The sequence below is a fragment of the Myxocyprinus asiaticus genome, chromosome 29, assembly GCF_019703515.2.
Source record: "Myxocyprinus asiaticus isolate MX2 ecotype Aquarium Trade chromosome 29, UBuf_Myxa_2, whole genome shotgun sequence".
NCBI classification, from domain to species: domain Eukaryota; kingdom Metazoa; phylum Chordata; class Actinopteri; order Cypriniformes; family Catostomidae; genus Myxocyprinus; species Myxocyprinus asiaticus.
The window spans coordinates 33,481,203-33,552,872 of NC_059372.1; the positions used below are offsets into that span (position 1 = coordinate 33,481,203).

General features: G+C 38.9%; 3 protein-coding genes and 1 pseudogene across 4 annotated transcripts; 3 read left to right on the forward strand and 1 right to left on the reverse strand.

Annotated features, from left to right (window-relative positions):
- The first annotated feature begins 375 nt into the window (after window positions 1–375).
- On the forward strand, window positions 376–32,732 carry LOC127420532 (endothelin-1-like). Of its 2 annotated transcripts, XR_007893821.1 has the most exons (5): window positions 376–595; window positions 1,035–1,260; window positions 15,666–15,806; window positions 17,712–17,988; window positions 31,967–32,732. XR_007893821.1 is itself a non-coding variant. In XM_051662897.1 (4 exons), the coding sequence occupies exons 1-4, from the start codon at window positions 532–534 to the stop codon at window positions 32,046–32,048; spliced, it is 513 nt and encodes a 170-aa protein (XP_051518857.1). In that variant the 5' UTR covers window positions 376–531; the 3' UTR covers window positions 32,049–32,732. The 2 variants fall into 2 exon arrangements, 1 of the variants encoding a protein (XP_051518857.1); XM_051662897.1 differs by lacking the exon at window positions 17,712–17,988.
- Window positions 32,733–47,764: 15,032 nt separating this feature from the next.
- On the forward strand, window positions 47,765–56,320 carry ttll9 (tubulin tyrosine ligase-like family, member 9). Its single transcript, XM_051662891.1, has 14 exons — window positions 47,765–47,932; window positions 48,104–48,153; window positions 50,629–50,721; window positions 50,808–50,919; window positions 51,102–51,287; window positions 51,381–51,449; window positions 51,610–51,700; window positions 51,806–51,846; window positions 52,845–52,932; window positions 53,792–53,850; window positions 53,937–54,133; window positions 55,359–55,472; window positions 55,566–55,687; window positions 55,875–56,320. Exons 1-14 carry the CDS (start codon window positions 47,918–47,920, stop codon window positions 55,943–55,945), a joined length of 1,308 nt encoding a protein of 435 aa, XP_051518851.1. The 5' UTR covers window positions 47,765–47,917; the 3' UTR covers window positions 55,946–56,320.
- A 1,392-nt stretch (window positions 56,321–57,712) lies between these two features.
- Window positions 57,713–63,693, reverse strand: fam217ba (family with sequence similarity 217 member Ba). The gene is made up of 5 exons (XM_051662884.1): window positions 63,459–63,693; window positions 63,005–63,207; window positions 62,816–62,924; window positions 62,669–62,733; window positions 57,713–60,025 (listed from the first exon to the last, which is right to left on the reverse strand). The coding sequence occupies exons 2-5, from the start codon at window positions 63,109–63,111 to the stop codon at window positions 58,669–58,671; spliced, it is 1,638 nt and encodes a 545-aa protein (XP_051518844.1). The 5' UTR covers window positions 63,112–63,207; window positions 63,459–63,693; the 3' UTR covers window positions 57,713–58,668.
- A 1,259-nt stretch (window positions 63,694–64,952) lies between these two features.
- On the forward strand, window positions 64,953–67,765 carry LOC127420528 (protein phosphatase 1 regulatory subunit 3D-like; annotated as a pseudogene).
- The last annotated feature ends 3,905 nt before the right edge of the window (window positions 67,766–71,670 follow it).

Here is a 71,670-nt window from a genome sequence, read left to right on the forward strand (position 1 = left end):
AAAGGGTACTTATAATATCGTAATTACTGTTATTTTATAGGCTTCGTAAGCTCGAGGGAGCCAGGAACCATGTTTTATTTTCTAAAGAGGACAACTCTTATGTCTTCCTGCACTGAATAATGGACTCGGTAAATACACGAGTGAATTCCTTTACACTACGAAAGATTAGTCAGAAGGGAGTAAAAGTCATCTTTCAGATCCACACTAGTTTGATGTCACAACTGCGCTCCTGTGGTTAGTGAAACATAACAGTGGGCACGTGGGTGAGCGCGCGGTCACCAGTGGGTGGTGTCAGCACACGATTAGGTCTGCAAGTTTAAAGTACAAAAATAACCCAACTAATTTACCTTTCCTCAGAGCTGTTTCAGAGGGAGAAGTTGATGCTCAGAATTGATCCTTGGACTAAAATGGATTTGTTTAGGAGGATATTTTTTATGTAGCTGGCCTAGGAATCTGGAAGGCGCGTCTGACAACTTTTTCACAAATAACGATTCGTCGCGCGTGCACGCTTTTGATACGGACGCTGGTAAAATGGCAAAACATCTTCTTGATGCTGTTTTATTGATTATGTGTATGGTAAACATTTTCACCGAGGGTAAGTTCTCTAACAGGCTGAAACGGTGTAATTATTCTATGTGAGTTTACATCAGCAAATCATGTTTAGGATTTGTAACATTATGCTCAAATTAGTTTTAGTTACATTTTTGGCAAGATTATTCAATTATTATGAAATTAATCAAAGTAATTAATGAACAAATATTTAGCAGAAAGAAAATCAAGCATATTTGTTGCACTTTTTATTTTTATTTTTATTTATTTTTTATATATATATATATTTTTTTTTTTTTTTTTTTTTTTTGATTGTGTGATTATTTACATGACAACTTTTCATTACCTTATAGTAATGCTAAAAACGCCTTTATTATTTAAATGCCAAAGTATTTTATATATCATGGTAGTAGCCTATAGTGCACTGCCTTTCACTTTATACTAAATACTTTCTTGAAAAGTGTTCGTTATTGTTCATATGACAGGTGCACCATTGTCCGGGACGTTTGAGAGTCAAGACGCGCAACTGCCCTCTTCTGCTGAGTTTTCTTCTGATGCCCTGAACGGTGTTTTACATCAGCAGACTGAAACAGCGCTCAATGACACATCACACACTCGCGTGAGATCCAAACGCTGCACCTGCTACTCTTACAGCGACGTGGAGTGTGTCTATTACTGTCACCTGGGCATCATCTGGATCAACACTCCACAGTGAGTAGATGTACCATGATTTCAAGGCTGATGACAGCAGAAACAGTGTTAGCTACATGTTGTTAGAGAGATCTTTTGCATGGTTCTTCCAGTCAGATCAGACACAATATAGCAGCGAGTCTTCGGTCTAGTAACTGGTTAGTACAGCACTAGGTGGCTGCATAATCAGTTATTTGTATTACTCAAACTTGTTCTTGTCTGACTGTTCTTGTCTAAGTAGGTACAAAATGACTATTACTGTACCTCCATTCTTATATATTTATTATTAATTATCAACCTACCACCAAATTACCAACTAAACTACTTGCTGCCTGTTATGAACATCAAGATCATTCCATCTTGGTTCAAGTTGTTAAGTGCGTGCATGCATTTGCAGTATTTGTAAAAAAAAAAAAAAAAAAAAAAAAAAAAAAAGGTTTGAGCAGCTTTCAAGGTTTTGAATGTCAACTTTCAAAGGTTGGGTGGTTGGGGGTGTAAAGAGGGGGAGGACAAAACAAACTCCTGAGAAAGTAATACATTCCATGCGTGAAATAAGGGCAATGATACTCACTCATGCTGAAGATCCATTTTAAACGTTATTGTTCAGGCCTGCAGCTTGATGAATGATCAACCCAGTGACATAAAGCTCACACAGGGCCAGAGAACAGAGAGGTACGTGAAAGTAATTGGATGTGGTCGTTCGGTCTTGTCCTTTTCATCATATTGGTACAATATTGTTTTCCATCAAAGAGTCATTTAACACCTAGTAGTTGTAGTTTTGGATTAATTAGGGGGTCAAGGCTAGGGACAAGATGACGTGAATACAGTGTCATACCTGAAATGATTTATTTCATTTATTAGTTTGCTAGAATCAATATGAGTATTTAGATCAGTAAATCCTAAATCAGACCTTTTTCTTAGATCCTTGTGCATTGTACTTTAGGAAGTTTAGAGTATCTTTATAAAATATGCCTATATTATATACATTTTAACATTATATTCTTTTATATTATAACCACTTTGGTGACTTAAGAAATAATGGTTCAAACAATAAGCATCAACATAGGTCCAATTATAGTATTTAGATGTGTTAAGAAGAACCAAAGAGCAGGGCCTGGGTAGCTCAGGGAGTATTGACACTGACTACCTCCCCTGGAGTTGCGAGTTCGAATCCAGGGTGTGCTGAGTGACTCCAGCCAGGATCTCCTAAGCAACCAAATTGGCCCGGTTGCAAGGGAGGGTAGAGTCACATGGGGTAACCTCCTTGTGGTCGCAATTAGTGGTTCTCGTTCTCAATGGGGCATGTGGTAATTTGTGTGTGGATCACGGAGAGTAGCATGAGCCTCCATATGCGAAGTCTTCGTGGTGTCATGCACAGCGAGCAACATGATAAAATACGCAGATTGGCTGTCTCAGAAGCGGAGGCAACCACCACGAGGACCTACAAAGTAATGGGAATTGGGCATTCCAAATTGGGAGAAAAGGGGGTTAAAAAAATTAAATAAATAAAAGAACCAAAGAGACTGAATTGGAGAAGTTCCATTGGTTTTCTGTAGAAATTCTACATTTCATCATTACTTACCACAAACATACTGTATTTTGATGGGACTTTCATGGATGTTTCCATGGTGACAGTTACTGTCCATGGTGCTGATTCATGGAAACAGAGTATTAAATGTTTCCTCAAAAATTAAAAGGGATGGAAATAAAAGTTAGCACAGCAGAAACAATGTACTTCTCAAAATAAACCTTGTTTTTGTATCAATGGCTACAGCTGCTCCCACTTCTGAGTGTAGTTTGACTGTAGTAGCCAAAAATAGATAAAAGGATTATAATGAAGTCATGTAAACACTCCTTATCACTTGCTATTCGTTATTGTCTAACACTTGCTATAAACATTATTGTCTAACCGTCAGGGGGTAGAAAATTATCTTAAGAAAGGCTAAAAAAACTAAAACAATCACATACATTACATTAGAATTACATACTGTACATTACATGATATAAAAGCACAGAGGATAAGGTACAGTAAGAACAATAAAAGAACTGGGACCTAAAAGTTAATCTTGACTGCTTATTTAAAATACTAATAGCAGTTTGGGTAAAAGTTTTCTTATGCTGTTTTTGACCAAAGTACCATGTACCGTCTCCCAGATGGGAGTTGTTTAAAAAGGTCATGAAGTGCTATTTTTACTAATTGTATTTTCCCTGAGGTCCAATGATAATGTTATAAAAAAAATTTGCACCATTTTCCATCCTGTGTTTCGGTTTTGGCCTAAGCGCTTCTTTAAAACTTCAACGTAAACGCCCACTGTTATGATTGGCTAACATCATGCTGCCCCTCTGTAAGGGGGTCGAGTGGAAAGGAGGAGGCGAGAACCGGCTTGATAACTTAAATAATAATTTAATGAACAACTTAAACAAAAACACACAACCATAAACACACAAACAGTACAGCTGCCTGTAATTCTCTCTCTCTCTCGAACCGTTGTCCCCGGCCACCTTTATCCCTCGCGCGCCCCATCAGGCTGATTGGGGACCGGGCGTGCGTCATTCCAGCCCGGCCCCGCCCTCCTCGGCTCTACAGGAAGGTTACGTGTCGACCTGGTGTGCTGGCTACGAGGCACACAGTGGTCTGCCCGTCACACACCGCCAGTTCACGTAACACAGTTCAGCCAGTTGTGGCGTTTCGTATAGGGACCCCTAGTGCCACTACATCGACACAACGTCGAGTGAGTGACAGATAGGGAACGTCATGGTTACTTGCGTAACCTCCGTTCCCTGATGGAGGGAATGAGACGTTGTGTCCCTCCTGCCACAATGCTGAACTACCTGCTGAAATGGCCGGACCTTGTCTCGGCTCCTCAGCATAAAACCTGAATGAGTGGTTGCACGCCAGCTCCTTTTATACCCGTATGTCCGGGGGAGTGGCATGCAAATACCACTTGCCAATTTTTATTGGCCTTTTATCAAAGACCAGAGGTGTCTCGGGCTCCCAAGAGTGACCCCTAGTGTCACTACATCGACACAACTTCTCATTCCCTCCATCAAGGAACGGAGGTTACGCAAGTAACCATGACGTTCTCCATTTCATTACCCCTTTAAATGAGTTCTGAAAGGGGTGGGAAAGATCCATAGACCGTTTTCACAGACTGTGATGATGTGTTTCTGCCTTAGAGGCATAAATCTAGCAAACTTTTTAACATTATACTTTGTATTATATTACCCTGTAATATATATATATAAAAAAAAAAAAGAATTACCACAGCTGTGATGAGGTTTCTAACACAGCTGCTGAGGGAGTGACAGAACATTTGCCTCTTTTCCTCTTCTAACTGCTGTAATCCACCGCTCTTTATTTATTTATTTTTTCTTCTTTTGGAAAGCTGTGAAAGCATGATAGTGGATTTTTTCTTTTGCTGTTGGAGTAAATCGGTAGGCAAAAAGTATATTTGCTGTGGTCTCTCATTCATCAAGTTTACCCTGCTATCATTTACTTCTGCATTCCAAACCCAGATATGAGAAAAGGGTCCACTGTAATGAGGGAGGCTTTCCTTTTGACTGCCAGTGTGTATAGTTCTGAAAGAGATGCTTGTTGTTTACCTATTATCTTATTTGCCTGTTTTATGATCTATGTAAGCCTATTTTTACATTTAATTGAAAGAGGGTTGAACCACGTTAAAATATGTAAAGCAAGTATAGATTCAATAAGTGATTTATACACAACTGTTAAAATGTCCTTGCTGATATTAAACCTCCACAGCCTAGGCCTAGGCATTGTAAAGACTTTTTTAAAACCTTATCTACTCAACCAACTCTCCCTTAAACTGCATTGGTTTAACCCGTCAATAGTCTTAATGATCAAGTCCCACTGATATTCTCGGCTCGTTAAATTACAATTTGCACATTTTCTCCCCAACAACTGTTTTATCATCAATGACTAACCTTTCACTAATTTACAAATGTCCAATTTACAACCCCAATTCCGAAAAGTTGGGACAGTATGAAAAATATAAAAACAAAAAGGAGTGATTTGTAAATTATATTCACCCTTTGCTATATCGAAAGCACTACAACTAAACATTATATGATGTTTTACCCTGTGAATTTCATAGTTTTTATTTTTTATGTGCAGTAATTTCAAATCATGATTGCAACATACTCCAAAAAAAGTTGGGACAGTCGTGTGTTTACCACTGTGAAACATCACCATTTCTTCTAATAGCACTTATTAAGCATTTAGGCACTGAAGACACAAGTTTGTTAAGTTTAAAAAGTGGAATTTCCCCCCATTCATCCTTTAGCTGCACAATTATACGGGGTCTTCGTTGCCGTATTGTGTGCTTCATAATGCATCACACATTCTCAATTGGAGATGGTCAGAACTGTAGGCAGGCCAATCTAGCACCCGCACTCTCTGCTTATTCGGCCAGTATGTGGTTTGAAGTTGTCCTGCTGAAAATTCCAGGATGTCCCTGGAAAAGACTGCTGGATGGCAGTATATGCTGCTCCAAAATTTGTACATATCTGTCTGCATTAATGGTACCCTTACAGCCGGCGTAAGATGACAACGAGCCCAGAGAAGTCGGCAGTGCTTCTGGACAGTGTTGATGTACGGCTTCTGCTTTGCATAGTAAAGTCTTAACTTGCATCTGTGGATGCAGCGGCGAATGGTGTTGACTAACAAAGGTTTACTAAAGTAATCCCAAGCCCATGTTCATGATATCCATTACAGATGAATGATGTTTTTTAAGACAGTGATGTCTGAGGGATAAAAGATCACATGCATTCAGAAGTGGTTTTCATCTTGCCCTTTACGCACTGAGATTTGACCATATTTCTTGAATCTTTTAACTATATTGTGCACTGTAGAGGGTGAAATGCCCAAAATCCTTCCAATTTGTCTTTGGGGAACCATGTTCTCAAAGTGCTGGATTATTTGCAGAAGCATCTGTTGGCAAATTGACAAGGACTTGGCTGTTTTTGGAGGCTCCTTATATACTAGGACACAATTGCCTCACCTGTTTAACATCTCCCGTTTCACATTGCCTTGTTATTTTAACTCGTCAAATTGATATTAGTCTTAAATTGCCCCTCTTGTGGAGCATGTTGCAATCTGATTTGAAATGACTATACATTAAAAAAAAAACTATGAAATTCACAAGGTAAAACATCAAATAATGTTTAGTTGTAGTGTTTTCAATTTAGCAAAGGGTGAATATAATTTACAAATCACTCCTTTTTGTTTTTATTAGCATTTTTCATACTGTCCCAACTTTTTCAGAATTGGGGTTGTACTAATTAAATGCTAAATGCTCTAAATTTACATTAGAATATACAGTATGTATATACAGTGTGTATTTAGGTGTGTGTGTGTGGGGGGGGGGGGGGTGATATTATGAGCATGCGTGTACTTATAAATAAAATTATTAACTGTTTAACCATTTTACAGCTTTCTCGCTTTTATTTTTTCTTTATATGAAAATTGACCTGAAGGACCTTCTTAGGTTCTTTTTTTTTTTTTATAGCTTTGTATATAAATACATGAAATAAAAAATAATTACATTGCCAGGTTCAGATCACCATCTTAGGAGGCAGCATAATTAAGTTGGCTTCCTTTTGGTACAGGCTTCACTGCAGGAGCAACATGATCACCAGGGAAATTGACATGTAGCTGCCAAAAATTCATGTTCCCTGAAATCAACCCCATTCTGTCGAATTATTAACAAGTGCCATCCCCATCAGACATTTTCTGCATACATTTAGTTGTAATTGCAATTTCCTCTAGCACTAATGATGGTGTGTTTTGCAAGCAACCTTAGAGACACAGGCTCTGATCCCGTGGGAACCAGGAAGTAATCGAATTCACATACTGTAAACAATGTTGAATTGACGGGATTGACGGTTAGGTTTAGGTTTCAGGTTTGGGTTAGGGTGTGTGGTTAATGAAATATGCATTGCTGTTGTATTACAACATTTACATCTAAAATACAGCTTGCTTTAGGCGTCATTTTGCAAACATTTCTGGAGCTTATACATGCCTACAACATTTCCAACATCGGCCACAGGTGGGCAGTGATTTTAATTTTGGTAAGTGCAGACCGATTTCAGCAGCAAAACTGACCATTGCCAAATTTGCAGTGTGATCAGTCTGTCGGGAGCATGACTATTACGCCATAAAAATGATGCCTCCATTGGCACCTCACTAGGTTTTGAAAAGTTACAGCAAAGACTCCTCACTTTGTGCTATTTCACATCATGTGTGAAAAGCATAGGACAAAAATATACATTCAGTAATGTGCTTGTACAAAAATGACAGCATGCAGTCATGATTAGTAATGAGTTACTGCAGGCCATTCTATTTAACCAAATACATTATTGATCATCCCAGGACATTTAGTAGAGTTATTCTGAATGACATTGAGCTGTTTGAACTATGACTTACAATGTGGTGAGGCGCATCGCTCATCATGGATATTGACAGATGTTTGTCCAAGAAGCCTGCTCGGACCACTGGCTCCACAATGAAACCAAATGGTCAGCATAAGAACAAATACTTTTGATCTTATCTAAGAGGCATTCATATCACATTAAACAGAGTGGATGGAGATCAGAGACAAGCTAATATAAGAGAATGGCACTTCTCCCAGATGAGACTGCAGAAAGATTTTTCGCAGGTGTGAAAACCCAACATTTCCATCACTAAAAGCATCATCTTGTGGTTTATCTCCAACTCAACATCAGTGCAATTTTAGCTTAGTTTTGAGTGTGATGTTTTTTTATGAGTATACCTGTTACATCCCTCTAGAACATTTAAAGGAATATTCCGGGTTCAATTCAAGTTAAGCTCCATTAACAGAGTTTTTACATAATGTTGACAACCAAAAAAATTATTTAGACTAGTCCTGCCTCCTTTTCTTTAAAAAAAAAAAAAGAAAAAAAAATCGAGGTAACAGTGAGTTACTTACAATGGAAGTGAAGGGGGCCAGTTTTTTGGGATGGTTTAAAAGCATAAATGTGAAGCTTATTATTATAAAAGGACTTACATTAATTCTTCTGTTAAAACCTGTATATTATTTGAGATGGAAAGTTGTTTAAATCGTCGTTTTTAACTTTACGCAGATTTTATCACACTAAAATCATGTTATCACACATTTTTTTACGTCTTGTGGCTATACTTTTAAAACAGTGTGTATTTTAAAGGGGTCATGACATACTCTTTTTTTTTTCTTTTTTTTATTAGCTTTCTTGAGGTCCACTTATAATGTTAGTATAGTTTTTGTGCCAAAAACAGTCATAATTTAGTCATATATAATAATTTTCCACCCTGTCTCTGGCCCTCTGTCTGAAACGCTCAGTTTAAAGCTGATTGGCCCTTTAAGACTTCAGTGTAAACGCCTGCTGTTGCTAAATTGCTAACATCATTGAGCCCTTCCAATAGAGCCATATTTGAAACGCAGTCCGAAGAAAATGAACAAATTCCATAAGACCACTAAATTTATAAAATTAAATTTCAGGATTAACACATAACCCACATCCAGCACATTTCATCTGAATATATTAAACTGTTCACTCAAGCAGCACCATAAACTATCAAACAGTCATGACATATGAAATATTCATGAATGAAATTTTTTACTTACTGATTTGCAGTCCAAAAGTGTTTTAACTGCCCCATCCTTCAATAACAGTTCCTGTAACTGGTTCACAAGCATACAATATGTAATGTTTAAGTGTGTTTTTGTTCATGTTTTGTTTTCATGTCTTTTATTTTGAAATTAGTTTTTCCTTCTGTTTCTGGTCATGTGTGTTGGTCATGTGTGTTGGTCATGTGTGTTGGTCATGTGGTTTCCTGTTTCCCTCATGTTTAATGTGTCTTGTTCTTATTGGTTCTTGGATTATTAGTCTTGTCTTTTCATTGGTTCATGTTTATTAGTCTTGTTATCTTGTTTATCAGTTCAGTTTTGTCATTGGTCCCTATGTTATTAGTTCAGTCTTGTCATTGGTGGTTTTGTTATCTTGATAAACCTAGTCTATGTGTTTAGGCCCTCATGTTTGCCTTGTCGAGTATTGTGATTGTATTATCCTGTAATGTTGTGTCATAGTCTTTGTTTTCATTAGTTAAGTTCAGTCAAGTCAAGTCAAGTCAAGTCAAGTCATAGTATAGTCCTGTTTGGTTCATGTTTAGGTTGTGTTTAGTTTCTTTCACGTTTTTGGATACACTTAGTCAATAAACTGCACTTGGGTTCTCACTACATCATCGTCTTCACTTGCTCCTGTCTGCCTGTTCTGCTCTGCCTGCTCTGTAACGTTACATAATACAATCTATGCTGAAATGTTCTGAATACACAAACGTTATACAGTACAGTCCATGGTGATGTTGGGGTGCTTCAATTGGCTTCAGCAGGCCAAAGCAGAGCTGCTGGTCTTCAAATCTCACATCTTCCATGTTTGTTTCCACACAGAACGGCATGTGTTTCCCCCAGTCAGTGGCATCAGCAGAATGAGAAGCATTTTTAAAAGTTGTGTTTGTACCGTTCAATACGATCAAAGATGTCCATGCTTAAAAAAGACCAACAATTAAAAATAGCACAGATGGTTGCAAAAACGGTCCAGGACGCCTTCAAAACAGCACAACAGCAAGACAGTGCAGCTGAATGAAACACAATGGGGGATCCATTTTAGAGTTATAACTTGACATCGTGTCTTTTAAAAGTGGCATGAGATGTATGATAATGGTCAAAGCCATGCACGTTCATGTAGAAAAACATTTAAATCCAGAAAGGCACATGAAGGTGTCCTTTGTAAGTCCACTTTGGATGAATCTCCCATGACAGGCCCCACTCTCTCCTCTTCACCTGTATGACTAACTGACTGAGCACCAGTGGGTGGGGCCAAGGTGCAATGATGGAAAAATAGTCATTACATATGCAGATATATTTGGTCCTTGTGACATCACAAGTTCCACAAATTCCAAACAAGCCGTTTTTGCAGTTTGGTTTAAATAAATGCTCTTTTTCTATTAAGGAGGAAGTTTTCAGTTCTGAAACTTACATTATGTTTTTATAGTACAATGACCTCTTATATGTCAAAAGATCAAGGAAAGTTTGATTCCTCATGTCATGACCCCTTTAATGTTTACTGATTCCCTTTCATTGTAAGTGCCTCACTGTAACCCATATTTTTGCTTTTTTAAAGAAAAGAAGGGATTAGTCAAAATAAAATTTTGTGGTAGTCAACATTATGCCACAAATGCTGTCGATTGAGCTTAACTTGCACTGAACCCAGAATATTCCTATGAGCGAAAATAAAATGAGCTGTGCTGAAGAGCACAATTGCAAGTGTGATATTGCCTTTATACAACAGTTAAAAAAGAAGTTAATATCGAGTAACCTATAGTTTAGACAACATTGATTGTAACAACAATACCCGGACTCACTTATTATTATTTTCGGCGATTTTAACAGAACCAATCTCACCCATGAACTGGCAAAATACAGACAGCACATTACATGCCCCACCAGAGACAGAAATATAGTATACTGGATCACTGCTACACAGCATTAAAGGATGCATATCGCTCTGTCCCTAGAGCAGCTTTGGGACTCTTTAATCACTGTCTGGTTCATCTTCTTCCGACCTACAGGCAGAATCTAAAATCAGCTAAACCTGTAGTTAAGACTGTAAAGAGATGGACCAATGATGCAGAGCTGGAACTATAAGTCTGCTTTGACTGCACTGATTGGAGTGTTTTTGAAGCTGAAAACACCAACGTGGATGAGCTTACAGATACTATGACATCATGTATCAGTTTCTGTGAGGATATGTGCATTCCTACTAGGACTTATTTAACGTTCAATAATGACAAACCATGGTTTACAGCCAAACTCAGGTAGCTTTATCAGGCCAAAGCGGATGCTTACCAAAGTGGGGATAAAAGTCATTTGTGGAACTGGTGTTGGCCCACCTGAAGGACATCACTGGACCATTTCTGGATTCCATTCAATTTGCTTATCAAGGAAACAGGTCTGTGGATGATGCAGTCAACATGGGATTGCATCATATCCTGCAACATCTGGACAGACCAGGAACATATGCAAAGACCCTTTTTGTGGACTTCAGTTCGGCTTTCAATACCATCATCCCAGCTATTCTCAGGCCTAAATTAAACCGACCTTCTTTTCCCACTTCTATCTGTCAGTGGATCACCAGCTTTCTGATAGATAGGCAGCAGCTTGTGAGACAGGGGAAATTCACTTCCAGCACCTGTACAATCAGCACTGGTGCCCACCAGGGATGTGTGCTCTCCCCACTACTCTTCTCCCTGTACACAAACGACTGCACTGCCAAGGACCCTTCTGTCAAGCTCCTGAAGTTTCAACATTGACCACGCTCACCATTCTGAACAGCACTGTGGCAGCAGTGGAGTCATTCAGGTTCCTGGGCACTACCATCTCACAGGATCTGAAGTGGGAGATCCACATTGACTCCATTGTTAAAAAGGCCCAGTAGAGGGTGTACTTCCTTTGCCAGTTGAGGAAGTTCAACCTGCCACAGGCGCTGCTGATACTGTTCTACTCAGCAATCACTGAGTCTGTCCTCTGCACTCAATAACTGTCTGGTTTGATTAATCTATGAAATCGGACATCAGAAGACTACAAAAGACAGTTTGGACTGCTGAGTGGATTATTGGTTGCCCTTTGCCCTCCCTTCAAGAACTGTACACTTCCAGAGTGTGGAAAAGGGCTGGAAAAATCACTCTGGACCCCACACACCCAGCCCACTACCTTTCTGGACTGTTGCCTTCTGGCCGGCGCTACAGAGCACTGAGCACCAGAACCATCAGGAACAGTTTTTTCCCTCAGGCTATCCATCTCATGAACAGTTAAAACTGCCCCATTGAGCAATAATTATGTGCAATACACAGCTTAGTCTATTTATATATCTTGACATATCCTACCTCTTCTGCCATTACATTCCCTTACACTATATATATATATATATATATATATATATATATATATATATATATATATATTTTTTTTTTTTTTTTTTTTTTTAATCTTATTGTGTATTTCTATATATACTTATATTTTATTTGCTTTTTTTAATTTTTATTATTATTATTATCTCTGTCTTGTTCTTGTATTGTTTGTGCACTGGAAGCTTCTGCCACCAAGACAAATTCCTTGTATATATATATATATTGTTTTGTTTTTTTGCTCCATCATTGAAAATAGCTCCCAAAGAATCCAAACAATTGTGCTAACAAAAAGTGAAGCCTCCTAATGCTATAGATACTTGACGACACTTGTCCAATCAGATTAGAGGACCAGAAATTATTGTTGAATAATACATATGTTTAAAGAATAGTTCACACAAAAATTATACATTTACTCACACCCATGTTGTCTTTCTTCTGTGAAACACAGAAGGAAATCTTAGGCAGAATGTCCAAGCTTCTATATAAGAAAAGTGGATGGTGATTTATGCTGCCAAGCTCCAAAAATGGCCAAGAAAAACAAAACAAAAATATATGAATCATGCTCTATATTCCAAGTCTTCTGAAGCCATACAATAGCTTTTTGTGAGGAACAGACCCAAATTTTAGTCATTCACTGGTAATCTTCCTCTTCATAGCTCTCAAATCTTCAGAGCTATTTTGTGGTTGCATTTTTTCATATTTCTGTGTCACGATCGGTCATGTGGCATGCAAGAAACAAAAAGCGAGTCCTTAAAGCCAGAACAGAATTAACATTTTTGAACCATGTGTTATCTCAGGAATTTCCAATATGTTTTTAGAATGACAGATTCTGATTTATGAGTAAAATAAGGTCTGTTTTTACATTATTTGAAGAGACTTTCACGTTTTCCTCTACAACATATATTGCACAAAGTCGTACTTAAACATGAATTTTGAAGCCTCCATGTTATAAAAACATATGTTGCTAAGAAGTTGCTAAGGACTTGTAGTCCAGTAATCTCTTGTATATTTACACATTAACTGTAATAGTGTGATGTTCACAGGACTATGTTGTCACTTCAGTTCTCAGCATGTGCTGCAGCATGAAATAATTACATAGATTAAGATGTTTAGATTGTAATTTTTATCTAAAGTATGTTTGTTGATTGTTGCCATTGTTGAGTTTTGTATGTTGAGTGTTGATATCTGTGTGTGTTTGGTTGAAAACTCATATAATAAAATCACCAGAAACAACAAACTCTCAGCTTGCTAGGATCACATTGCAATAATTCCTTTAATTGCTTTAATTAGATTATTTCTTGACAATAATATACAACAGTACCACATATAGTAGAGTTTGAAAGATGAAAATTCTCTCATCATTTACTCACCCTCATGCCATCCCAGATGTGTATGACTTTCTTTCTTCTGCAGAACACAAATGAAGATTTTTAGAAGAATATTTCAGCTCTGTAGGTCCATCCAATGTAAGTGAATGGCGGCCAGAACTTTGAAGGTCCAAAAAAACACATAAATGCAGCATAAAAGTAATCCATATGACTCTAGTGGTTTAATCCATATCTTCAGAAGTGACATGATAGATGTGGGTGAGAAACATATAAATATAAGAATCCTTATTTTGGGATGAACTGTCCTGTAAAGTGTATTTTTTGTGTCCCTAGTAACAGTGCAAACAATCGTGTTTTACTAAAACACAATTACACTGACAAGAAGGTCATTATATAATAATGAATATGGTCCATCACCATAATGGTGACTTCAAACAAAACACAACTTTTTATAACAAAACAACACTAAATAGAGCTAAGACCTCTATTAATTCTGAATATAACTTTTGTGCATGTTCCCATTAAGCCACAAGCATTAAACTACTGTAAATACATTATTCAAGCAAGGACTTATCTGTATTTCACCACTGAATGATCTCATAATGAAGTGCAATCCTGTTATATACAGTATTTTTTGTAATAATAAAAAAAAAGTTAAAACTTGGTAATATTTTACAGTGAATGTACATTGGCTGAATTGTAGTTTTATTAGACAACTGAAGGGTGGCAGGATTGGATTAAATGTTTTAATGTGTCAACAGAATGAACAATTACTCTATTATTCTTTGGGTTTTAAAATATATGGTTCAAAACTTCAGTAGCTTTCACCAAGATGGAACTAGGATTTGTAATGTTCATTTTCCTAAAATGCTTTGCAAATAACAGCTATTTACCATAAAAATAGTCACTTCACAATGAACCAGAATGCAACATTTATGACAGCAAACTGTTGTATTTGAGAATTACAGAAGATTGCTGTTCGAATTTTGCCTTAAATTTACAGAATGTTTTTTTTTTTGTTGTTTGTTTTTTTTTGTTTTTTACAGTGATACTATGCACAGTAACTCAGCAGAGTTAGAACGCCATTCATAAAGTTCTACACAACCCCTTCACCATGCTTGTATGAAGTATTCTGGTTTATTTGATGATGTTTTAAACTATGAATGTGATTGTAGTACTCTCAGCTCTGTTTAGCACATTTTACCATGTTGAAATCCATTCCACAGAATTTCACAGATTTCTCCCATATATATATCAGCACAGAAAATGTGAAAAAAAGAAGAAAAATGTCAGCAGATTCCATCTAGACCTAACAATAAGCAACATGCTGGACCTTAAGATTTAGGCAAATTGTAAAAATAATGGCATGAAAATGAGTGGCTCTGGAATAGCATTAGCACAGTGTTCTGTCTTCATTTTCATGCCAAAGAAAGAACAAAGGAGCAAAAATCACCAAACATGTGGTTATTATAATCTTTCACTCTCTTTTAAGCAGCATATGCTTATTGTTTTATAATATGAGTCTTCCTCTGAAATATTGGACAGTAAAATAGTGGATTACTGCTCAAAATGTGTTGTGGAATGCATGAAAAATTCTGTACATTGAAGATCACAGAAGTTATTTGTATAACTCGCATAGAAGTGTACATAGTAGGATCTTCATATTTTCTGAGACCGATTGCCCCTGCTAACTAGATTTTCACCTTTTACACAGAGCTGTGGAGGTAACTGTTCTTTCAAAACAACATATTGCCAAGAAAGCCTTTTTCCGTTTATGTGAAGTTGAACAAAAATGTTCCTCACATGGTTCTAATTTTTTTATTTATGAAATTATTCTTTCATTTTGTCCTTTCAAAACCAAATGTGCAAATTCTTTGGGGATCAATGCATCTAAATTTGCATTATTGTTGGATTAAATGAAGATCAAATAAAATTGTCCACAGCTTTTTATGGAGCTTATGTGTATCAGAAATACTGGACATTTGAAGATATTGGAATTAGTTGGATATCTCTGCTTTACTTAATTTAAAACTACAAAAGAAATCAAATTTTTGTTATATTCATGAATATAATATATTCTGATTTCATGTCTGGCCTTCACTTCCTGTCTGTAGGCGCACAGTTCTATACGGCCTGTCTAGTTACCGCAGCCCTCTGCGATTGAGACGCTCCAGTGGCACAATTGGGTTTGTGCTTCATCGCTGCACATGTGCAGACCACAACGATGTGTTATGCCACAACTTCTGTGATTCAAGGTACAGTAAACAAATTATTCAAATGTGTATTTAAAAAGTATTGGTATTTACAGTCGTAAGCCTATTTACTATTAATGGATGTCTAAAAATAATTTTAGTGCTTGATTGTAGAAGATGACACAGTGGCAAGAAAAAGTATGTGAACCCTTTGGAATAATCTGCATTATGTATAAATTTGTCTTAAAATATGGTTTGATCTTCATCTAAGTTACAGTAATGAATAAACACAATGTGCTTTAACTAATAAAACACAAATTATTGTATTGTTCTTTTACATACTGAATAAATAATTCAAACATTCACAGTTTAGGTTGGAAAAAAGCTAATGAGGTCAACAAAAGCTAATTAGAGTCAGGAGTTGGCAAACCTGGCATCAAAGTAATGAAACGAGATTGGAGGTGTAGGTTAGAGCTAGTTTTACTTCTAAAAAGCACTCAAACATTTTGAGTTTGCTATTCACAAGAAGCATCTGCTGATGTGGACCATGCCTCACAAAAAAGAGATCTCAGAAGACCTACGATCAAGAATTGCTGCTTTGCATAAAGCTGGAAAGGGTTACAAAGTTTTCTCGAAGAGCTTAGATATTCATCTGTCCACAGTTAGACAAACTGTTTATAAATGGAGATGATTTAGTACTCTGGCTACTCTCCCTAGAAGTGGCCGTCCAGCCAAGATGACTAAAAGGGCACACTGCAGAATGTTCAATGAGGTAAAAAAAAGGAACCCTAGCGTGACAGCTAAAGACTTGAAGGAATCACTGGAACTGGTTAACATTTTTGTTCATGAGTCTGAGTCTAATATACAGAAAACTGTAAACAGGCATGGTGTCCATGGCAGGGCACCACAAAGGAAGCTGCTGCTTTCCAACAAAAACATTGCCGTGCATCTGTTTGCCAAAGACCACCTTGATGCTACTGGGAAAATGTTTTGATGACTGATGGCGCAACTGATAACACATTGCATCAACAGCCTCTGAAACATGGGTTGAAGTCTCGTGGAAGCCAGGAGTAATCACATTCACAAGGGTTGGTGTTAGGGCATATGGTTAATAAAATATGCATTCCTCTTCACTGTATTTCATATTTTACAACTAAAAACAAGACACTTTACAACTCACTTTTGGTGCTCCTCTGTAATAATTTCACCCTGAAACTGGAGCTCACACATGCCCATACGTTCAACAACACTTCCAGCATCAGCCGTTAGGGGCAGTGCTTTAAATTTCAGTAAGCACTTTCATGCCTACTGTTGCCAAGTTCACAGTGAGATCAGTCCGGTCATGGTGAGGTACTAAGAATGTAGTAGTATAGATACAATCCTAAAAATACTATTTTTTCTAAGCACTAGAAGATGCTATTATTCTAGGTATATTGTTAGCATAACGATGCGAGTGAGGTATGGGGAAGTTTTCCAAATGTTGTTTGCGCTGTTTCTGGTCATTTATTTTTAACAAGGTCCCTGATCATTTCCATCTGACTTAAACAGTTTGTGTGCCACATATTACCACACATCCTTTTGTGAGTTGGTCACAATGTAACCCAGGCCTTGCAAAGAGTTTGTAATTGAAGAATGGAGCAGTGGTAACTACATTGGACCCAATAACTAAACCACAGTCCAGAATAACTGCTGTTACTCACTTCACATGTGAACATGGCTTTACACAGAAGACTTGGAGTTACAGCTGCAAAAATAATAATAATACTTTTAAGCTTCAGAGAGAGGGCTGTTATTGGTGCAAGAAACCTTGACAAGCATAATAAACATATACTAGGAAATATAGTCTGTTCAGATAGTTTTTCAATAGGTTGCTTAATGTCATGGAAAAACTTAGGGAGAAGTTTATTCTGATTACATTTTGAATACATCATGATACAGTGTGTAATCCTGTTTTTCTGGATTTCACAGAACACAGAACAGAGTACCAGACAGAATTGAAAGGACAATCCCCTGAGTAAAAAATCTTCACTTCTCGAGAGATCTGGACTCATGATTAACATGGCACCTTTCTAGGCACAGGTTTTGAATTTTACAGACTATGATTTGGAGCAGCAGCTACCCGACATTCCTCACCATGCATTTCCTGGAACACTCTTGACTCATCTGGTCCACGGTACCAAGTGCATTCTTCAGAAAATACATTGCAGATGAAGCATGTCTTTAAGACCCGAATCTTTGCTTCAAGGTATATAAACACTGTACTTGTTTCAGTTTGGTTCTAGAATAATTATGCAATGATGAGCATGCTTCTAATGCAAATGTGGACTTCTTTACATTTGGGAACCTTGCAGTGTTTTTTTTGTTTTTTTTGGGGGGGGGGGGATTTTTCCCCTTTTTCTCCCAATTTGGAATGCCCAATTCCCAATGCGCTCTAAGTCCTCGTGGTCGCATAGTGATTCGCCTCAGTCCGGGTGGCGGAGGACGAATCCCAGTTGCCTCCGCGTCTGAGACAGTTAACCCGCACATCTTATCACGTGGCTTGTTGAGTGCGTTGCCAGGGAGACATAGCGCGTGTGGAGGCTTCACGCCATCCACCGCGGTAACCACGCTCAATTCACCACGCGCCCCACCGAGAACAAACCACATTATAGCGACCACGAGGAGGTTACCCCATGTGACTCTACCCTCCCTAGCAACCGGGCCAATTTGGTTGCTTACGAGACCTGGCTGGAGTCAGGAACCTTGCAGTGTTGAAATATGCCTGTAAAATATACTGTACATTGATCTCCACTTTTTTGGCCGAATTTCTAAGGACACTGGGTAAAGATAAAAAACATTTTTTTTTAACTTGAACCAAAATTTCTCCACTTGCCTGATACAAAAAGAAAACATTTAGCATTTTGAACACTATATAGGATAAACTATTTAACCCTGTAAAGTCTGACATATTGTCAGAATTTGTTTTTTGTTTTTTTGTTTTTTTTACATTAAACAGTTTTTAGTACCATTAGACAAACTATAAAAAGACATTTTTGCAAGTTCTTTTTTTTAATTTTTTTTAGGAATCATATTTGATACATTAGGCTTTAAAGGTCATTATTCTCCTGAGGCCCAGCAATTAATTTTTGTATAGGACATTTGTTATTTAAGTTTTTCTTAGCCCATACATGCTACAGTGGTAAATCTACAGGGGTGTTATCAGAGGAATCTCTGCTTTTCAGAGATACAAAATGTCTGAGAGCTTAGCCATGACAACTTCCTCTCCTTGGTCTATAAATATGGATTGAAATGTATCACATTTCAGTTAAAGAGCACCTATTATGGTTTTTAAATGTGCCTAATTTTGTTTTAAAGGTCTCATACAATAGATTTACATGCATTCAATGTCAAAAAACATTTTAATTTGCTCATAATTTAAATTGCAGCATTACCTTTTTTTCCCTGTGTCAAAAACGACTTCTTCAATGATCCGTTCTAAAAGATTCATTCTAAACTCCTCCTTTCAGAGAGCCTACTCTGCTCTGATTGGTTAGATGTCCCAGTCTGTTGTGATTGGTCTACCGCTTAATGTTGTGTTTGAGGGCGGGTCAAAGCTGTTCGCGAGCAGCCAATGAAGACCAGAGACAGGTTTTTTGTTACCAAATTATGTAGGTTAGTACAGGAAGTAAGTCGTCATGGTTACTTGCGTAACCTCAGTTCCCTGATGGAGGGAACGAGATGTTGTGTCGATGTAGTGACACTAGGGGTCACTCTTGGGAGCCCGAGACATCTCTGGTCTTTGATAAAAGGCCAATGAAAATTGGCGAGTGGTATTTGCATGCTACTACCCCGGACAAATGGGTATAAAAGGAGCTGGTATGCAACCACTCATTCAGGTTTTATGTTGAGGAGCTGAGACAAGGTCCGGCCATTTCAGCGGGTAGTTCAGTGTTGTGGCAGGAGGGACACGACGTCTTGTTCCCTCCATCAGGGAACGGAGGTTATGCAAGTAACCATGACGTTCCCTATCTGTCACTCACTCGACGTTGTGTCGATGTAGTGACACTAGGGGTCCCTATACGAAGCGCCACAACTGGCTGAACTGTGTTACGTGAACTGGCGGTGTATGATGGGCAGATCACTGTGTGCCTTGTAGCCAGCGCACCAGGCTAACATGTAACCTCCCCCAACATAGTTATGAGTGTCAAACGGCCCTTTGGGGACAAGTTGACTACCCAAAAGATAGAGACAGGCTAACCCAGTCATGGCCTCTTTTCCCTTTCTTTTTTTCCACTCCCTAAAAAAGAAGGGGGATTATCCGACTGGGCCGCCAGGTCTAGTCGGGGGTGTCCCTCCCAAGGGAGACCACACCTCGCCCAAAGAGAGGGGGGGATATTTAAGTGGAAAAAATACATCACATGGTCTTGACGACCAAGTGGAGAGTCTCAAGGTAGATCCTACCCAATGGGGGAGGAGTTACAACAAACATGGAGACTGGGGCAGAACGGCTCTGCCCAAGGAAGATGCAGTTTGCCAACAGGGAAACGAATTAGCGGAAGATATACATCGCATGGGGTTACCTTACAGGGAACTGCCATATGCGGAGCACCTACCCCAGAACAGGACTCTTAGTTAGCACATGTACTGGGCCAGCAGTGAGTCTCTCTGAACACTCGACTGCCACAGGGCTCAGAGGAAGTCAACCAGGGAACATACTTTGTGAACACTACTGGGAATTAATGGCGCACGTCTTCAGCTCAAAAGAGGTGGAAGGCGCTATGTGCAAGCGATACACCCAGCCAGCTATCCCGGGCTTATCCGCTTGTATTGCGTGCCACTACCTGGGACGAAACTGGTTCCACCGAGAGGTTATAGAACCTTGCAAAGGTGTTGGGTATTGCCCAGCCTGCTACTCTGCAAATGTCTGTTAGAGAGGCACCCCTGGCCAGGGCCCAGGAGGCCGCTACACCCCTGGTGGAATGGGCTCATAGCCCTAACGGGGGCGGCATGTCCTGGGCATGATATGCCATAGCTATGGCGTCAATGAGCCAGTGGGCGATCCTCTGCTTGGAGACAGCGCTTCCTTTCCACTGTGCACCAAAGCAGACAAAGAGCTGCTCAGAGATTCTAAAGCTCTGCGTGCGATCCAAATAGATGCGTAAAGCACGCACCGGATACAGCAACGATAGGGTTGGGTCTGCCTCCTCCTGGGGCAGCACTCGCCGGTTCACCACCTGATCCCTAAAAGGGGTCATGGGAACCTTGGGCACATAGCGCGGTTGGGGTGTCAGGATCATGTGAGAGTAGCCCGGACCAAACTCCAGGCACGTTTCGCTGACAGAGAACGCTTGCAGGTCTCCTACCCTCTTGATGGAAGTGAGCGCAGTCAGGAGGGCAGTCTTCAAGGAGAGTGCCTTAAGCTCAGCTGACTGCAAAGGCTCATAGGGGGCTCTCTGTAGACCCTGAAGAACTACAGAGAGGTCCCATGAGGGAACGAGGCACGGTCTGGAGGTATTGAGCCTCCTGGCACCTCTCAGGAACCTGATGATCAGGTCGTGTTTCCCTAAGGACTTACCGTCGACTGTGTCGTGGTGTGCTGCTATGGCGGCAACATACACCTTCAAGGTGTAAGGGGACAGCCGCTCTTCCAACCTCTCCTGCAGGAAGGAAAGCACTGATCCGACTGCGCATCTCTAGGGGTCTTCCCATCGGGAAGAACACCACTTAGCAAACAGATGCCACTTAAAGGCATACAGGCGCCTCGTAGAGGGGGCCCTAGCCTGAGTGATCGTGTCTACCACTGTGGGTGGTAGACCGCTTAGGTCTTCCGCGTCCCGTCCAGGGGCCAGACATGGAGATTCCAGAGGTCTGGTCGCGGGTGCCATATGGTGCCCCGTCCCTGAGAAAGAAGATCCTTCCTCAGGGGAATTCGCCGAGGGGGGGCTGTCGCAAGGAGAGTGAGGTCCGAGAACCACGTCTGGGTGGGCCAGTAGGGTGCTACCAGGATGACCTGCTCCTCGTCCTCCCTGACCTTGCACAGGGTCTGTGCAAGTAGGCTCACTGGGGGAAACGCATATTTGCACAGGCCAGGGGGCCAGCTGTGTGCCAGTGCGTCTATGCCGTGGGGGCCCTCGGTCAGGGCGTACCAGAGCGGGCAGTGGGAGGATTCTTAGGAGGTGAACAGGTCCACCTGTGCCTGTCCGAATCGACTCCAAATCAGCTGGACCACCTGAGGGTGGAGTCTCCACTCTCCCCTGAGGGTAACCTGCTGTGACAGCGCGTCCGCTGTAGTGTTGAGGTTGCCCGGGATGTGAGTGGCTCGCAGAGACTGAAGTGCTGCTGACTCCAGAGGAGGAGACGGCGAGCGAGTTGTGACATACAGCGAGAGCGCAGACCGCCTTGGCGGTTGACATATGCTACCGTTGCCGTGTAGTCTGTCCGAACTAACACGTGCTTGCCCTGGATCAATGGCTGAAACCTCCGCAGGGCAAGCAGAATTACCAACATCTCGAGGCAGTTGATGTGCCAATGCAGTCGCGGGCCAGTCCACAAGCCGGCGGCAGCGTGCCCATTGCAAACAGCGCCCCAGCCCGTTTTGGAGGCGTCTGTCATGACCACGATGCACCTGGAGACCAGTTCTAGGGGAACACCTGCCTGTAGAAACGAGAGGTCGGTCCAAGGGCTGAAAAGACGGTGACAGACCGGTGCCATGCCCATCTCGGGAATCGAGTCTGAAGCCAGTGCTGAAGCAGTCTCGTATGCATCAACCCGAGCGGGGTGGCTACCACTGAGGATGTTATATGCCCCAGGAACCTCTGAAAAAGTTTCAGTGGAACCGCTGTTTTCTGTTTGAATGTCTTCAAACAGGCCAGCACCGACTGGGCGTGCTCGTTCGTGAGGCGCGCTGTCAAAGAGACAGAGTACAACTCCAAACCAAGGAAAGAGATGCTCTGAACCGGGAGGAGCTTGCTCTTTTTCCAGTTGACCCGAAGCCCTAGTCGGCTGAGGTGTGAGAACACCAAGTCCCTGTGTGCACACAACATGTCCCAAGAGTGAGCTAGGATTAGCCAGTCGTCGAGATAGTTGAGAATGTGAATGCCCACTTCCCTTAAAGGGGCAAGGGCTACCTCTGCGACCTTCGTAAAGATGTGAGGAGACAGGGACAGTCCGAAAGGGAGGACCTTGTACTGATACGCCTGACCCTCGAATGCAAACCACAGGAAGGGTCTGTGTCGAGGTAGGATCAAGACGTGGAAGTACGCATCCTTCAGGTCTACCGCCGCGAACCAATCTTGATGCCGGACGCTCGCCAGAATGCATTTTTGGGGCTGAGTCGGACAGTCCGGACCAGCCATCGCGACGGATTGAAAAGTGCAAGCCACGCATCCAAGTTCCGCGCAAGGGGGACCAAGGGGACAACGTCGTCGGACATACCAGCAGGTGGGGCCTCATGGCGGAGTGGAGCTCGAGGTGCCACGCCACGTCGTGGCCGTGCTGAGTCTAGGGACATCGAAGCACTTACCTGGCTCCTTGTGACCACCCCAGAACAGCCTGGGACGGGGGAGGAAGAGGCCTGTCCTCGTAACCCGTGGAGACTGTCACATCAGGGGCAGCTGTGTGCCACAGCTGGGCGATCAGGGGCGGGAAGACCACCGCTGGAGCGCCAATCCTGCAAGGAAAAACCTGTGGACAGTAGTCGTGATGATGACCGTGCACACTGGGTATGTGACCCAGGGAAGAAGGAAACCACTCTTTTGCTGAACTGTTGGGTACCGCAGCCAATTGGGCATGCGGCGAAATCAAACAAAAAGCAACAAAAGATTCTCCACCCGGCCCTCCACCGGGGGATGGAGTGGTCTTCTTACCAGCTCCAGGTGAGTGGGTTTCTTTGGCCCTGGGTCGCCCGTCTCAGGGGCGCTTTGAAGACCTCCGTGGGTTCTTAGCGGCCGACTGTGAGACGGGTGGCGTCTGCTTCCTGCGGTGGGCTCCACGCCGGGGCCAGGCCGAAGGGGCGGGCTGCAGCGGAGCCGGTGCAGTCACCGCAGGGGGACGCCCTTGGCGACGAGCAGACGGGGTGCGGGATCTTGAGCCGCGCCGGGGCAGGATATGCCGGACAGCCTCCGTCTGCTGCTTCACCATCGAGAACTGCTGGGCAAAGTCCTCGACGGTGTCGCCGAATAGACCAGCCTGGGAAATGGGGGCAGCAAGGAACTGTGTCTTGTTGGCCTCACCCATCTCGACCAGGTTGAGCCAAAGGTGGCGCTCCTAGACCACTAATGTGGCCATCGTCCACCCGAGAGACCACGCCGTGACCTTTGTCGCTTGGAGAGCGAGGTCGGTCGCCGAGCGCAGTTCCTGCATCAGATCTGGGGCAGAACTACCCTCGTGCAGTTCTTTTAGTGCCTTGGCTTGGTGGACCTGCAGGAGAGCCATGGCATGCAGGGCAGAGGCGGCTTTTCCAGGAGCGCAGTAGGCTTTAGCCATCAAGGACGACGTGAACCTACAGGGCTTGGACGGGAGCTTTGGGTGTCCGCGCCAGGTGGCGGCGCTCTGCGGGCAAAGGTGCACCGCGAGTGCCTTATCCACCGGGGGAATCGCCATATAGCCCCTGGCCGCCCCGCCATCGAGGGTAGTGAGGGCAGGGGAACTGAGGAATCGGGGCTGGGCAGTAAAAGGTGCCCCCCACGATTTCGTCAGCTCCTCGTGCACTTCTGGGAAGAAAGGCACTGGAGCGGGGCGTGGCTGCTTTGAGCGGCGCCGCGAGCCCAGGAACCAATCATCGAGCCGCGAGGGTTCAGGGGACAGCAGAGGGTTCCACTCTGCTGCCCGGGAAAGCATGTAACATCTCTGCATCAGCCTGTGACTGGGCAATCGTCCCCGAGGGGGGGAGACCAGCTGAGGCTTCTGCATCCGACTGGACAAGCCCGCTCTCCGATGCTGTGCTCAAGAGCTCATCATCTTCACGGGCTCCGAACAAGAGGCCAGACTCGCCATGAGACGAGCCGGGGGACTCATCTGGAAGCCCAACTGGGGCAGATGAGCGTGCTGGGGAATGGGAGGTCCGCGGGGGGATACCCGGTGGAGGCGATCCCACTGGGGTCCCCAAATCGCCCCCAGTGCTGGCCGCGCTGGCTTCATACCCGTAGGTAGAAGGACTGAGGTGGGGAGCCGCTGGGGTAGCCATGGTCATGTTCTCGCAGTGAGAACATGAACCATCCACGAATGCTGCCTCCGTGTGGGTCGTGCCCAGACACGAAAGACAGCGATCATGACCATCTGAAGTTGAGAGATAACGACCGCAACCAGAAATAACACACAATCGGAAAGGCATCTTTAAAAAGACGCGTCTTTAAAAAGACGTTCCATATGTGCCGCTCTTTTAGAGAAATATACTCTTTTAGAGAATTAAACTCTTTCAGAAAATATACTCTCTTTTTTCTGCCGAAGCACCCAGGGGCGTTCTCTCTGCAGTGCACCAGTGCAGAGGAGGGAGAAGCTGCTGAAATGCGGCGTCAGATCCAGCAGAGGTGAATGAACAGTAGAAATTCAGCTCAATGAGCATGACCGTTCGACTCCGAAGATAAAATCTGAATGAGTGGTTGCATACCAGCTCCTTTTATACCCGTATGTCCGGGGGAGTGGCATGCAAATACCACTCGCCAATTTTCACTGGCCTTTTATCAAAGACCAGAGGTGTCTCGGGCTCCCAAGAGTGACCCCTAGTGTCACTATATCGACACAACATCGAGTGAGTGACAGATAGGGAACTGGAATTATTAATGACTCGTTTCAGGTGTTCAGAATAGGTTCTTTGTTTTGGTTGTCAATAACTCGTATTATTTTGTAACACTTTGATTTTTGAAACTTTGCAGACTTTTTTACATTCACAAACAGCTATATAACACACTACATGAAAGGTAATATTTGAAAAACCATAATAGGTGCTCTTTAATCACAACAAATACATTATGAACAAAATATATTTTTTCAATAAACAATTTTTATCATAGGTATTTTATGCACCAAACACTGTACTGACATTAAAAAAAAGGGAAATTGTAAAGCTTTTTTCACTGGGTCTCAGGAACTTATGGTAAGATGACATCATAATAGCTTGTAATGTAAAATAATAAGATTTTTATAATGACAGAGCGGGCTGCATATATGAAAATACACATAAATATTAGTTCACACTTAAAATATATCTTCTAAAATGTATATGTTAGAATTATCAAAGCTCTGTGATTTTTGTTGTTGTTGTGGGCATGAATGGAATGTAATGGTGATTGAGAGATATACCTCAAAAGCCTGTTGTATCATATTTGATACATGGATTTCAAAGGGGGGTTTTCAATAAAATAATATTCAAAATTTTAACCAAACACAATTTGCTTATATTCAGCAAATACTCATTTTAAAATATCAGTAACAATATAATCATTACTGTCACTTTTACTTTACTGTCATTTATCACAACATCAGATTCACTTTTTGCGCAAGTCCGCAACCATTTTAAATAGATCAATATAAATATGTGAAACTTACATACCGTGGGTTATTTGGCCTGCAGCTTGAACAGAGTGAAACAGGAACTGTCAAACGTTGTGTATCATATTTGATACAAACAGCTTTATAGGGTTAAATTGTCTCTTGAGAATGATTGCCAGATTAAGCACCACTTCAACAATTTTCAACCTCATGAAAATATTCCACCCCACAACATTTGAGGAAGTTATGACATTTATACTCTACAGATGGCTTCAAGCTACAATAATGTTATTATTGCATGCAAAAGTATCTATTTTAAGAGTGCTAAGTGATACACCGGTCCCCTTTTGCAGCGACTTAAAAATCAGTCTACGACAACAGGTGGAAAAATACCAATACAAATTAGATCATACACAACTGTAAATATTAACATAATAATTGTCACAAGATTTGCAGAGGTAGGACCCAAACACAGAGTTAAAAAATAAAGGATATTTTTAAACAACCAAAAAGGCAAAAACAAACATATCCTCGTAGGGGGAAAACTCCATCCAGCGCAGGCAATCCTCTGGAGCTGGACTGGGGCAGACAAATAGGGACCAGGACCGACCGGAACCGACACAAGAGATTACAAACAGAACTGACATGAGACACGAAACAAGATGAACTGGCACTGGACAGCACACATGACTAGACTAAAATAGGGAGAGAAATCAAACAGGATAACAGATAGGGCAGGTGTAACTAATGAACAAATAATAAGCAAACAAGGAGGTGGGGTATGATGCAAGACTGAGAGACACGTGGCAATACAGAAACAAAACAAGGCCATGTGCTCTCACAAGAGCCAAGACAACAGACAACATGCGCTCATGCCAACCGACAGATAAGACGAGAGAATGCACGGCATCGCTAACAAAGCAATGCCATGCATTCTCACACTATGGTAGGAACTCCGTGCCAAAACCCAAGCGTCCGACCAACCAACAGTCCGACCAAACGTCTAACCGAACGTCTGACCAAACGTCTTGTGCTTTGAGCGTCTTACACAGCGGGTGACCCACGTGACGACCTGATGTAATGTCAACTTCTTGAAATTAGCTGTTTTTTTACTAGGTAAGGAGCCAAGCTGTTGTTTAAAGACTATAAATGGACAATATCAAATCAAATCAAATCACTTTATTGTCACACAGCCATATACACAAGTGCAATGGTGTGTGAAATTCTTGGGTGCAGTTCCGATCAACATAGCAGTCGTGACAGTGATGAGACATATACCAATTTACAATAACATCAAATTAACACAACGCAATTTAAACATCTGTTATACATAATTAAACTCGACTTAAAACATCAAATTAACACAATTTAAACATCTGTTATACATAATTACACTCAACTTAAAACATCAAATTAACACAACACAATTTAAACATCTGTTATACATAATTACACAACTTAAAACATCAAATTAACACAACACAATTTAAACATCTGTTATACACAATTACACTCAACAATATACAATAATAACATACATTGTACAGTATACAATATGCTGTTTTTTTGTTTTTTTTTTTTGTTTTTTACTATATAGATACTATATAGATACACATTATTCAATAAAAATTAAAATATATATGAAAAAAGTATATATATAGAATGTACAGTATTGTACTGTATTGACATTCAGGCTGTCGGTTGATAGTCAGTTGTTAAGAGAGACATAATATAATGACAGTAATATAATTTATGACAGTCCGGTGTGAGATAAAAGAGTAATAAAGTGCAGGGCTGATGTATTTTGATCGTGGGAGATCAAGAGTTCAGAAGTCTGATTGCTTGGGGGAAGAAGCTATCATGGAGTCGGCTGGTGCGGGTCCTGATGCTGCGATACCGCCTACCTGATGGTAGCAGTAAGAACAGCCCATGGCTCGGGTGGCTGGAGTCTCTGATGATCCTCCGAGCTTTTTTCACACACCGCCTTGTATATATTTCCTGGAGGGAGGGAAGCTCACCTCCGATGATGTGTTTGGCAGTTCGCACCACCCTTTGCAGTGCTTTGCGGTTGTGGGCAGTGCTATTGCCGTACCAGGTGGAGATACAGCCAGTCAGGATGCTCTCCACAGTGCAGGTGTAGAACCGTGTGAGGATGTGGCGGTTCATTCCAAACTTCCTCAGCCGTCTCAGGAAGAAAAGGCGCTGATGAGCCTTCTTCACAACGACTTCAGTGTGGACGGACCATGTGAGTTCCTCAGTGATGTGGACACCCAGGAACTTGAAGCTGCTGACTCTCTCCACTGGTGCTCCATTGATGGTGATTGGACTGTGTTCTCTGTCTTTTCTCCTGAAGTCCACCACAAGCTCCTTTGTCTTACTGACGTTGAGGGAGAGGTTGTGCTCCTGACACCAGTGTGTCAGAGTGTGCACCTCCTCTCTGTAGGCTGTTTCATCATTGTCAGTGATCAGACCTACCACCGTCGTGTCATCAGCAAACTTAATGATGGCATTGGAGTTATGTGTTGCCACACAGTCATGTGTGTACAGGGAATACAGTAGTGGGCTGAGAACACAGCCCTGCGGGGCTCCAGTGTTGAGGGTCAGTGATGAGGAGATGTTGCTGCCTATTCTAACCACCTGGCGTCTGCTTGACAGGAAGTCCAGGATCCAGCTGCACAGCGAGCTGTTTAAGCCCAGAGCCCGGAGTTTCTCATCTAGCTTGGAGGGCACTATGGTGTTGAATGCTGAGCTGTAGTCTACAAACAGCATTCTCACATAAGTGTTCTTTTTTTCCAGGTGGGAGAGAGCAGTGTGTATTGTAGATGCAATGGCATCATCAGTGGAGCGGTTGTTGCGGTAAGCAAACTGCAGCGGGTCAAGATTGAGTGGTAATACAGAGCAGATATAATCTCTGATTAGTCTCTCAAAACATTTGCTGATGATGGGGGTCAGAGCAACAGGACGCCAGTCATTTAAACAAGTTATTTTCGATTGTTTTGGAACAGGCACAATGGTGGATGTTTTAAAGCATGTGGGGACTACAGACAAAGAGAGGGAAAGGTTGAAAATGTCCGTAAAAACACCAGCCAGCTGGTTCGCGCACGCTCTGATGACGCGGCCCGGAATGCCGTCTGGACCCGCGGCTTTGCAGATATTCACCCGTCGGAAGGATCGGGTTACATCCGCTACAGAGACGGAGAGTGAACTAACCTCTGTAGCTTCGGCCGTGAGAGCTCTCTCCGCGAGGGCGGTGTTATTTCCCTCGAAACGAGCATAAAAAGTATTTAGCTCATTCGGTAGAGAGGCAGCGGTGTTCATGGCGGAGTTTTTATTCCCTTTAAAGTCCGTGATGATGTTAATTCCCTGCCACATGCTTCTAGAGTTGGTGGTGTTAAACTGTCCTTCAATCTTACTCCCGTACTGGCGTTTTGCTGTTTTGATAGTTTTTCGGAGGGCATAACTGGCTTGTTTATGCTCCTCCGCGTTCCCGGAATTAAAAGCGGAGGTCCGCACATTAAGTGCCGCGCGAACATCGCTGTTGATCCACGGCTTCTGATTCGGATAGATTCGCACAGTTCTGGTCGGAATCACTTCCTCTACACACGTTCTGATGAAGCACATTACGCTATCAGCGTAAAGCTCGATGTCGTCATCAGAGGCGGACCGGAACATCTCCCAGTCCGTGCGATCAAAACAGTCTTGTAGCGTAGAGTCTGATTGGTCCGACCAGCACTGGATCGTTCTGAGGGTGCTTCCTGTTTCAGTTTCTGCCTGTAAGCAGGCAGAAGCAGAATGGAAGAGTGGTCCGATTTGCCAAATGGTGGGCGGGGGAGGGATTTGTAGCCATCCCGGAACGGAGAGTAGCAATGGTCCAAAACCCGGTCCCCTCGTGTGTTGAAACTAATGTGCTGGTGATATTTTGGTGCGACTGATTTTAAACTGGCTTTATTAAAGTCCCCGGTCACAATGAACGCGGCCTCAGGGTGCGCGGTTTCCTGCTCACTTATACTTCCATACAGTTCCTTGAGTGCCCGGTCTGTGTCGGCTTGTGGTGGGATGTACACAGCAGTGATAATGACCGCTGTGAATTCCCTCGGTAGCCAGAATGGTCGACACAGAAGCATAAGAAATTCCAGATCAGGAGAACAGAAAGACTTGATGGAATGTACGTTCCTCTGATCACACCAGGATTTGTTGATCATAAAACATACACCACCTCCTCTAGTTTTACCTGAGAGGTCTTTCGCTCTGTCCGCTCGGAGCATGGAGAACCCCGCGGGTTCAATGGCTGAGTCTGGAATCTCCGCAGACATCCAAGTTTCCGTAAGGCAGATAACGCAGCAGTCCCTCGTCTCTCGTTGGAAAGAGATCTGCGCTTTCAGCTCGCAGAGCTTGTTATCCAGAGACTGAACATTTGCCAGTAGAATAGTGGGTAGCGGGGGTCGATTTGCGCGGCGTCTTACTCTGATGAGAACGCCGGCTCTGTTTCCCCTTTTCCTCCTGCGTTTCCGCGGCCGTGCTGCCCAGACAAAGGGCTCTGCTTGCGTGTTTGTAAACAGCGGGTCGGCATTGAGGAATGTGAAGTCCGGTTTACGGTGTGAGATCGCTGAGCCAATGTCCAAAAGTGTTTGTCTGTCGTAGACAATAAGGCAGACAACATCCAAGACAAAAAACATAAGAATTGTAAACAAAACAAACAAACCATTGCTATGTTGTGTCGGAGCTCGCAACGCAGCAGCCATACTCGGCGCCATCTTGAGTCCAATAGGAATAGGAATACAGGAACTAGATGTAGATATTATATACCTAAAACAATACTCAACCATTTTTCCTGCGTCCTGCTGTACTTCCCTAAATACACATTTAGAGAAAGGTGTTGCAGGCTATTCTAAGTCATTCTGATTGATGAACTGATAGCTGTAAAAAGCTACCACCTGTCTATCATGACTTTCTCTGATAATTTTGAAAGGACCTTACACACCACATTCCATGACAGAAGGATCTAAAGTTCTATTTTCATTTTTCAAAGGCAATGTGTGTGTGTGTGTGTGAGAGAGAGAGTGTGTTACTTAAAGAGAGCAAACATACTGTACATACATACATACTTACAAAGTCTTAATTCATGTCTTTCTATTTTTTCATATTATTTTATTATTCACACATCATTTTTATATAATCATTTTTTTAACTCATTTTTCATATTGTTATTTGTCAAATTGCTTAATTTTATGTTGTGTGCTATATTGTCTCACAAGTTAGAGATAAAGAGTTTCAATTTCAAGGTCTTCAATGTCATGGGACGATGTTGTGAAGAAGTAATTGTCCATTGACTTTGCATGATATAGTAACACTTGTTGAATTTGTGCTGGTCCGAGAAAGTCAGACTGAGCATTGAGAAAGACGCAATTAAGATTATTAAATAAATTCTGCTCATTTTTACCAACACTTTGTCTCCTGCCTTCTTCTGTATTCCCCCTGCTGATATTCTAAGCATATCATTGAATACTGTACATGGCATCACATCTTTGTCTATAGGCTATATACATATAGCAGGATAAGGTTACATAATTAAAATTAAGTAAAGAAATAAATAGATAACATTTAAAATACAAATAACAAAACACTCAAATGAATAAATTGTTGATTATTGTTATTTGCACAGACACCAGTATTCATATTGATAATTATACATCTCAAATTGATGCCTATCAATCCATCATTCTATATATAGTCAGTCTCTGTATCCGTCTTTCCAGGAAATCTAGAGAATCTCCAGATGTCATGTGCAGCTTTAAGAGAGCCTTTAGAGCCTTCTTTCACAGTTTCTTGGCCAGATGACCTTTCCTTCTCCTGGATCTCTTCTGAGCTTCCGAAGTTTTGTCTGTAAAACATATTCATATATACCCCCATTTTCTGATGAATATTTCTGTTTTCTTCCCAACAATAAACATGTTTCTATCATTGTTCACATTTGTAGTACTCTGCAAAAGTCTCAGGCACATTAGATGGTTCACAGAAACATTTGTCTTAAGATGGTTATTTTCTATCTTTTGCTTTAGTGTGTCAGTAGGAAATATCAGTTTTAGATTTTAACATCTTTAGCACATAGAACAAGAAGCCATACTATAAATCTGGGATTATATGAAGCAATTAAGGCAACCTAAATCCATAGAACTGTGTCAAGTTTTTCATGAATCTTGGAACACCCTACCTGCCAACATTGTTGAAAAACTTTGTGCAAGTGTACCTAGGAGAATTTGTGTGGTTTTAAAGGCAAAGCATGGTCACACCAAATATTTATTTAGCTTTTTTATGTTTACTGCACTTTGTATGAAGGTATCTGATTAATAAAAGCTATTATGACATTATTTTTGAAAACACACTTTACAGCATTTTTCAGAAATGCCTAAAACCTTTACACAGTACTGTATATTAAACTTTTCATAAACAGTTTAAAGCAGTTCAGAAACTTTTCAGGATTAATTTTAAAAGCTAATACATTGACACCATCTTCTGGACAATAAAGGCACTACATTATACAATAGTACAATAATGTAATTCTTAAAGCTACACTTTGTAACTTTTTTTTTTTTTGTTAAAAAACAACTAAATGTTATTAATGAGAGAGTGCAACAAAAATCCATCTTCCAAACCATGTCTTACCCAAATACACTTTGGTAAACCTTTAATAATGATTTATATTTTAGAGCTGTCGGGACGGATTTTGCGAGAAATTGCATACATATGTCATTCGCCCGTGCGTGTCACGTTATATCCATACACAGAGAAAATAAGATCCGGCTACTGTAGCGCGTGTGTGGGAGTAGCTGAAGCTGAAAGTTTGCTGTCACAATGAATAAGAAAAATTTACCATGGATCATTCAAAACGGCAAACCTCCGGGGAATCACCGGTTGTTAAAACAAAGAAACCCTGAACAGAGTCTACAAGCAAAAAGGGAAAGCGACAGAGTCTGTAATCAAACCCGAATCAACATCGGCTTGGATTTTCAGAGGTGGTGACAACTCCGAGATCTGAACGGATTTAAAAGCGACCCAGAGATGGCTTTTGTCTTACTCAACAGTTAAGATATTTTATTGATATGGTTTATGTATAATTGTGTAATCACACACGTCTGTGTAGTGAAATACAATAATTATACTGTAATCGGTGCAGAACTTTTCACTTGCTAGCACACGTGTGTATTTTGCTTTATAACGGCAATAATTTATATAAATAAATCCTTTAGACCTAGGCTCGCCAAGGACATGTGAGTCTTGAAATAATGTTGACTACTGGTTGGTAACAATGACAATAGTTACTACCGTGGTCTATACTGTGGTCCAGAATATCCTGCAGTTGCAATAACCTTATCAGACTAGCAATCATTGTGTCTAATGTTAACAAACGATTGCTTAACTTTTGTTACGTCATTTATTTCAAAACAACAATGTTTCCAATAAGTCAAAACAACAGCATAAGATATGGCCGATCGTTTGTATTATTACCAAAACAACGTACTTCCGCAAGACACATGCAGTTTTATTTTTTAACCGCTTGAGGGCCAAAAGTTACATAGTGTAGCTTTAACTACAGTATATCAAACTTATAAGGTAAAATGGTAATATTCCTGCTAACACACGACGTACCAGTTACATAATTTATTCATCCTTTTTGGTAATTTCATGACTTACTAATAGGCAACGTAACTGCAACATCACATGCTCGTAGTTTCATTACCATTATATGACCAATTCACAACGTCATATTTACGTCCTCCTAATGTTGCAAGCTTACCCAGAACGGTCCAGTTACTTAATATATTCGTAACATTTTGGGAATTCCATGACTTACTGACAATGTAACTGCAACGTCATGAGCCCATAATTTCATTACCATTAAATAATATTTTTTTTTTACATTCTCCTATGTGATCCCAAAAAACAAAACAAAGGTCCAGTCGCGACACAGGAAATTTGTATTTCTATGAAAATGTATTTGTATTGTAGCAGTTTAATAATTGCTATCATTCAAGTTTTGTACACCTGTATTTGGATGACTGACAGGAAAGAATTAAACCTCACAAAATGTGTCATTTTAAAACATAATGTTTACATTCTAATTAGGATTTCATGCATTATTTGCTTTTGTATCTGTTTACTTTACAGTCTCAGATGATTCATTATTTGTACTTTAAATATTCTGAATCCTCTGCAAAATATAAGAGCATGCATGTCAAATTCAAGTAAAAAAAAAAAAAAACAATACCAGTGATTTGATTTAGATCTGTTGGGAGACATCCACAAAATGTGCATAAATCAAGTGCCTACATATTTACACAATAACAAATTGAAACCACAATAACTTTGTAATGTGTTATGATGAGCAGAATTTGCTATTTAAAATGTAAAAAGTCTTCAGTCGCAACATAGAAAAAGAAAATCTCTTTGTTGCTTTTCGCAAAGTTAAAACATATTTAACATGATACGAATAAACAATGATCTTTTAATATAGTGATGGATGGTAAATACACAATACATACTGTAATGGATGTAATGGAACTGCTTCTGACTTGACCATTTGTTTTTCTGAGGTAAGACATTTTTATTTTACAATAACACAATATATATATATATATATATATATATATATATATACACAGGTGCATCTCAATAAATTAGAATGTCGTGGAAAAGTTCATTTATTTCAGTAATTCAACTCAAATTGTGAAACTCGTGTATTAAATAAATTCAATGCACACAGACTGAAGTAGTTTAAGTCTTTGGTTCTTTTAATTGTGATGATTTTGGCTCACATTTAACAAAAACCCACCAATTCACTATCTCAAAAAATTAGAATACATCATAAGACCAATTAAAAAAAACATTTTTAGTGAATTGTTGGCCTTCTGGAAAGTATGTTCATTTACTGTATATGTACTCAATACTTGGTAGGGGCTCCTTTTGCTTTAATTACTGCCTCAATTTGGCGTGGCATGGAGGTGATCAGTTTGTGGCACTGCCGAGATGGTATGGAAGCCCAGGTTTCTTTGACAGTGGCCTTCAACTCATCTGCATTTTTTGGTCTCTTGTTTCTCATTTTCCTCTTGACAATACCCCACAGATTCTCTATGGGGTTCAGGTCTGGTGAGTTTGCTGGCCAGTCAAGCACACCAACACCATGGTCATTTAACCAACTTTTGGTGCTTTTGGCAGTGTGGTCAGGTGCCAAATCCTGCTGGAAAATGAAATCAGCATCTTTAAAAAGCTGGTCAGCAGAAGGAAGCATGAAGTGCTCCAAACTTTCTTGGTAAACGGGTGCAGTGACTTTGGTTTTCAAAAAACACAATGGACCAACACCAGCAGATGACATTGCACCCCAAATCATCACAGACTGTGGAAACTTAACACTGGACTTCAAGCAACTTGGGCTATGAGCTTCTCCACCCTTCCTCCAGACTCTAGGACCTTGGTTTCCAAATGAAATACAAAACTTGCTCTCATCTGAAAAGAGGACTTTGGACCACTGGGCAACAGTCCAGTTCTTCTTCTCCTTAGCCCAGGTAAGACGCCTCTGACGTTGTCTGTGGTTCAGGAGTGGCTTAACAAGAGGAATACGACAACTGTAGCCAAATTCCTTGACATGTCTGTGTGTGGTGGCTCTTGATGCCTTGACCCCAGCCTCAGTCCATTCCTTGTGAAGTTCACCCAAATTTTTGAATCGATTTTGCTTGACAATCATAAGGCTGCGGTTCTCTCGGTTGGTTGTGCATCTTTTTCTTCCACACTTTTTCCTTCCACTCAACTTTCTGTTAACATGCTTGGATACAGCACTCTGTGAACAGCCAGCTTCTTTGGCAATGAATGTTTGTGGCTTACCCTCCTTGTGAAGGGTGTCAGTGATTGTCTTCTGGACAACTGTCAGATCAGCAGTCTTCCCCATGATTGTGTAGTCTAGTGAACCAAACTGAGAGACCATTTTGAAGGCTCAGGAAACCTTTGCAGGTGTTTTGAGTTGATTAGCTGATTGGCATGTCACCATATTCTAATTTTTTGAGATAGTGAATTGGTGGGTTTTTGTTAAATGTGAGCCAAAATCATCACAATTAAAAGAACCAAAGACTTAAACTACTTCAGTCTGTGTGCACTTGAATTTATTTAATACACAAGTTTCACAATTTGAGTTGAATTACTGAAATAAATGAACTTTTCCACGACATTCTAATTTATTGAGATGCACCTGTATATATATATATATATATATATATGTGTATGTATATATTTAATTTATAACACAATATAAAAATGTCTTAAGTTATGAACATAACACTAGAATATTTCTATATTTACATAAAGCCTGACAGAATCTCGTCCAACAGCAGATAAACAGGACAATGAGTATTTCTGAGGCACTTTTTTACTTCTGCTGCATCTGACAGGAGAGGATGTTTTTCTGAGGTAAAACACTTATTACTTCACAACAAATATACGATTTTTATTAAATACATACTGTAATATGGTGTGTAAAGGTTCCTTGATGTTTGGAAAGACGCTAAATACATAAAACCTGTTTTTTACCATTATTTAGTAGCAGTGGAGTTGCCAACTGGAGAAGACAGCAGCTGCACCTCCGTGTCAAACAACCAGCTTTAATCACCTGAAATGTCTGCTTACATTATGACAAATGTTTATAATGGAAGTGTATTATACAGGATAAGCATTTATGTATGTAAATATGTTTGATGCTATTCGTTAAAATAAATGTATGCATAATAAAATATATGGACATAATTTGATGTTCCAGTATATTTTCAGAGTTTGGACATGAACTTTATTACCACCTGATTTTGAAATCTCAAATCTGCAAATTTTTAGACTTTGCGCTGAAAACAGACGTACTTTTGAAACGTCTTAGCGCAATGACCTATTTCTCAGGAAATGAGCAAATTCTGCACTTCATTAACATACAATACACACAGTTTGCTTGAATACACCCACAGATAGTGCAAACACTCCCATCCACGCCCACTTGCGCTTTGTGCTGACGCTAAAATTACGCTTAGAATTAGTGTTGTCATGAAAATTATACAATACGTTGCGCACACGTTGTGCGCGTTGTGATGCATCTAGCGCAGTCACAAAAATAGAGCCCTGAGACATATACTAATCTGTCCAATACTATCCTATATACTGTGACCTGCTTTATTTATGATATTGTTTAGGGAGACTTGCATTAAACACCTTTTCACAGCTTCTTAAATAGGACAGGATAATTCAGGACAATTGTTATATATTTCTTTTTACTTTTAAATTGATTAGGAACCATTCAGTATTTAAACTTGCATGTTATTAAAACGAGTGTTCTAACATGTGACCAGCATCCTTAATGATTTAGTGATTCAGACTGATTTTTATCCATTTATTTTATATTCGTCTCTGTTTGTGAATTAATGCATTTAAAATTTCCTTGATTTTGGTTAATTTTCTTTTAACAATGCTCAGTAAAGAGTCTTGCTGTTGGTTTAACTTGCAAGAGAAGGAGAAAACTGTACTAGACCAGGAGAGTATTACCAGTAGTTGGGTAGCACAAACAAATCAAAAGAATGTTTATTAACCCATGCTACTTTTAGCTCCTTTATCTGTTATGATAAGACAGTTTGCAACAATATTATAGTAAAGCATATTTTTTAACTGTGTAACTGTGCTCAGTCCTGAAGTGTTTGCTGAAACATGCAGACATCTAAATAAAAATTTAGAAATCAAATTGGATTTCTCTGACATAAGGGTCCTGTGCATAATCTATAGAATAGTTTCTTAGGTATATTTCTGTCAAGTATTAGCACAGAATATGGCCTGTAAGTCTGCCCAGCTTGAATGTATAGTTTATATGCCAGCAGCCATATCACCCTGTAGCAAAAGACTGGTTGCCCACTGAAGCTAAGTAGGGCTGAGCCTGGCCAGTACCTGGATGGGAGAGCTCCTGGGAAAACTGTGGTTGCTGCTGGAAGAGGTATTAGGGAGTCCAGCAGGGGGTGCTCTCCCTGTGGACTGTGTCGGTCCTAATGCCCCAGTATAGCGATGGGGATGAGATGTTAAACTCAGGTCCTGACACTCTGTGGTCATTGAAAGTCCCAGGACACTTCTTGAAAAGAGTAGGGGTGTAACTCTGATGTCCTGGCCAAATTCCCCCATAGGCCCTTCTCAGTCATGGCTTCCTAATAATCCCCATCCATTAATTGGCTGTATCATTCCATTCTCTCTCCTCTCCACCAACAGCTGGTGTGTGGTGAGTGTGTTGGTGCACTATGGCTGCTATTGACTTATCCAGGTGGATGCTCCACACTGGTGGAGGTTGAGGAGAGTCCCCTGTTCACTCTGTAAAGCACTTTGAGTGTAATGTCAGAAAAGTGCTATATAAATGTAATGTTATTCATTTGCCATCTGTTTTAGGACTTGCTTGTTGCATAAACATTTGATCGAGCCTTTCTTGCTGACATCATGATGAAAGAAGATGGGGTCAGGGATGGAGTTCACCATCTGTTAAATGAATAGGCTTCGTTTAACATTAACTTTACCTGCCACTCATCCATGTTTTTGAACATTTATGACCCTGATTTTTCAGAATATTTGAAGCACCTCTTGAAATTTTTGAATTCTATTAAATCTTTAGCTGTCCAGAGTCATTGTTTGCATACACAACCAAAGCCATGCCAAGCAAGATATATTGCAAGGGGAAACAATAGCTTATAACAATAGCTAGACATTATAGCTTATCTAGTTTTACATACTTTACATAGACGTTTTGGGGACATTTTGGAGTAAAACCCTATCAGTGTGTCCAATTTATCTCTAGATCTACCCTAATTTTACAGCTCTGCTTGCCTTAAAACAATTTTTCCAATATTACACAATGTTGGTACACTGCTTCTACAAATTTTGCTTTAGGCAGAAAAGAAATTGTGTATGGCTGTGTATACGGCATAATATTTTTAGGAACAATCATCAGAGCCCCACACTGTGTCAGTTTTGGCACCAACAGCAGACAGTCAGCTAACCTTGCAAAATGCAATAATGTTATAGATACTGGATGAAATATTCTTTTTATGGCAAAGAATGGGATTTGATGGGTGTTGATGGGATTTTGTATTCCGACGATCCTGTGTTTCATGAACAAAAGCATCTGATTTTGTAAATCTGAAGTTGCATAACATCTTGCATAACATTTGATCTACTTTTAAAAACAGTTCAGTTATCTTCTAGCCCAGTTATTATGTGCTGTATTGGCTTTAACAAATTTAAGGAATGTTCTGGGTTTGACTTTGATAAACCTTACAGTACACACTGTTTTAAAAGTATACAGTTTTAAAAGTATACAGCATATTCTTGTAATAGTGTTAACCAGAAATGTTAAAATCACTTAACATTATGTGCAAAATAATACCCAATCTTCGCATAATGTGTGCAAAGAAACTAGAAAGGGATGGAAGTGCCGTAATTATCCGCAAAGTTCTGTTAACATGGAATCCACCCACAGGAATTATAATGGTAACACATAAAAAAAAAAGGACTATTGAGACAACTTTACATCTCATATAACACACTTTTGTATAGAAGATTTAAATGATTTAAATTCTGGCTTTAGTACAATTTAAGCTCAATCGACAGCATTTGTGGCATAATGTTGATCAGCACAAAAACTTATTTGGATTTGTCCCTTCATTTCTTTAAAAAATTGAAAAATCTGTTTCATTACAGTGAGGCACCTACAATGAAAGTGAATGGGGCCAATCCATAAACTGCTTCAAAAGTATAGCCAAAACGCAAACAATATGTGTGTTAACATGATTTTAATGTGATAAAATCATTACTAAGCTTTTCTATGTGAAGTTATGGCCAATTTTATATCTTTGTTGCCATGACAACGTAAAGCAATAAATCCCTAAACCTTAAAAATGATGATTTATACAACTTTACAGCTCAAATAATACACAAGTTTTATAAGAAGAATTAATGTAAGTGCTTTTATAAAATTATAAGCTTCACATTTCTGCCTTTAAACCCTCCAAAAATTCGCATTCACTTCCATTGTAAGCACCTCACTGTAACCTCGATTTTTATTTTTTTAAAGAAAAGTAGGAAAGAGTCAAAAGTATTTTCTGTGGTAATCAAAAATATGCCACAAAGATGTCAACTGAGCTTAACTTATATTGAACCCAGAATATTCCTTTAAAATAAGTGGTTTAACAAATATAACCTTCTAATTTTTTTGTTTTTTAACCTCCAAAATGCATTGCCTCAAATACTTCTATTTTAAGTGCATTACTGTTAACACAATTTTTATTTGCTCCTACAAACAGGGAAAACTTTTTTTTATAACGAATAGCACAATGTGACAATCAATAGCATGTGGTGCAAAAATTCTGCAATAATTAAGTCTGCAATATAAAGAAAACAAAATAGCCACTCTATATGTGTGTATGTATGTATGTGTGTGTATGTACATATGTGTATAATTCGTTTTTATTTTTTATTATTATCTATGTCTTGCTGCTGTTTTTGTATTGTTTTTGTATGGTTGTACACTGGAAGCTCCTGTCACCAAGACACATTCCTTGTATGTGTAAGCATACTTGGCAATAAAGCTCATTCTGATTCTGATATGTTTCTAAATTGATTATTAAAGCTGGTCTAACACATAACACATATTTTTCCATGCTGATGTTCTGAATAATTTCCTCCTAAAGCAGGCACCTCAGAGTAGATATAATTTGAAAACATGTCACACCTGTAGTCTTTTGTATACATCATCAGTAAGTTAATGTCTGGGCTGATGTTTCAGTTCTAGTGACTTGTCTATAATATATTATTGATTAATACAACAGATCTCAGTCAGAGTCCTCTCACACTGGCCTGTACCTAATACAGTCCCAGCATGATCCCTTGTTTCATCCATGCATCACCGCACAAGCATGGCCCTCTAAAAACAAGAGCAAGGTAATTGCTTTTAGGTGTAAAGGGAAATTTTGAGCCCCTTGTGGCAATCTTTCACAGACAATTAAGCTTGTTGTCTCCTTGATCGACAGTCTGTACTGAAGGAGCAATCAATTTCATTCCAGAAGCAGCTGACTGGAGCAGTGTTTTTTTTTTTTAAACAAGTCACTTATCCACAGATGCATGATGCAAGATTTTGTATTACAGACAAAAGCTTTCTTAGAAAGGTAAACACAGTGTACTGTCTACAATAAAGAGGTGTAGATTACAAAAAGAGATTATGGATCCATAATCTACTAAACATACACTGCAATGTTTATGGTACGTGTTTACTATGAGAGTGTTGTTGACTAATAAATTCTAGTGAGATGTGACAGTAATCAATTACTGCTCCACCGGTCCTGATCAGATATCACCGTGTATAAAAGTCAACGTGAAATGGCGTTTGCAACCCATTTTACTTCCATTGTACTGTATATTCCAGGGTATATACTCAATCTGACATATTTCCAAGTGAAACAGGATATTCAATAGGTAATAATCTAGGGTGGGACTTTTTTTTATTTGTCTGGATTGTGAAAAGTGGGTATTACATACTGTACCAGAATGGAGCCCAGTAGCTGGAAGGGAAATGCTGAAAAAAGCAGCATGATCACATGGAAAATCAACATGTTGCCTTGAAAATTAAAGTACCCTGAAATCAATCCCATTCATCTGAATTACTGACAAGCACCATACCCCATCAGACATTTTTGCATCAATGCAAATGTGAACACATTTCCCTCTCGCATTACTACACAGGTTCTGGTCTTGTGCAAACTATAGGAATTAATTACGGTCACATAAACAATGGAGATTTGCAATTTGGAGGTTGCAGTTTGGCTCTAAACTTACATTTTTACATTTTAGGTTTGGGATTTGGGTTAGGGGTAGAGTTAATTAAATATGCATTCCTGTTGACAGTATTATATATTTTACAACTAGAAATTTAACTTGCTTTTGGCGCCACCCTGTGGACATTTCAACTAGAAACTGGAGCTCACACTTGCCCATACATTTAATAGCACTTCCAGCTTCGGCCACTGGGGGGCAGTGATCTGAATTTCGGTAAGCACAGACCGATTTCAGTTCACAGACTGATTCACAAACTTTCAACCAACTGTTGAAGAATTTACAGTGTAAACAGCCTGGAAAAATTAAAGGAATTGGTGACGCAGGCCGAAAATGAAAGTCATTTCAGAAGCAGAGCAAGTTACTAAATTTTGATGAAATACTACGAAGACATGTTTTTTTTTGTTGTTGTTGTTTGGAATAAAATTAACTGATGAAATGTTCACAATTAGGCCAGGAACATGGATTTAGAAAGTAAGGATCAATTTTGATTTACCCAACATAATGTTTAGATTGTTTTGATCAATTTGGTCCTCCCGTTTTGAGGGGCACTCCGAATAGGAGCATCTGCCAAATCATGTTTGCTTTTGATGTCTTCAATTGCCAGATACGTCCATCGATTGATTGCCAGATTTATCTTTTATGTACAGGTCAGCTGTGCATTTATCTTCGGTTGTGGAAAAACAAATAGTTTGTATACTGTGATATAATAAAATTCAAGTTCAATGTTCACACTCTTAAGACATGTTCAAAGGTTCTGCTTTATCGGTTTGTTCAGATCAGGCTTTTAATAAGTTGGCAAATGTTTGGAAAGCTGTCTGAGGAGTTTGGTTGGCTCCAGATGTCAAGAGGACCAATCCAACCACCAAAGCATACATTCAAATTGCATTTAGTTGGTTGGAAAGTTTTGGCTATTTCAGTTGGATACCCAAGTCTGAAGCCATGTCCTAGCACTTGATAACACTGAAAGAAATAATTGAAAAATCAGACACAGTCCTTCATGGGAGCTTTTGGGGTCTGATTCAATGTGCCAAAGCGGAAAACTTTCCGAGTTCTGTTGCACATGTCAGGTTATTCTCTTGTTTTCTAGACATTTTCCTTACCACAACCTCAAACCTGGAAAGGACAGCTTGAGAAGTTTATCACTGAGTTGTCAGGACAAAGAATGTATGGCATATCCTGGAGATAACACTGCCATCCTACTCAGACACAATTACCCTCCACGCCAACATTCCTCTCAGAATCCAGCCATGCTTCGAAAATGATCTTCACTGAGGACATTGACCCACCACCAAATAACAGGGATGTTTCTCACCAGATATTTTGCATTTACTTCATATATCTACCGAGGAGAGATGAAGGATAAAAAAGTACTAGTCCAGGCACATGGTAAGATTGATAGAGGTAATCTTTTCTCTATGTGGATATCTGGATAGGGATTTTGGTGATCCACTGATGAAATACATGACATCCCCTGAGCTTTACTTTTTTTTATTATGTGCTGCACTCTGAAGGGTAGGCAGATCTGTTTTACAGATAATTGACCATCTGAAGAATGGGCATTTTGATGTAAAACTGACTTGAACTTAAGGTTGAATTGCACAGCTGCAGTCAATTATCAGCCTGTTGTGGTCAACATGTCCTGCCTTGGAGATGTACTCGCATTAATACACACCATGTGTCCACCAAGTTCATGCATCAGCCTCTAATTTTGACCAAAAACTCTAAGGCAATCATGAGACTAAATAGATTTAGAAAGAAATATGTATCACTTTGTCGTTCCATTGTTAATATTATCACATTGTTTTACAACATATCTGATGACATCCGTATCTCCTTAATAAAATAAAGATGTCTTCAAATAATGCAATGCTTTCATGAAGGGAGATATGACACATGACATATTGAGATTTGAGATTGAGGGAGCAAGAGAGAGCATTTGTCTAAAAATAGCATACAGAAATCAATGCATGAGGACTATGACGACCTCCAGAAACAAGAGCAATACACTGCAAAAAAAAAAAAAAAAAAAAAACGTTCTTAAAGAGTTAATGCACCCAAAAATGAAAATTCTCTCATCATTTACTCACCCTCATGCCATCCCAGATGTGTATGACTTTCTTTCTTCTGCAGAACACAAATGAAGATTTTTAGAAGAATATTTCAGCTCTGTAGGTCCATACAATACAAGTGAATTGTGATCAGACCTTTAAGGCTCCAAAAAGCACAGACAATCGTAGTAAAAGCAATCCAAATGACTCCAGTGGATAAATGAATGTCATCTAAAGAGATACGATCACTTTGGGTGAGAAACAGTTCAATATTTAAGTCCTTTTCACTATAATTGTTTACTTCCGGTCACTCTCCTATGTGCATCTACGAGGGCACTCGGCTCCCTCTGCCTCTCACGTGACGTAAGCACATTGGCATGTTCACGCGAGAACTGACGTGATACAATTGGAAGTGCAGCTCAATTTGTTTACAAGAGAACGCTGTTCACAAGCTTCATTGGTTTTGCTTTTATTTCAACATCCCAGCATGCTTACATCACGTGAGAGGAGGAAGGAACCAAGTTCCATCTTGAAAGCACACCGGAGAGCAACCTGGAAGTAAACAATTATAGTGAAAATTACTTAAATATTGATCTGTTTCTCACATTAATTTAAACACTGGAGTCATATGGATTACTTTTACCAAGACTGTCTGTGCTTTTTGGAGCTTTAAAGTGCTAATCACCATCCACTTGCATTGTATGGACCTACAGAGCTGTAATATCTAAACATCTTTTAACTTCCTATTCTGTTTGGTCATTTTTGACAGAAATAAATTTTTTAATGTAATAAAAAAAAAATTTTTGTTTATCTGAGCTGTACAAGATTTAATGACTTTCCCTCCACTTTACTTGATTCCATAAGTCTAAGTGGTAGTTTAAAAAAAAAAGTGACACCTTTTTTTGTTTGCAGCCAAAATTTGTCAAATACAATATATCAATCAGCCACAATGCAGAACAAATACACACAGAAATTAAGGGGTGAGACTAACACAGCCAGAATGCAAAACGCAGAACACAAACGCGCACATGCACGCACTCATACAGAGAACAAAGAACAAAGTCTGAGTCTTCTGTTTTATACACTCATTGAATTTTCACAGTCCATTTGCTGTTTATTACTGTTCATTTTCTTGACATTATTATTAATTGATTTTAAGTTATTTCATTTTTGATGTTTGAAATAAATGATTGGTAACAATATGATTTTTTTTATGTCTTTATAACACCATGTCAAGTTTGAATTTAAGCATAATATGACATTATTACAAAAACTGACACTTCAAAACAGTTACAAAACAACAAAACCAAATGCTAAACTTTGACAAATAATAGTTTGATGTCTGTATATATCCTAATCCATAACTTAGCATAGAACACTGCAGCCATCTACTGGCTATTATTGTCATAACATGTCATGTTATTTTTCTTTTTCCAGCAGATGGCAGCAATCTACCCTTAAAACAGGACACATTGTCATATTTTCTTCATGTTTCAACTAGGTTTTTACTGTAGTAAAAGTTAACATAAATTTGCTTATTTACACATGGAAATGAATGGTGAAATCGAGGAATTTTTAAATAAATAAGATCAAAACAACATAAAATCCCAAAAGAAGTGCAAAATTGTATGGTTTTTACTTCAGGTAAGAAGAAATGTTATAATTTCTTTAAAGGTGCAATATGTAACAATTTTCATGTAATATTCGCCTTTTTTTTTTTTGCCAATGTGTGAACGGCTTGTAATGCAACTTAAAAAATGAGCCCTTCCTGGACTTCCTAGGTTGCCTTTTAAAGCCTGTAGACTGATTTTTATGTGAAGGGAGCGGGTCGCTTTTGCCGGGAAAATCCAAAGGATGTGACGTTTATGCACGCTCCCGAGAGCCTTGCCTCAGACAGTATTAGCTTCTCTTCCGCTATTCAACAGCGACAACAAACTGCAACACTAGGTAACGTTATCTTAGAGATGGAATCCAGCAAACGTAATTATTCCACAAGGTAAACTACAATAACACATGAAATGAATGCTAGACAATGTTCAAGATAATGCAAAAAGACCCCTTCATTAGTGTAATGTAACTTGGTTATACAGAAAATATATACATTATTGTTATAAAACAATAGCGCATCGATATATCAAAATGACAGTTGTGATGGAATCTCATCAATACTGAATTGTGTCAACATATTTATAATGTACAGTATATTTTATAAACAGCTACTGTCATCATCCACCAGATTTAGCTAACAGTTATTGATAAAGCTGGCTAGCTAGCTAACGCCGACAAAGGCTATTGTATAAATGCAGTCTATGTATCATGCAAAGAAAAGTGATTACTTCAAACTACAGTCTCGCATAGCCAGACCTATATCCACACTTTGTTTTAGCCCTGTTCCAGCACTGGAGAGTCAAATATAATATACAGTCTCAAAGTTTGTAGTAAAACAATCATAACTGTGTAATTTTAAGTATGATACCTCATCTGTCAGCATGATGCCGGTGAATCATGTTGTCTCAAACAAGTACATTACGTCATTGTTTTGGTCGATGCTCGCGTCCCTATGGAGTGTGTGCACGAGCACAAGCACGAGCAACAGGCTGCAGTTCACTTAACGGCCACAGGTGTCAATAATAACAAGTGTTTCTGAATCTTACATACTGCACCTTTATCTAAAAAAAAAGAAGTTACACCTGTACTGTGACCACTGGAAAAAATGACCGTGAACAGCACAGTAGCTGTCCTACTTGATCAGAATAGGAGGGTAACAAGATAAAAAAAATAAAATAAAATAAAATAAAACACGAGAAGCTAAATGAAATCTAACAAAATTCAGTGGGGTTTCTGTTTAAACAGAAAAACAATCTATTTGCTAATGGGGTAAGAAACATAAATGTCTTTTGCCTTTGAATCCAGTTCTTTTTTGTTTTCTTACCCCATTGACATTTTTATTATTATTATTATTATTATTATTATTATTATTAAAAATAAATTGTACTAAATTATGTGAGATTTCTCTGAAAACAAGACAAAATGTCTTGTCATTTTGTTTCTCAAGTAAATTTATTTTGTTTTAAGAATGTTTAGATATTTTTAATTGGGAAAACAAGAAAATAATACTCAGTAAGAAAATGTTTTTTATTATTTTTATTTTTTTTTTATAGTAGAATATATAAAGATGTACTGTATTGTGACTTAACAGAGGCAAGGGCAGGGTGAAACAGGGATAGATAAGTATTATTTTCTGAAAGCATATCTTTAGAATACAACTATAGATCTTTAAAAACATTTATTTATAAGACATGTGAACCTGCGTTGCTGTTGTGAACTCCAGGAGTTGGTTTAATTGGGTTACAAGGTCAGAGGCGTGACATAGTAGGTAGTGCATAAAAAACAAGTGTTGTCAGATTCCGTCAGATTAAATTAAAACGCATTTATGTGGGTCAAGCTTTATACTTGGGTGGACGTGAAGGTGCACGCGGATCCGTTCATTTAGATTATGCTGCCGTCTAGTGTATGTTATGAGGCCTACACAGGTGTCTGTTCTAACCGTGGCAAGCCTTTTTTTAAAGTAAAGTTCTTTAAAAAGACCAATGTTACCCAGTCTGCTTCTGTTTATTGTTCTTTCACCTGTCAATCAATTAACAGGAAATGTAATCCCATCGTTATTGTACTATAAGAAATGCGACGAAGTGATTGGTCTGCTCCGTGGACGCTATGACAACACATAAACTCTAATCACACGCTTCTCACGTTCCTGTGTTAACAGACAGTTTTAATATGTCCAAAAACAAGGTAAGACCGTTACTGTGACATCTAAAATAAACGTATGTGTTTTAAATTGTGTTATAGCTTAAATAAATGGTTGCCCGGTGATGACGTATGTTTTGAGCTAACGAGACTTTCAAAGTTAGCTTTGCATCACAATTATGTGACGTTTTGCAGTAACAAACGTATTATATTCAGCAGACATCTGGACACAAAGTTGCCCACAGTTACCAAAGGAGAAAGGAAGGGTAATGCATGTCTCTCATCTCTTTCCATAATCTGTGCATTATCCGTCTACATTTGCATTTTTAAAGAACAATGTGTCTTTGTGTGTGTGTGTGTGTTTACCTATATATCCAGGTACAAACTGCACTTTTAACGTCTTAAAGTTTCTCTAAATTGATCATGGAAAATAACTGTGTTATGTACTGTGTGAACCCAATAGTATGTGGACACTAAAGTTACACTTAAAATGTATGAATGTCATTCCATTATATATCAAAATATGAACCAAGTGGCATTGATTTTAGATAAGATAACACATGCACAATTTTGATAATACTGTAGATAATCTGTTTGTAATTAAGTCCAAAGGATTAAGATACTTTATGGTTGTCAAACATTAGTGGAGCCTTGATTACTCACCCGAGTCACCTTGAGGGGAACTGACTTCTTACATCCACAATGGCACTTTGTTTGATTTTTTTATTTATTTTATATGCAATGGCATTCATTCATTTTTAAGCATGGCTCAAAGGGATAGTTCACCCAAAAATGAAAATTCTCCCATCATTTACTCACCCTCGTGCAATCCCAGATGTATGATTTTTTTAAAGTATATTCCAGCTCTGTATGTCCATACAATGCAAATGAATGGTGACCAAAACTTTGATGGTCCAAAAAGCCCATAAAGGCAGCATAATAGTAATCCATCAGACTCCAGTGGTTAAATCCATGTCTTCTGAAGCGATCCAATTGATTTTGGGTGAGAACAGACTCTTTAAAAAAAATTCACTGTACATCTCGCCATTGCAGTCTCTAGGCACGATCTTGATTTCAATGCATCTTGATGCATGTGCTAGATGGCGCTAGGAAGTGTAACTGAGCTTGAAATCATGATTGCCAAGGAGACCACTGATGTGCATTTATGTTGATTTATAGTGAAACATTTGTTGCGTTTTGGTCTGTTCTCACCCAAAACCGATTGGATCACTTCTGAAGAGGCAATTAAACCACTGGAGTCTGATGGATTACTTTTATGCTGCCTTTTTGTTCAAAGTTTTGGTCACAATTCACTTGCATTGTATGGACCTATAGAGCTGAAATCTTCGTTTGTGTTCTGCAGTAGAAAGAAAGTCATACATATCTGGGATGGCATAAGGGTGAGTAAATGATGAGAGAATTTTCATTTTTGGTGGTGTCCAAATATACTGCCTGGCCATAAAAAAGCTGCATACTTTAATATTTCATTGGACCGCCTTTAGCTTTGATTATGGCGCGCATTCGTCGTGGCATTGTTTCGACAACCTTATGCAATGTCACAACATTTATTTCCATCCAGATTGCATACATTTTTGGACGAGATCTTGTATTGATGACGGGAGAGTCGAACCACTCCATAAAGTCTTCTCCAGCACATCTCAAAGACTTTCAATGGGGTTAAGATCAGGACCCTGTGGTGGCCAGTTCATGTGTGAAAATGATTCCTCATGCTCCCTAAACCACTCTTTCACAATTTGAGCCCAATGAATCTTGGCATTGTCATCCTGGAATATGCCTGTGCCGTTAGAGAAGAAAAAAATTCATTGATTGGATAACCTGGTCATTCAGTACATTCAGGTAGTCAGCTACCATTGTATTGCCGCATAATGTTGCTGAGCCAAGTCCTGACCAACTGAAGCAACCACAGATCATAACACTGCCTCCAGAGGCTTGTACAGTGGGCATTGTGCATGACGGGTTCACCACTTCATGCACTTCCCTTCTTACCCTGACGTGCTCATCGCTTTGGAATAGGGTAAATCTGGACTCATCAGACCACAAACCTTTTTCAATTGCTCTACAGTCCAATCTTTATGCTCCCTAGCAAATTGAAGTCGTTATTTCTGATTAGCCTCATTAACAAGTGGCTTTCTTGTGGCCACACAGCTGTTTAGTCCCAATCCTGTAAGTTCTTGTTGCATTATGTATGTGGAAATGCTCTTATTTTCACTATTAAACGTAGCCATGAATTCTACTGTCGATTTTTTTTTTTACGATGTGACTTCAAGCATGATCTCCGATCACGATCATTCAAGATTTTTTTCTGACCACATTTCTTCAGTGAAGCTGATGGTTCACCACTATCCTTCCAGATTTTAATAATGCGTTGGACAGTTCTTAACCCAATTCCAGTGATTTCAGCAATCTCCTTAGTTGTTTTCTTTGTTTGATGCAGGCCAATGATTTGCCCCTTCTGAAACACAATAACATCTTTTCCACGTCCACGAGATACGTCTTCCGACATGGTTGTTTAAGAAATGAGAAGCTACACACTGCATCAGTTAGGGTTAAAAAAATTGTTGCCAGCTGAAACATATTAATCACTGCAATAAATATATGCTTATTAAAATCCAAATGGTGACTTTTTTGGGGGGGGCCAGGCAGTGTACTATTTGGGGCTACTGTACGTCTGTCTGTATGTAAGGAACTTAGAAATCCAGTATGGTTCATTTTCATCTCAGGGAGGGAAGAAGCTGTATTCGGTACAAATGTGGCCTAACCAACACCATACAAGATGTCCTTAGCCAGAGACCAGGCTGGGCAGAGATGAAAGAGTAAGTGCTGTATTCTTCCTGTATCTGTTTACATGTCCTGTGTGTCACCCCTGAATAATGCATCTGTTTGTTTTCCTTTAATGCAGTGATGGTGAATGGGACTTTAACTGGTGTGATGTTGGGTGGCTGAGAGAGAACTTTGACCACTCATACATGGAGGAGCATGTGCGAATATGTCACTTCCGCAACCACTATGAGGTCAGTGTAATTATATCAAGGACTGATCTGTGCAAATAATGGAGGACATTGACTGAAATGCAGAATATTGCTAATTACAAATGAATGAAAATGAACTAAAGTGATCCTAATTTGTTTTTATTATTTAATGAAATGTTTTTTAAAAATGTAGAAAAAGTTGTTGTTGTGCTGTATTTTTTTAGCTAACCCGTAAGAACCTGATGGTGAAGAACTTGAAGAGGTATCGGAAAACTCTAGAGCGGGAGTCAGGTCGTTTCGAGGCGGCCAAATGTGACTTTTTTCCACGTACATTCGAGCTGCCCAGTGAGTATCACCTCTTCGTGGAAGAGTTCAAAAGAAGCCCAGGCAGCACTTGGATCATGAAGCCAGTGAGTGTCAGGAAAAATCTAAGAATTATTTCAACACATACAGTATCAAGTCATTATCATGACATCCATTGTAACAATACCTTCCAAAAACAGGTGGCACGATCACAGGGGAAAGGCATTTTTCTCTTTCGAAAACTCAAAGATATTATCGATTGGAGAAAGGTAATACAAATTTGTCACGTTGAATCTTGAAGCTCTTTAGAGTCTTTTGCATTTGTTCTTTAAACACAGAAAGGTGGTCTGAATCTACTATTGTACCAACACAAAAAAGTAAGATAGAGTTTGTTTTGTAACTAAGACACATGCTAATGCTGTTGTTTAGGATGGGACCCGCTCTGAAGAACAAAAAGATGAGGCTCAAGTTGAGAGCTATGTTGCTCAGCGTTACATTGAGAATCCCTACCTCATTGCTGGTACACCCAATAATTTCTAGCTCTGGTGCTTTTCTTCTTTATTTGATTTAGCCCAACCATTATGATCACTGCTTAATATACAATATGATTTACCTCTATCACCAGGAAGAAAATTTGACCTGAGAGTTTATGTTCTTGTAACATCAGTAAGTAAACTATTTTCTATATGTTCCTGAGTGTTTTTAAAGACCCCCTGATATACACCTGGTATTAAGATGCGCTTCGGTTGATCTGATCACATGAGGTCAGGCGAGACCACACCTGGTAATTCAGATGCATCTCCTGTAACCACTTTTGTTCGGATTTGGAGGGGAGGGTCTCTGATTTCATGATGACATACTGTACATCAATCACTATGTCACTGTTCTACTGCATAATAATATACAGCAAAAGAAAGTCATAAAAGACAAAGAAAGCACAAATAAAACTGGTCTGCTGTTTCTCCCAGATGCAGTTGAAATTTAATCTAAGCACAAATGCAACAATTCAAGCAGTATTATCCATTGATTTAGTGGAGTACATGTATAAGCTTAGCTTCAAATGTGTGTGCTTGTCATCTGTGTCTCTGCATGTTGATATCATGTTGAAGCAAGAAGTTCTCTTGCTTGTGTTTGTATTTGCTTTTTCAAATTTTCCAATTGGACGGCTTTTTGTTTGTTGCGCTATTGTTTTATCACAGCGTTTGATTGACATATTAGCGTTTACACCTCAAATGCGATGTGGTCACATGCGTTTTTGACTACCTCCATATGTGTTTTTTTTTTGTGATCTGATCACAAAACGTTTAGACCCTGTTTTCATCTTTATTTAATGCTGACCACTCATAATCAGATCACCCGAAATGCATCTTAATACCAAGTGGGAATGGGGTCAAAGAGATAATTTGCTCAAAAATGAAGAGTGTTGTTGAAGAGAAATTCTTTTTTTAAGTCTTCAAAGCCATACGATAGTGGTTATGAAGAGAAACAAACAGAAAAATAAATGGTTATTGGGTTCTGCAGGAAAAGAAAAATCAAATGGGTTTTGAATGACATCACAATTAGTAAATCATGACAGAATTTTTAAAAGGATGTGAATTCAGATCAGTGTTAAAACACATTTAAAACTGTATAGACAACATAAGTTTAACTCTTTGTTTTTGCAGTTTATTCCTTTGAAGGCCTGGCTGTATCGTGATGGTTTTGCTCGATTTTCCAACACCAGGTTTTCCCTCTGTAGCATTGATGATCAGTGTATCCTTTGCATATGTTTCTGGATAACACATACATACTCACTATTTCTAATCATACTCCACACTGAAAACCCTAATGATCAAAATAATTACTTGTTTTGAGAAAGGAAAAGTTAAATCATACAAATTACATAAAATAAATGAACCTTGATGAGTATTTAGATTTTCTCTTTCTTTCAAGTTCATGAAACTAACACATTTTAAGTAACCTGAATTGTTTTTAGTTTAATTAACTTAAATTTACAGGAACTTAAATGTAGCTGAAACTGGGCAGTTTCTATTGATTTCTATTTCCCAGCATGCTTTGCATAACACTCGACAGGAAATGTTAATGTTGAAATGAAGTGTCATATAATGTGATACTTGTTAGTGTTTAATGTTTTGTTGTTGAGTTTCTGTAATGGAGCTTGAGCTTAGGTTGAGAACAGGAACAATTTAAGATGAATCTACAGTTTGTTGCTTTACTTGTTAAGAAACTGCTATGCTAACAAAAGCATTGTCTTTCTGATTAGCATGCATTTAGCATGCTGGCATTCACTGTACTAGCTAGTTAGGTTTCCTCTACTTGAAGTATTTAAATTGAGATTACATAGTATTAAAATTTTAAGTTCAGCAAAAGAGTTACATTTAAGTTAGTTTACTATATATTTCAAGTTAAGAGCAATTTCCATGCATGTGTAGCGCTAAATCAAAAACGGAAAGTTCTATTAACTTAAACTTGGGGGTGTATTACCTTAAAGAAATTGTTGTCAATGATTGCCTCAATATTTTTTTTAGTTCTGCTAACTTATTTGGGTTTACAGTACATGGTACAAGCAAAAACATGGAAATTGCTTGTTTCCCCTTTAACCTGTACACAGATGTTCATCTCACCAATGTTGCAGTGCAAAAAACAGCCCCTGATTATGATCCTGAGAAGGTATGTGGGATGTAACTAACCATAATATTATATACATAAAAACATGTTTTATTAAAAAGCAGTTATCTCTCTTCTTTGTATCCTAGGGTTGTAAATGGCAGATGCAACAGCTACGGCGGTACCTGACTGCTAAACATGGAGTAGAGAGAGTGCAGACTCTGTTTAATGAAATTGACAACATATTTATTCGCAGCCTGCTTAGTGTTCAGAAGACCATCATTAATGATAAACACTGTTTTGAGTTGTACGGATATGACATACTACTGGACCAGGATTTAAAGCCGTGAGCAAACTCTGTTTTATGGAGGTCACATAGTGTTTGCTTTTGTGTAGCTTGCAGTTGTCCAGTCATTTATTGAAAGTTGGTTATATATTTATATTTTTTGTAGAAATGTGATACTCTATTTAATGAAATATGAGAAGATATAAGGGTAATTCTTAACAATAATGTTCTGTTTGTTAACATTAGTTAAAGCATTTGGTGTCATGAAGTAACAATGAACAATATTTTTAACAGCATTTATCAGTCTTGGCTAATGTTATTGATCAAAATACTATTGTTCATTGTTTGTTCTTGTTAGTTCACAATGCATTAACTAACATATCGTCGCTGTCTGGTGGAAAAACGTGTATCTCCAAAAAAAAAGATTTTTTTCAAGAGCATGGAAAAACTCTTTTTCTCATAAACAATCTTACAAGGTACTTGTTAAACAGAATGGTCATTTCGATGCAAAATGCAAACAGTAGGAAGAGGTCATTTGGTGCATTCCATCTATGGTAAAAATTTTAAATTGCCAAAAGTGGTGATGATATAGAACTTTTAATGAAGACAAAAATAAAATTGTAGAAAAATTTGAAATTAACATGAATTAAGATGTGTTGTTCAATGTAAAAATATTGTTCATTTTTAGTTCATGTTGACTATGGTGTTGATGTAAATGAACACAACCTTATTTCAAAGTGTTACCGATATAAGTTATATATGCCCAATTTTTAAGCAGGCATGGTTCCGGAATTATTTTTCGTAAAAAATAATTTTTATAGGAATTTGAAGAATTCTTCATTAAAGAGTTCTAGGCCAAATTAACCAACTCCTAGATGAATCAAAACATTTAATGGAAGTAAAAATGTGTTTATGGATTGTACTTAACATATTTAATGAGTGAATGAGCAAGTCATCCCATTAGGAAAGGCGTAATTGAATAAGCAATGATGACACAATATTATTAAACTGTACGTCATTGATTATAGACATAAATCCAATTTATTTTACGATTAAAATACTGTATATACAAATACACAACTTGTTTGAGTATGGAGAACCCACTTAATTACATTGTCAATGCTTTGTCCCCCCAAAAAATGAATGTTAATTTTAGTTGAGGAACCTTATTGTTGTGATTTGCTGTTTGTATAAATTCCATGTTAATTTATCAGTTGTGTTGAAATGTATTATATTAATGAAACAGCCTTGACATCACTTAAAATATCCATTTGTTGTCATCCAGGTGGCTTATTGAGGTGAACGCTTCACCCTCTCTCACAGCCAGCAGTCAGGAGGACTATGATATGAAATACAGACTGCTGGAGGACACCCTGCACGTTGTTGACATGGAGGGCCGGTACGATTTGACGAAATGATTTAAAATTTCACGCAAGTGAATGGATGCCTCTCTATGTTGGCACTGTTGTCAAAAAACCTTTATTGCACTTAGTCTGACAGGCAAGGAGAAGCGGATTGGAGGATTTGACCTAATGTGGAACGATGGCCCTGTCTACACAGATGTCGGCCTAGAAGCTCTGGGTAGTTCCTGCCTCATAGCAAATACACACCTTGGTCAGTGTCTGATATTTATGATTTACTTTTTGGTGTACAAAGCAAAGAACAGTGCTATTTGGCACATTTGGATAGCAACCATTTCAATAAAAACTATAATCATAAACAGGTCTATGCATAATATAGATTGTAGCAGCATTTACTATCTTCTTTTACAAGTAAAAATGTTGTTTGTGTATTTACGCAGGCTGTGTGAATGACCGACAGAAACAACTTCAACAGCTTCTAAAGCCTTTCCTAGGGCAGAAGAGAACATGACAACAAGAAAATGACATTAAAGCAATGTGACAAACTGTGTATGAGAATCACACAAAATCCCTCAATAGCTATAACACACAGCATGAGGATTCAGATGAGGGTAAATATCAGTATTTAAATACTCAGTAACCTATATGTGGCAGGAACTACTTTGTTACGTTATCTTTTCTTGTATTTACTTATTGTTTTACAATGAGATACCAGTTTAATGAAAAAAAATAATGACTTTTAAAAAAGTAAATAACAGTAGAAGGAGCCTCTGATAATGTAATGAAAACTGTTTATTTTGTATCTCATAAAAATAGTTGAATTCAACTACCAAAAAAAAAAAAAACCTTCCCAGCAAAATTAAAGCACAATCGGATAAAGATGAAACATTTTTTTCATGATTTTTCCCTGATAAGGGAACTTTGCAGTACATAAAATCCAAAATGGAATGATGCTACAAACATCAAATGGAAATGCAGTACCACAAATGGTCTCAAACTTAACCATCCATCTTTCAGTCATATTCTATGTATTATGTATAAAACTACAAAACTAATACCATCATTGTTGTAAAAGCAAAGAAACATGCTACGTATATTTAGAGACATGGTGGTCAATGTAAGTACTTAAAAAGTTCTCTGAAAATAAGTATACCAACATCAAGCTTGACAAAAATACCTTATAAAGTTTATCGTTCAGTTCCATCTCCAATTCAAACTGCATCACAAAAACACTAATGTAATGTGACCTTAAGCAATCCAAACATTACAATTCCACCACATCCAACTCATGGCAGACATTAAACGTTCAAAAGTGTTCAAAGATAAATAATATATTACACAAAGCATTATATTCTTATTTAAACATAATATAACTTAATAAGGGCAAACCATTGTAATAAATAGATAATAAATGATTTCATAAATAACAAGAAAATAAGTCCATGTAAATAGCACATTACAAAAATACACAGCCATTACAAAACATTCATTATTCATCTGAAAAATATACATTCTTTGACCTAGTGCTTACTAGTCAAAACCTGACATTCATACCTCCATCAAATCAGAGATATGTACATGCAGACTGGATTAAAATACATATTAAGCTAGCTTTTATAGACGATTTGTGCGTACCTTGTTAAAAGATAACCTGCTTGAATGTACTTAAGACAAAATAAATACAGTGGCCCCAAAATATATTTTTAAGCCATAGTAAAAATGTATGAATTTCATTGCATTAGATAACAAAATATCAAACCAAGTGGCATCTAGAAAGAAATGATACTAGACCTTTTCTCAAAACTAACTTTAATTTTCCAGCTGTTTCTTTAATTCATTTTAAACAACTGGTCTTCCCTAGCGGCCAGTAAAGTTCTCTCAGATAGAGGGCTTTTATTTTGAAATAATAGTTTTGCAGTTCTTATTTTGTCTTTGTTTCTGGTTCCCTCCCTGATTGTTCCCCAGATGTGTCTTGATAACCTTATTAGTTTCTTGTTTAAATATACTGCCCTCATGTTCTCTCTATCTTTGTCGGTTCTTGTCCTTTTTAGACTGTAGTGGTGGTTTATGTTGGTTACCTGTATCTCTTGTGTTATATGAGTGCTTTTATTAAAGCTGCGATTAGATCCCACATCTCCACGTCTCCAGACTGCCATCATTACAGTCTCAAGATTCCCTCATGTTTACACAGGTGTCCTACAAATACTTGAGTCTTAGGGTTAGGGTTAGGGTTAGGTATAGTATTGTTTTGCATTGTTTTATATTCATCAACTAACTTTTTGTGTGTGTGAAATGTTTTGCTTTAAAAGTGTGCTTGTGCTACCCATCTAAAATAAATGCCATTTGGTTTGATATTTTGTTATTTAATGTGATGACAGTAGTACATTTTTAAGTGTGGCATAAGTGTCCTAGCACTTAATGGGGCCACTGTATATCTTATTGAAAAAATGCACTTCGAAAAAAGACAATGACCATGAAAAGACCATTTCTAAAGAGAAGAACCTATTTTTAGCCTTGAGTATATGATTTTGAGGCAATTTAGTTAAAGGTGCTGTAAGCTATTTTAGCCGTTCTGAAACTTCCACCAGACTTAAGCCCAAAGTATGCTTCACTAAGACATGAACGCTGGGCGTCCACGTACAGGACGGCAATACATGCAACAATTACATTTTGAGCCGTTGCTATCACGAAGAAGCGCTAGATTAAGATGATGTAATTGCCGCTAAACATCAGGAGATGAAGGTAAAAACAACAACAGTGGATGTGCAAGTCAAGAGAGCATGTGTGAGGAGGTCTGGTGATACCTACATATGTATAACTCGAGTCTGAAGGAATATAAAGACATCTTTGTGGGTCTAAAGTCCTGAAGAGAAAGTCTGATGTCCCATAGCAGTCGTAGCGCGCAAAATTATATGGAGTATATTTTGACAGGCTCACATTCGATTGTACGCAGATTCTGAGTGCTCGTGTCAAATTGGAAGTATACCCATGGCTTTAGACGTTGAATTTGCCATGCTTTACAGGCAGAAAGTCTTTTGATTGGCTAAACAATCAATGTGACCAAGCACCATGGACATCCTTTTTTGCTGCTGATTACAGAGACAGGTGTGATATTTCATGGCACCTATTTTAATGATATCTGACAGGTTTTCTTCATGTCATTTAAAAAAAAAAAAAAAAAAATCACTTACAGCACCTTTAAACTAAAGAAGCGTTAAAGTTACAAAGCACTAACTACTTGGCATACTGAGCGTTTTTAACTTTGCCAGTATTCTTGGTATCTTTAGCATCACAGCTGTCAGTGACAGTTCTTTTAGCGCCAGATCTTAATCGTACCTCGCCTTTTTCGTCTTTCTGCCCATATTTATCCCCTCTTTTACCCAGACCACCGCCTTCACGCTTAATAGCAGCAGCAACCCGCCTATCAGCACCCCCATATTTAATTCCCACAGGTGTATCTTTCAGTCTGTCTACCTCATTTGACCTCCCAGTCTTTCCTTTCCTGACTAAAGCATGGGATTTACTGTTTGCATTAAGTTCTTGCGAGGTTCTGCGCACATTTCCTGCTGCCTGCATATGCCTCTGGTCAACTCTTGCTGCCTGAGGACTCACTGGGTGTTGGGTTTTGGATATGGGGCGGTTTTCTGAGGTGGAGGCCCGGCTTTCACTGCTGCTCCTCTTTTGGGTGTATGCTGGTGGGGCTTTGCGCTCTAGCAAGGGGCTAAGACGGGAGTGGCGCTGGTAGGCGTATGAAGAGCAGCTGCCATTGCAGAGTGGGTAGCGAAAATGGCAGTGAGGGCAGACAGGGCGAGAAAGTTGAGTGGAAGATGGACTGCTCATGGAGGAGAAGGGGGAAAGAGGGAAGGCCCGCTGACCCTGAAGAAGGCTTTTGGGGGAGCTGAGGCGTGTCGGGGGAGCAGTGTGAGGCCTAGGGTGGTTGCTGTTTGCTGGGGCACTGGGGGCATGACCTCGGATGATGGGTGTAGTGTGCCGCCCGCTTTCAGCCTGGATGGTTTGTATCTGGTGCCACTCTAACTGTAGGAGGCGCTCTAAATACTTTTCAAGCTGGCCAACAGGTTTAGGCCTGGGAGCCCGTTTACCCTCGGTATTAAGGAAGATGGTGAGCTGCCTCAGACTCCAGGTATTGAATGGGGGTGGAAGGAAGTCTGGGTAGCTGTAGCTGTCATCTTCATTCTCCACCATCCTGGGTCCAGGAAAGTAGGGATGCAGGTCCATGGAGTTAATCACCTCTGCTCGGAGGTTGAGCTGAGGAGGAGTGCAGGGGGAAGGCAGCACAGGGAGCCTTTCGGAGTCAGACAGGTCACTGGCACTGTCCGTATCATCCTCCTTGTGATCCAGAAGGCGGAATGACTCCAGGTCAGGAACTTGTTTTGGCAGGGAGATTTGATGCAGCATTGGCTGAGGAGCCAATGGCAGTGATAGAGCTCGTCGGCTCTTTTCCAAGGCTGCATTGCTCTGTACCATCTCAGTACAACTCTGAGACGGAAGCTGAATCTTTGGCCTGTCCTGTCCACGCTCTGGACATGAGAGTTTGGGATGTGGAGGCCTCAAGTCAGCTTGGCCCTGTGTGCTATAGCAATAGTTCAAGTATTATTTGTTGTCCATAAAATGTGAGATGGTGATATTTTAATCAATATACTTATTACACAACTCTGTTGAATTCTTATTCTGATTGGTCAATCATGGCATTCTGTGGTCAAATATTTTGTATCATGACTGCTAAACTGTATCCACAGTTTTCCTAAGCAACCACTGGGCAACACCATAATGATTCTGATTGCCGCTAGACTGTTTTCTGGTTCTAGTCTTTATAAAAAGTAGGCCTATCACAATTATTAAATAATCATCTGATCGCGATTATCTCAGTTATTGTGCACTTCAAATTCCAATCACATTTTACTATCCAAATAAAGGAATTTCAAGCGAATATAGAAATTCCATAAATGGTGCATAAACCAGTGTTTTTGCATTATTTGAGTACAAATGAACTCCAACCATCTCACTGACCCACACCCAGAGCAGCTTCTAAAAACAGCGTAAAGATTAACCACTTTTCAGGCACTCTGATGGATTTTTTTCTGTGGGAATGATAGAATGAAAAAACTTATTGTTAAATACACACAAAATCTCAAAGGTCTTCCTTCATACAAAATAAGGGCTCATGGGTTTAATCAGAGAGTCTTTGAATAACATGTGAAAGTGAAGAATTTAGATCAGAAATATTTTACTAATGCATAATATAAAATAATAAAATTTTAAAGCATCACATGAGCAAGAGTGCTGTATGGCCCTAATTTAGAACGGCTATGATGTGCCCGCAGGCCAAGTGCCGCAAGTAATCACTGCCGTGCTGATATGGGGCATACAGCAATATTGCAAGTGTGATATTGCTTTAATACAACAGTTCAATGAACAACTATTTAAATAAATGAGAAAAAAAAAAAAAAAACACACACTTGTGCATGGAACTACTTGCTTACACCAAGGATCAGGATCTAGTTCGAAAGATGCGCCCAAGCCTCCGTTACTAATTCAAAAACTTCACTTTAGAACTAGTAACGATTGCTTGGGTTGTTTCTAACAAATTATTGGAGAAACAAGGGTATGTGTTTTTAAGAGAGAGAGCTATTATGTGTGTGCGATTACCTGCATCTTTCATGACTCCCAACAGTAAAGCTGTAGCGGTTTAACTGTATTCCTCAGCTGTAGTGTTAGTCAACTTGCTAAAGATATTGGAATTTTGATCAAATACATCCGATTTTCTCTGTGTAATAATACATCCGCCATGTTAATTGTTTACATCATCTCCCAATGCGTAAAATCAGGTAGGTAAGCACCTTACGTATGTGTGATTATGTCATCTGTTGTGTTTCTCGGCTGTGATAAGCCTTAATGCTAAAGCTGTTAGTTTAACTGTATTTTCCAGCTGTAGTGTGGTAGTAATTCCAGCAATCATGGAGTGAGAGACGATGCAAATTACTTCAAAGAAACCGCTTGCTGACTGGCAGCCCACTCAAATGAACGTCAACTGAACTGGCTCATAACACATAAAAATGGTCTTTTGTCACCACCTGCTGGTTAAAATCTTTATTCTCACAGGGATAAATGAAAAGACACATCTAGCTGCTTTTAACACATCTTCACTGCTCTTAAGCCGCCTTTTCACTGTTTCCGACATTCACATACAACTGTAGTATTTCTCTCCCTAGTGGCAGTCGTGATGAACTGTCAAACTGCTCACAACGGATTTTATTAAATGAAGGAGAAGCTACCAACAGTTTACCTCAGAAAGACATTACTGTGAGTTATTTTGTTGAGCAGATGGTTGAAATTAATGAAATTTGTGATTAATATTCATTCAGTATTTTTTATTATGAATACTTTTTTATAGTTATAATATTATGATCATCAACAGCAACAACAACCATAATTCAGCAAATACAGGAAGCAGAAATTCATAGATTTGATTTTAAGTATGTAGGTTGTGCGTGTGCAAAACTGAATGACACGTGCACATTTAATCACATTTACTGTAATTACAAAAGCTTTATGTGATCTATTTGCAACATAAACAATCATTTCTGACTTATACATTCATAACTGTCCAAAATATAGAAGTAGCAGGCATTTAGAATAAAGTTTAGGTCAAAGTCCGTTGATATTATAAAATATAACACAGTTTTGATTTATTTTATTTTTTTTTAGTCACAACATAATTCCCATATTTCCATTTCTATTATTCCATAGTTGTGATGACTTTACTATTATTCTAAAATGTGAAAAAAAAAATAAAGAATAAGTGACCCTAAAATTTTGAACGGCAGTGTATGTTGATGCAAAAACAAAAACAGGCTTCCATTATGAATTGTGGAAAATTTCCACGTTCAGGAAAAAGGTGAATAATTGACCGTTATCCCAGAAAACTGATTTCCTAGCAAGTTTAATGTCTCTTGTATCACTCTGTGGTGTCTTTCTTTTTTCAAATCAATATTTCATGCCCATTTATTTATTTATTTGGCAAGTAGCCGTGTAATAAGTGGATTAATGAACAGTCAGCTGGTCATTATAGCTAAATAAACCCTTTAGGGTGAAACAAGACCCAATACAATCACCCTGTCAGGGTTTGTTTTCTTTTAAAAAATGCTAGATGACTTCATTATCCTTTACATATTAAATACCGTATGTTAAAAACATACTAAAAAACAACACTCACCCACACAACTTGCAAGTTCCAGCAGTCGGACTCTTCGCTTTCTTTGGTTTGATTCCATTTTTGCCCTTTTAAAGTCATAAAAACATTTTTAAATTGCTGCCAACAAAATAAACTTTATAAAAATGATTATGTGGCTTGAGAACTTACATTGACAGCTGTGGGCTGTGGATCCTTTTCTTGGCCTGGATGCAAGGTCACTGTTTTCTTAAGAGGTTTCTTATTCTGGTTCACGCTTCCTACTCTCTTATTATTATTGCTGCAAATAAAGCACAATTTCTCAGTGGAATATACTCATAATTGCATGTGTTTTTCATAAATTGCTGTATTCAAACATACCTGGCAACAATCCCAGTGTTTTCTGCCTTTTTCACTCTAACCTTCTCCTTGCCAGGCACCCTCTTCAGTGTCGCAGATGCTATTTGCTCTTGCAGAATGGGTCCCATCTCGATAAACACTACAAAGTGTTAAAAGCGCAGTTGCAAAGCTCTCAGCTGTTCCCAAAAATGTCCCACTCGCGAGCGCGCAGACGAACCGCGCGACTGAAGAGCACCATTGCACAAATACAGTGAAATAACAGCGTCACAATTTATATTTTGCAAGTATTCAGATTTCAAGACATGGAGCACAGTGGAAGCGTTTCCAATACATTAAACAGCGTCGAACAACCTTGTTCTAAACGGTATGCTCAAAATAGACAATAATCGTCTTTACATCGTGGTTATGAAATCCCCAACGATTTGATATCCCTGTTACTTTGCATCACTACAGCATCTCGTTCAGTCTTGTTTACCTGCTGCTTTGTATGTTCAAGTAGCGCTGTCGTCGTGAGCCTCCATTTGGCATGATGGGAATTGAAGTTTACCATGAAACGAACGCATTAAGCGAGCTTCTTTTGCCGGAGCCCATGACGATCGTTCTTAAAACATGTCAAAAATCAAGATATGAGCAAGTCTGTGTACACAGCTGCTGTTACGGTTATGTGATTGTTCTCTAAAAACGCTGTTTGATTTAAATGACCAACAGCATTTCCCTAATACAGCTAAAACAGTGGACACGCCCCCTATGTTTGACGTCAGAATCTCCTGCAAGCTTTGCGCAGTTTGCATGGAGTGTATACCATAAACAATGGCCCCAACTGTCTTTGGAAGGAGTCTAGTTGTTGAGTAAATCCTGTAATAATAAGTTTATTAGGCAATTATTACATTCCCGAACTTCAATTTACCCAATAGGAAATTCTTTTGGACTTCTCTTATTAATTATATACACTGGAGGAAAACATAGTTGTTACCATGTATTGTATATCTAATAAAATCAAATAAGTTTTTACACAAAATATTGCACAAAATCTACCCATGTAATGCACTTCTATCCAAGTACTGTGATGTGTGATACATGCACCTTTTGTAAAAGTGAGAGTGAAAGTCTCAGTCACCTGTTTTCACTTTTATTTATTTATTTATTTATTTATTTTTTTGGAGTGAATTGAGTAATTACTGTTTTTCTAAAGTCAAATTAAGCTATAATTATTCAGCTTATATTAGCTGTAAATATTACATTCATAAGCAAAAACTCCTTACCTAGAATTGCAGAATTTTTGCTGGAAATGGAATATTTAATCAAGTCCTTGAGGGTAATTAATAATAGAAAATGTATATATTTTCTTATGTGCTATGATGAGGTCTTTCCAGTCTCATGACTTATACATTTACCTTCTTTATTTCTTTATTTATTTATTTTTCTGCCTATGTACAGAATGTTCAAATCATACAATGTTTACATTATGTGGATATATGCATTCTTCATGTTTTGCACTAAAAGCAATAAAAAATAAATAAATAAAAAAAGTTTGCATGGAGTGCATCGTATGCCAATAATATCATGTTGAAAATACTTCACCTTTGCACAGAGTTATTGCCATGCTGCACATTATGAAATGCTTGTTTTGTAGACAAAGCATCAGAGGCTCTTTAGATACATCGTACACTTAAACACGTCAGATTGTACTGGTGAGACAATTAACACAAATTTGAACTTCTTCCTTTTTGTGTAGAGGCAACAACATTCACCAGCTGTTTATTTTGAAGACTTAAAAAGTGATTGATCCAGCTGAGATTTAATTGTAATTCCACATAAACATGCCATGTTTCCACAGCTGCACTTTGGTAGACATGCATGTTGTTTGTAACATGGAATATTTAACTTAGAATATTAAGCAGTGATATATATAAACGGTGTTGTTAATATCTGTTTAATTGTTTTTCTTTTTTAGTTTTTTTTAAGGTGCATGGCCTGGTCTATGGGATATTGTCAAAAAGACACACCCCCTGAAGAAGAGATGAATGCTGACCTATTTTTTGCCAGGGTGTCAGGTGGCTCAAAAGAAAGTTCCACATTGGATTTGCAGGACATGCGATGGTCTAAAACAGACAGTGAGAGAAGGCCTGTTCAAATTCAGCCACCTAGCCCAAAAACTACTATTCATAGGCAACACACAGGCCGTAGTATGTCATGTGAACCCCCAACCAAATCCAACATCCATACAGTGGATCCGAAATGTATTCACAGCGCTTCACTTTTTCCACATTTTGTTATGTTGCAGCCTTATTCCAAAATGGATTAAATTCATTATTTTCCTCAAAATTCTACAAACAATACCCCATAATGACAACATGAAAATAGTTTGTTTGAAATCTTTGCAAATTTATTAAAAATAAAAAATGAAAAAAAAAAAAAAAAAAAAAAAATCACATGTACATAAGTATTCACAGCCTTTGCTCAATACTTTGTTGAAGCACCTTTGGCACCAATTACAGCCTCAAGTCTTTTTGAGTATGATGCTACAAGCTTGGCACACCTATTTTTGGGCAGTTTCTCCCATTCTTCTTTGCAGGACCTCTCAAGCTCCATCAGGTTGGATGGGGAGCGTCGGTGCACAGCCGTTTTCAGATCTCTCCAGAGATGTTCAATCGGGTTCAAGTCTGGGCTCTGGCTGGGCCACTCAAGGACATTCACAGAGTTGTCCCGGAGCCACTCCTTTGATATCTTGGCTGTGTACTTAGGGTCATTGTCCTGTTGGAAGATGAACCTTCACCCCAGTCTGAGGTCCAGAGCACTCTGGAGCAGGTTTTCATCAAGGATGTCTCTGTACATTGCTGCATTCATCTTTCCCTCGATCCTGACTAATCTCCCAGTTCCTGCCGCTGAAAAACATCCCCACAGCATGATGCTGCCACCACCATGCTTCACTGTAGGGATGGTATTGGCCAGGTGATGAGCGGTGCCAGGTTTCCTCCAGACATGACGCTTGCCATTCAGACCAAAGAGTTCAATCTTTGTTTCTCATGGTCTGAGAGTCCTTCAGGTGCCTTTTGGCAAACTCCAGGCGGGCTGTCATGTGTCTTATAGAGTAGCTTCCGTCTGGCCACTATACCATACAGGCCTGATTGGTGGAGTGCTGCAGAGATGGTTGTTCTTCTGGAAGGTTCTCCTCTCTCCACAGAGAAATGCTGGAGCTCTGTCAGAGTGATCATCGGGTTCTTGGTCACCTCCCTGACTAAGGCCCTTCTCCCCCGATCGCTCAGTTTGGCCAGGCGGCCAGCTCTATGAAGAGTCCTGGTGGTTCCAAACTTCTTCCATTTACAGATGATGGAGGCCACTGTGCTCACTGGGACCTTCAATGCTGCAGAAATTTTTCCGTACCCTTCCCCAGATCTGTGCCTCGATACAATCCTGTCTCGGAGGTCTGCAGACAATTCCTTGGACTTCATGGCTTGGTTTGTGCTCTGACATGCACTGTTAACTGTGGGACCTTATATAGACAGGTGTGCCCCTTTCCAAATCATGTCCAATCAACTGAATTTACCACAGGTGGACTCCAATCAAGTTGTAGAAACATCTCAAGGATGATCAGTGGAAACAGGATGCACCTGAGCTCAATTTTGAGTGTCATGGCAAAGGCTGTGAATACTTATGTACATGTGATTTTGTTTCATTTTTTATTTTTAATAAATTTGCAAAGATTTCAAACAAACTTCTTTTACGTTGTCATTATGGGGTATTGTTTGTACAATTTTGAGGAAAATAATTAATTTAATCCATTTTGGAATAAGGCTGTAACATAACAAAATGTGGAAAAAGTGAAGCGCTGTGAATACTTTCCGGATGCACTGTAGGTGAACTCAGTCTCTCCCATCTCCATCAGAGAGAAGGAGGCTTAGCAGCAGTACAAGTGTCCAATTTGTGGATTCTTTGTGATTGAATTTGGAAAATGTCAAGGTTTTCAATGTCCCAGAGCATGTTCTCTTTCTACTTTTAATGAATGTAGAACTATCTTCTAGCAAGAGGATGGAAATATCCTTGCCATATTTGAAACCGATGTTCCCTGTGCAACCAGGGGACTGTTCAAACTTTGTCGAACGTCTGTGTTGCCAACAAGTGTGTCTGGAGCATGTTTTGTGCTATGAACCTGGCATTATAGGGATCCCCCTTCGCAAAGTGCCCTTCAAGGGTGCAAAAATGACATTTGGAAAATGCCCATGGTGACGGTGTGCAACCGTTAAAGGAGCATTCAGAAGGGCCTGCTTCTTTTTTTCTTTTTTTTTTGCCTAGGGCCCCCAGAGTCCCTAGGATCGCCTCTGGTGGTGAATCTCTTTACAAACTTTTGGCAACAATGGACAATTTGCCGCAAGTTTACCGCAAAGCTCATTTGCATGTGAAAATGATCAGTGGCGAATTTGGTGCAAATTTGCCATGAACTCTGGATTTTTGTAAGGGTCAAGGTGTAAACTTGGCATTTGAGAAGGACGTAAGTGTTCACTACTCCTTTACGAACTGGAGGAGTTGCACAGGAGCCAAGGCTTATTGGGTGGCCAGCAAATCCATTTCAAACGGGCCTTGCTGTGACACTTTTCGATTTCATCTCCAAGTTCCTCCATTCATCCTTCACCCTGGGGCAGTGCTGGAGTTTGTGATCTCTTACAAAGTCATGGGCACTCAGTTTTGGGATATAATGGTGGAAAGAATTACAAATTAACCTGTCAGAGTTATAATCTGCTTGTGCCAAAGGAATGTGAGGACAGCAAGATATACTTTATCTGAAGACACATGTTAGCTGGAAATAAACTAACATTGTGAGAGCACTGTTTTCATATTATTTTACATATCATGTGCCACTACTAGCATTTTCACCATGTGATGTACATTGCTATGACCCTTTCAAGGTCTTACTATCCCACATTTCATGCAGTTAATAATAACTTAAAGTCATTTGGAATATTATTTTTTGAAACATTAAGATTTGCAAAAACTTTTTAACTGGACTAGTTCAACAGTAATATATTAATTTGATAATGTATTAAAGATGCAAAAAGTGCCTTTACTGTATCTTCAATATTCAGGTTTGCACTCTCTGACTAACTTGTGTGATGTTCTTGTCACTTTATGCAATACATTTTCATAATATTTGTAAATTAAAGGTGAATATTGTAAGCACAGATGTTGGTGAAATAAACATGAATAATATAATTTTTTTTTTTTTTTTGCAGTGATTTTGTGCGCGCGCACTTCATTTTATTTTCCCGCGTTATGAACACGCAACCGTTCAATTCAACCGTCACACACGACACAGTGTTTCGATGGAACTCAAAATAGCCTGCTAAAAAACACTATCTAAATATTTAATTCTCCTCATTTTATTTTAACTATCAATATTAACTATATATTGTTTGTTAGTATGATGTAATGATGTGAAAGTTCATCCTGAAGTCCGCTGAACCGTCAATCAAACTCTGAGGTAAGATCTGAACACTTAGCCAAAAGGCCAAACTAGCAACGATTTATTTATTGTATTAAAGAAATACGTATCTTACAACATTTATCTTCACGTTGATTGTATTAGTTATTGAGACATGATCAAACAACAATACTGCAACTGCAGATGAAGAAAGCTGCTTAACACAAATTATAGTTACTTTATTTAATTTAATAAATATCCATATCTATCTACAACTAAAATGAAGTGACGTGCTTACACTAAACACGTCATATTATTATTATTTATTTATTTTTGTGGTAAAATGTGGAGCTATCTGCATCTGAGATAAGAGTTCAAACTTTAATGTCCTTCAAATTTATAACAGGTCATCTCTGTGGATCATGGCACCTTTGCTGGGCCACCAGGTAAGAATGACACCCATGATTTAACAACTGCTTTGTCACCTTTGTGAAATGTTTTTGTCTCCTGTAATTATATGAGATGCTTTTTATTCGTCTATTCGAAATACCATGAAGTTCACTTTATTTTGTGTTAACTAGGTGGAGAAACTGGTTAATGAGGCTCTCAAGTGCAATAATTTTAAGGGTCTTGAGAAGTTTTTACAAAACGAAAGCAAGGAAGAAACAACTTTCCAATGTTCCAAACAATTCATCACCAAACTGGACAAGCTCTTCATCAGGGTTGGATGTTTAATGTTTAACATATGATTAATACAAGACTTAAAGGGGTAGTTCACCCAGGAATTGTCTCATTTACTCACCTTGCCATACCATCCCAGATGTGTATGTCTTTCTTTCTTCTGCAGAACACAATTGAAGATTTTAGAAGAATATTTCAGCTCTGTAGGTCCATACAATGCAAGTGAATAGTAACCAAAACTTTGAGGCTCCAAAAAGCACAATAAGGCAACTTAAAAGTAATCCATAAGACTCCAGTGCTTTAATCCATGTCTTTTAAAGCAATCTAATCAATTTTGGGTGAGAACAGATTAAAATTTAGCTAATTTTTCACTATAAATCTTGACATCTGCAGCCTCCTTGACGTTCATGATTTCAAGCTTGATTACACTTCCTAGCGTCATCTAGCACTCTGCGCATGCATCAAGCACTAGGAAGTATAATCGAGCTTGAAATCATGATCATGCCTAGATGGCAAGACGTACAGTGAAAAAAGAGATATATTTTGGTCTGTTCTCACCCAAAATCAATTAGATCGCTTCAGAAGACATCGATTAAACCACTGGAGTTGTATGGATTACTTTTATGCTGAGCTTCAAAGTTTTGATCACCATTCACTTGCACTGAATGGACCTACAGAGCTGAGTTATTAATCCAAAAAGCTTCGTTTGTGTTCTGCAGAAGAAAGAAAGTCATGCACATCTGAGATGGTATGAGGATGAGTAAATGATGAGAGAATTTTCATTTTTGGGTGAACTCTCTGTTTAACTATATGAAACTCTTACAATTCTGCATTTGTATATACGTATTGTTCTTTGTTCTTGCAGGAGCTTGATCTTGGAAATGTGGACCATGCTTGTCTGGTGCTTACAATTCTACACAAATATAGCGAGATGCTGGTCTTTCCAGGGGGTGGGGGAATATCTGTGATGATAGCCCAAGGACTTGTTAGAAAGATGAGTGCATAATCATTGCTTCTGTAGTGTCTTTGTTTTTTGGTGAGACACAATAATGTATTCATGGCTTGAAATTTGTTTTTACATGGTACAGTGGTTTGAGAGAGCCAGAAAGCTGTGGATGGAGACAGGATCATCAAGGAATGAGATGCTGATAAAGCTGGCTGAGGACCTCTTTGATGCACTTATGGTTAGTAATTGCACAGTTTTGGGGGTAAAGGGAAACATATAAATAAATGAAAAGTAATTTAACTTGTATTGATCCTGGAACATTCCTCTAACAATAATTGGAAAACATCAATCCAAAGAGTTGCATTTGTGTGTATATGCAGTTTTGTAATGAAATCTTTTTTAAAAGCCAAGCCATAAAATCCAGCCATTCTAGAAATAGAAAGTCTTAGAGATAGATCCTCTCAGCAAGGAATAATATTCTGCTCTATGATCTGATCTGTATATTAAATGTCCTCTTTTCAGGTTGTTCATGAAAGTTGTAAAGAAGGTGAGTGATTTGTTCCAAATGTTAAAGTTGAAAATACATTGGCTAACCCTGAAAGAGACAAATGAGACATTTCTTTCGATCCACATATTCCCACAGGTACATATGCCGTGACTGAATTTCTACTCAGTCACATTGGTAAACTGGCCACTAATGCCCAAATTAACATCATGATCCAGAAGGAGGTGAGAAATACTTTCAATAGATTTCCTAGCTTCTGTCACCACTGATATGCATGGAAGAAATTATTTTGACTATACTGCAAACTCATTCTTCACCTCAAGCTGTTATCATGACATGTCGCTGAAGCCATGTTTGCAGCTTTGGCCAGACTCTTCCAGAAATAGAAGACTGGATTACTGAAGGGAATGTATGAATGATTATTGTTTACTCTAAATGACAGGCGGCAAGAAAACTTAATGCGATTCTGGCAAAGATCCCCATGGAGCTGAAAAAAAAGAAGATCTTGTCAACTCAAGAGGCCTCATCTGTGATGTATGTACTTTAGGATGATGATGTGTGATAGCTCCCTAGTGTCTTGAAGGTCTTATTGCTATGTTTCTTGAGCTCTAAACTCTACTTCACCAGTTCCCCTCTTGCTTTATGTGGAGGAGTTTATTCAGTAAAGTTCCTCAAAAGATACATGTAAGCTTATGCCTCTATTTTAAATCTGTGTTCTGTGCTCTTGTTTTTTATTTAATCAGGAATGATGTGGCCAGTCGAATCATACAAGGTGGAGGTAAGTGCAAAAATCTATTTAAATGAATATACTTATTTATACAGCATAGGTTAAAAAGAATTATAATGGCTGTCAAGGCAAATTAGTGCCTAAAAAATTTGTATGTGCAGAGTAAAATTTTTGAAATCGTAAATAGAATTGGAAGCGTAAAAAATTTGCATGTGCACAGAAAATGGATCTGCTATTGGCTCATCTTTACACACACAATTAAAGACTGTGTATTAATATTTAAGTTTTATATTTAAGAGAGGAGAGAGATGCACCGTTCTGCCTGATGAACAGTGCTGAGCCATATGAAGAAGAAAAGTAAACTGGTTAACGAAAACCTCATTTGTTTGGTTACAAGAAGCAGGTAAAGTCG

What these genes read in the sequence shown, in the direction of transcription:
- LOC127420532 (XM_051662897.1), top strand. Translation starts at nt 532, where the DNA reads ATGGCAAAACATCTTCTTGATGCTGTTTTATTGATTATGTGTATGGTA. An exon ending in ATCTGGATCAACACTCCACA is followed by an intron (nt 1,261 to 15,665) that starts GTGAGTAGATGT and finishes TCCTGTCTGTAG; the next exon opens with GCGCACAGTTCTATACGGCC. An exon ending in CACAACTTCTGTGATTCAAG is followed by an intron (nt 15,807 to 31,966) that starts GTACAGTAAACA and finishes CCGTCTTTCCAG; the next exon opens with GAAATCTAGAGAATCTCCAG.
- ttll9 (XM_051662891.1), top strand. An exon ending in ACTTCCGCAACCACTATGAG is followed by an intron (nt 50,920 to 51,101) that starts GTCAGTGTAATT and finishes GTATTTTTTTAG; the next exon opens with CTAACCCGTAAGAACCTGAT. An exon ending in ATATTATCGATTGGAGAAAG is followed by an intron (nt 51,450 to 51,609) that starts GTAATACAAATT and finishes GCTGTTGTTTAG; the next exon opens with GATGGGACCCGCTCTGAAGA.
- fam217ba (XM_051662884.1), bottom strand. Translation starts at nt 63,111, where the DNA reads ATGGGACCCATTCTGCAAGAGCAAATAGCATCTGCGACACTGAAGAGG. An exon ending in CACAGCCCACAGCTGTCAAT is followed by an intron (nt 62,734 to 62,815) that starts GTAAGTTCTCAA and finishes TGACTTTAAAAG; the next exon opens with GGCAAAAATGGAATCAAACC. An exon ending in GGAACTTGCAAGTTGTGTGG is followed by an intron (nt 60,026 to 62,668) that starts GTGAGTGTTGTT and finishes CTATTGCTATAG; the next exon opens with CACACAGGGCCAAGCTGACT.